This window comes from Fistularia commersonii, chromosome 35, assembly GCF_037954325.1.
Source record: "Fistularia commersonii isolate RoL2024-O1a breed Wild chromosome 35, RoL_Fcom_v1.0, whole genome shotgun sequence".
NCBI classification, from domain to species: domain Eukaryota; kingdom Metazoa; phylum Chordata; class Actinopteri; order Syngnathiformes; family Fistulariidae; genus Fistularia; species Fistularia commersonii.
In genome coordinates, this window is record NC_141318.1 from 7,275,298 (window position 1) to 7,346,346 (window position 71,049).

Consider the following 71,049-nt stretch of genomic DNA (forward strand, 5'->3'; position numbering starts at 1 on the left):
AGCAGGCACTATCGGGAGTTTATGATAATGAAAATAGGAAAAATGAATAAGTAATGTGTTTAAAAGCTGTTTAGGGTCACTGGTATGACAGATTATAATATGTGGGTTTTAATGTGTGTGTGTAAGCTTGACACATCTGAAGTATATGCTCCCCTTGGCTAGAGGCTGACATGTGGGCGACTGCCCACATAATGACCAGCTCCAAACAGCAGGAACACTGCAGGTGCTGAGGGTGCAGTTGCTATGCAACTGTGGGTCGCCAGCATCATTCAGGTCAGACCTGAGTGAAGCGCAGCAGACAAGCGGAGGACGTGATGTAAATGTGTTTTTGGAAAGTCTGGGGTTCATCCATTTTCTCTTGTGTCAGAAAATGTATTCGTTGAAAAATTAACCCCAAAAGTCAGATATAACAAAAAAACAGTATTTCCATAATTTTAACAGTAACCTTTCAGAATTTGATTGACATACCGAATGGGTCAGGATTCCAAAAGTTTGAAAACCTGTGGCCTTGACACCAAGTCAATTGAACAATCCCAGAGAATTCTAAATGAACAGCAACTGCAACTTAAATCCTTGTGATGTGATTTGTTGATTCTTATTTTTTTTTTCAATTTTCCCTTCCTTTCACATTGTCATGATGCTGCTTTCTTTGAGCGAGGAAGAAACAAACGCGGCAGCAGCTGTAAATTGATGTGGCTCATCTGGGAGCACTGGTCCAGATCAAAAAATCTGTGTGTCTGTCCATCTCCCTCTCTCTCTGTGGCCGCCTCCCTCATCTCTCCAGGGTTTAATTAGAATCGCTGAGCTCTGTGTGAATAATACAGCACCTGAAAATACCTGAGCGTCTGCTGAGAGAACCACTGCAGGGAGGCTGAGAGAGCATTGCCTCCTGAGAGCAGAACAGACCCTTGCAGCTTCAATACTCACCAAACTTTGTTCGTCATGTCATCTTACAGATTTGTGTCGGTAATAGAGAGATCACTTAGATACTTTGCTTGGGGAGTACAACATATAAACACTGCACCACAACAAACACAACTAAATCAAAACATATCAAGACTTCTTAATGCTCTCTTGTGTGTGAAAAGTGTCACTGTAAACCAATTGATCCAGTGTCAAGTGTGTAAATATGTAACTGTCTTGTATTTTGAATTGCTTTAGAATTAGAATCAAAAGTAATTAATGTATAATTTATACCCAATAGATCGTCTTTTTTCAATATACAAAACAAACAAAACGTGTGTATATTCATATCTTTCTTCACTGTAGAAATTTCATATATAGATAGACAGATATGCATTTATATAATATTATTTATGATATTTTGTTTTGGCTTTGCAGGGCATTTCATTAGGCTGAGACATGCAGTCTGCATAAGGATGGAGGCCTTGCTATCTGCGCCATCTGGTGGTTTTTGATTACAATGGCGCGTTTGAGCATCTTCTCCCACATCCTAGAACAGTTGAGCATTATTGGAGTGTATTGGATGTATAAGTTTGATCCACGTAGGCTCCATCCTCCCAAGTCTCGCAAAGGTGAAAGATATGACTGCAGAGGATAAGGGGTCCACACCTCAATGAATCAGTGCTGTTTTGATGGTGAGAGGTAAGCAACACAATTTAAGAAAGCTGAATCCTTGTTTTGTCTGATTAGTGTAGAATCGGCATCCTTAGAATTTCACAATAACATACATTTTCTGAAAACAAACTTGTGTTTGCATTTCATAAATCCTTATTTTCCAAACACACACAATGCACCTATTCAGACAAAGATCCATTTAGATACAACAGGATATAAATGGGGTGCACGTTTGCACTTTACATTTATATCACATAATGAATGACACCATTCACATCAATCGTTTTCCAAAAGACCCACATGTGTTGAACCCTATCATCCTTATTGCATTTTTGAATGACTTTGCTAATGTTTCAACAGAATTCATCTCTGTTTGTGCATACAACTGCCCAGTGGCAATAGAAATTTAAGAGTCTTTCAGAAGAAGATATTGTCTGATCTGACCTGGGTAGAAAACAGCTTCCTTCAGGGTATGAAAACCCTGTCATATTTCCAAAAAGAGTTATATATTCATTCTGTATACTGCTCATCCTGCACACGGGGTCACTTGGGCCATTCCCAGATGACATTTTGCGAGGAAGGACACAGTTGACGGGTTGCCTGTTGAATACATGGTCACATATAGAGAATTTCAGCTGTTTGCTCTCATTCACATCTATGCAGAATGTAGAGTTCCACCGATCTGTTCAGACTGGTGGGAAAACACACAAAAAAAAAGCCTATGCAAGCATGGGGAGAACATGCAAACTCTTAAGAATGATCCAGTAAACCTTGTTGTGTGGCAGAAGTGCCAACCAAAGCTCTGTGATTCCCAAAAGAATTGTTACACCAACTTGCACCCTACTTCTTCCACTCCTTTTTCATGCAAATGTCACTACTTATGGTTACATTCTTAATGCACTAAAGTCCCCAAACACGTAATGGGAGCTAATTCTTAAGCGCCACCAATATATTTGATTTGACATTATAAGTCAAGAAATTCATGCACATATTCACATATTCTTGGCTTATTCCTGTATGATTATGAACTAAGGTAAAATGGATTGTAGCATGCTGATGTGGCCCATCAAATGGGAGTAATACAACATTGTGTATGTGTTCTCTTTAGCCAAGAGAGGGTGCTGAAAATAGCCTGTGGGTTGCTTGAAGATGTGGAATTCATGAAGACACTGGGTGAGATGAACCAAGCCCTGCTGCACACGGTGTTATCTTGGCAAGGTACTATTGTCATTAAATTTAAAAAAATGTTTAACCTTATTTGTTTAATGTCCAGATGAGGGAACATGTTAAGAGTGTTTTTATGTCTCAAGTGTTCAGTGAGTGCAATATCAGCCAAAACTTCCATCAAATTATTTGCTTTCTTATTCACTCTTGGACTTGAAAACTATGTAACCACTGTCAGCATTTAAAACAATGCAAAATATAATTATACTTATAGGTACAATTTGGAAGCACTAACTGAAATCTGCCTGTGGTCAAGAGTAAAAACTACATCCATCGATTTACTAAATATCTATATTTAGTTTGAAATTGTTTTAATTTTTAAAATCAGGCCATTGCTGCGTTGTATGACATGTAAACAGATGTATACGGTAATATAGGTTTCTTCCCATCATGCTCTATTTAACTGATGAAGACAACTACGCATAAGATTGCTAATGTCGGGCCTATAAATCTTTGATACTATGACTTAAAAACATGTCCAAGCTGTCCAGCCATGTGTCATGCTACAAAGCATATAGCACAGATCTGTTTAGTCACCAGCAACGATTCAGCATCAGCTAATCATTAAGTGATCCCAGCAGTTTCTTTAAAAAAACATCACATGGTTTCTGTTATTGATTATGTATAATGGACCAATGTCAGCGAACATGCACATCATGATTAGTCCGCTTGGCATGTACATGACATGTGGGTGAAAGTTCCCAATGATCAGGAAATAGACAATCTTCTTCTGTATGAGGTGGTTACATGATGCCTTTTAATTCCTATTTGGCTGAGACGGCACAAGTAAATACAGAGAAGACATATGTTATACCACAACAAAGGCCAATCACAAATGCAAGGATTACCAGATTAGGATCCATATCTGTGACTTCTTTAAATGACAAGTAACCTGTTTAGTGGTTCCAGGTGTTCTATAATTTATCTGATCCCTTTAACAATTTTGCATGAGCATTGTAATTGTAATGACGCGGATTATGTTTCAGTGTTCAAATGACCATAGTCGGCTATCAGTAATGGGAAAACTTCATAGATAAATCACAGGTAAATTTTTGGAATAACCTTGTGATATCACAGTCAGTCTGTATCCCTGTGTCATTACAGCTGTGAGTCAGGCACCCTGCCCAACATACACACACACACACACACACACACACACACACACACACACACACACACAAACACATACACACACTCGTACACACAAACACACACACATACACACATAAGCACAGATACCTCATATAGATGTCACATCGTCAACAGACCAGAAACATCCTCAATTTCTAGTGTTACTTTTTAGTGGCATCTTCACTTTCAATACTGTCTGCATGTTGATGTGGGTTTACTGATGCAGGATGCACAGTACACACATGTATGTGACCTTTATAACTGCTTATAGTTTACATATAGTAAGTTATGAAGAGTAATCCTTCATATATATACGTATATATATATATATGAAGGATTACTCTTGTGTGTGTGTAATATATACATACGATATATATGATAATCTATAATAATATATAATATATTGAATCAATATATTATATATTGTTATATATTGTTATTATATCGTATGTATATATTACACACACACGTATATATTGTTTGCAGAATCATATATTGTTCAGCAGTATGATGATGATGCATGATCATCTATCTGATAGATGATCATGCATCATCATCATACTGCACCATGCATGAGCTATACTTCACCACATTTTAAGTCATGGCCTGTCACTTATGTTAAGTTGCACAAGATGAAAGAAGGGCCAGACCTTTTGTCTGATGGATTCAGGCCTATTTCTCTTACGTATGTGAATGATTTGGCATTTTTTTGCCTTATGTGGTTTCGTATTATTTCACTGCACCCAGCCCCGACCCCATCAAATCATTGACTCCATCAGACTTCTGTGGGTGTCCAGTGACGCCTACCATCGAGATGGTAGGAACCAACAACACAGGAGATTCGCAGAATTCTACAGCTGCTCTTATTCAGCTGTAAAAGAAAAAACTCACTGTGAACCACTGTTGATACTGACTGTTGAAATGAGGGTCATGCCGCAATTTAAGTAGTGTTGAATATCTCATACACCAGAAAAATGAACATGTCTTAACTCATTAGATTCAGTCAGCAGAAGGGAGGCTCTCCCATCCATTCACAGTGCTGTGCTTTCCCTTTGAACCAGATAATGTGTAATCAAAATAGAATTTGCAGAAAGTAATAATCTGAGGTGGTCATTTTCTGAAGATTCCATTTGTTCTGTGTGTCAGGGAAACTTGCAAATGTTGCCTTATTGCACTGAAGCCACATTATAGCTGTTTGCAGAATGTAGTCAACTGTGCAGGTTAAACCAGAAGACTTAAAAATACTAGTTATGTTATCTGTTACAACTGGGGCGTCAAATTCATTATTCATTGGTCTTTGATATCTGGAGGAAATGAAAAACAAGTTAAAAAAAATGCAATTTAACATCAGCAAACATGTATCAGTGAAACTGGCTGGGGGGATGGAAATAGCAGCCTTGGACCAGGAAACAGCACTGCCTTTCATTTAAGGTTTTTGTTGTCCAGATTGTACAAAGCTGTTTTGTATTTTTCATAGAAAACCCATTCACTGGGATTACTGCTGTCCTTCGGGGTCTAGAGAGTTATTTCCTCAAACAGAAAAGGTGACAGAGGCAAAGACACAGCATCAACACTTAAAAGGCTCTGCAAATCTATCTGTTTTGTTTTGAATGTCTCACCATGCACCTGTAGATTGTGCAAAACAAAAGAAACCTGCCCCATTGATTGCCACCTGAGCCTCAGCCCAGGTGAACTAACAGCCTTTTTTTTGTTTTACACAATCTACACATTAGTCATGTAGTACTCTGTTCAGATTCTAACTCAGAAGTCCTCAGAATTTCTCCCTTTCTTCAGCACATGAGGACACAAAAACAACCGCATAAACAACAGTGAAACAACTCAGTCAAAGAGCAATGCTCTATTTTAATATTACAATATCATCATAATTTTTCAATTTAGAAATACATTTTAAAAGGCGAAAAACAAACGTAAACAAAATAAATAAAGAACTATAGGCAGCTCTGGAGCCATCGGTTACTGACCCCTGGTCTAGTAGAAATGAAGAAACCTCTCAGATGAGAGGTGAAACGACTTAAAGAAAATAAAAAGGCCAGTTGCAACATCAAGAGTTGGCAATGATTGGCCATTTATTCACCTATGAAATCAAATTTGACTTGGAGATAAGGTCAGAGGGGCCAGGCTGAGATGTTGTGGCCAAAGCCAATTATGGCAACCTGACTGTTTTCTTGCTGGACTTGGCTAATACATCAATCAATCCCTCATGCCCTCATCCACACAGCACTAGATCATTTCCCCATCCCTCAGCCCATCAAGGTTTCTTCCCATCATCAGTTACTTTGGCGGAATCCAGCTACAATTCAAAACAGCAAACTTTACCACCCAGTGGCAAAACCTGGAATAAGGGATCGTAACTGTCTGTACAATCTCCCCTCACTTCCTGACGGGAACAACATCAGCAGCACAGAAAAGCAGACATAGGAATGGCTGAGAAGGATCGAAAAATCAGGGCTTTACCGAAACGGATTGCTGCCAAGGCTCATGTGGCTGTTGTGTATGAAGTTCTGATGACAAGTGTTGAAGGAGTGGAGAGAAAGATCAACAAGTACCTTCGAAGGTGGCTAGGAATCCCTCAAAGCTTCACCTCGGTAGGCCTCTACATAAGATCCGGGCAGCTCCAACATCCTCTGTCATCCATGGTGGAGGAATTTTAAGTGCAGAGTCATGATGACATACAGAGACTCCCAGGATGAACAAAACAGAACAGCAGGCATCCTCACAAGATCGGGATGCAGTGGGCAGCTGACTCATCTGTAGCGCAAGCTGAAAGTATGTTGAAGCTACGTAACATCACCGGAACGGCATGCACAAGAAGACAGGGTCTTGGAACTTCCCATGCCCACTAATGGGGGAAGGCAGGATCCAAGGAGAAAAGGATTATGATCCAGGAGGAAATGCAGAGCCTGGAGGAGGAAGGAAGAAGGGCAAGGCCAGTGGAGTTAGCATCCCAGGGAGCATGGACCAAATAGGACCTGCTCAAGAGGAAGAACAGATGGGGACTGGAGCCTTTCCACATCTCATTCATGCTAACATCAGCTAAAATGCACTCCTGACTCTGACAAACTTGCACAAGTGGGGTGTCGTGCTAGCTCTGCAGGGAGAGGGATACCCTCTGGCACATATCCTGTCATGGTACAAAACAGCAATTGCACAAGAAAGATACAGGTGACACCATGACAAGTTACTCATGGTACTTGCTGACACCCTGGAGCAGGAGAGACGTAAGAAACGCCAACCATATTGGAGAGCAATACCATCAATCAAGTTTGTAATGGATGGACCAAAGCCACCAATCACAGCAACAACAAGAAGGAATCGGCCCCAAAAAGCTGAATCATGGGAAATGAAGGTAGACCTGAGGGGAAGACTGCAATTCCCCCAGGTTGTCTAGACAACCGTGACGCCAGATGTGGTACTGTGGTCTGAAGAGGCAAAGAAGATCATCCTCATTGAACTTAGAGTCCCATCAGAAGAGAGTTGTGAGCAGGCGTTTGAGACAAATAGCGCCAAATACCAGGATCTCTTGCATGGTTGCAGGGGGAAAGGATGGCAGGCATGGCTCTTCCCAGTCGAGGTTGGCTGTAGAGAAGTCCCTGCCCAGTTAGTGTGGAGAATACTCACAGCAGTAGGGGTGACTAGAAGGGCCTCTTTCTGGCTATGGAGCAGGAGAGAGGAGCTTAGCCAGGAGGAGTTGATGGACGATGATTTGGCCATCACTGCTGACCCACCGATGTTGAAGGTTGAGGGTTGAAACACCCATTGATGGTTGGATACCCCCTGATAACATCAACTCTCCCTGGCTGGAGCTACATTTCTTGAAAGTGAATGAAGGAGAAGCATCTATTGACGTAACTAATCATGGTCATGCACAGAGGAGGAAATATATCGGCAGTAGGATGCTGAGGTTAGAACTGCCAGAAAGAGGAAGACCAATGAGAAGATTTGTCGATGGAGTGAAAAAACAACAACTAACCAAACACTTTCCATCTGAAACAGCTGTATTTCAGTATATAGTCAACTGGGGCTACCAGTTCCAGCCTTTTCAATGGAGAGTGTCACACCTGGTATTCGGTATTTAGTCTCCCATCGCCACAGGATGTATGTGCTCCTCATCTCGGATATCAGAGTCAATTGCACTTCTCGGACACAGACCAAACAAGTGATTATAATCAATTGTGGGATTTTGTCCCTTTGTCACCAAAATTCCATCAAAATCAAAAACCCCTGCAAAAAATTACAAGGGGCGATGAAAGTGGAGTTTGACGTTTCACTGGATGTTGATGTGCAGATATCATTTATGCAATGATATTTCAAAAAAGAATTGTAATAATTCACAAATTATTGAATCCTAATATGATTCAACTATGACAACTAGAACACTGGGTGGCCTAGAGGTTAGCAATTCCACTTCACCCCAACAAAGTCCTTGGTTCAATTCTGCGCGGAGTTTTCATTTTCTTCCACCCACGGACCAAAAACGCGCATAAAGTTAATTAGAGACCCTGAATTGCCCAGACGTGTGAATGTGAGCATTTTAACATTAACTACATGTGACTCGCTGATTAACTGGCGATCAGTCCAGAGTGAATCCCACCCCTGTGGTTCACAGCTGGGCTCAAATTCAAAGAAGATCACTTATGTCTGCATTGTTCATAAAAAAAAAAATCTCAATACAATGGCATTATTCAAACAAAGGAAACAAGCTTCTGGATAACAATAAAATGAAATATATCTAAAGAAAGAAAAAAAAACATCAGAAAATTCTGACATACATTTATAATACAACTCATACAGTTAAACATTTTTGAAAAACTGTGCAAAAGTGCATTTGTTATGTCATCAACATTCTTTTGAGGGAAAAATCACAGCTTGGGGTTGGTGTTTCAAATCAAGAGGGGAAACTTGTGTTGTTTTTTTTTTTTATATATATGAGGGTCAAGATTATGCAAAGACTGCTAAGGGCTGTTTCTTTCATTGAAACCGGAGCAGAGCTAATTGATGCTGTGGTTAATTTGCACGAAGCCGAGCTTCGCCCATCACATTTGATATCACAGGCTGGTGACTGTCAACTGATTTTTAGACATTATACTTTTATTTCTGAGATGGATTTGAGCACAATTTTTGAATGAATGTTTCCCAGTGTTTTTTTTCTTTTATTGACGCAAGTCTGTTTACATGGGAAATGTATTCCGAGTTCTAACCAACACTTTCCCAGAGAGGTGAATTGGGGTGAAGAGTCTCTGAGTAAGAAGTCCACAGCCCACCATGATGCTATTTCAAGTTGCTGCAGGCGATGGAGGCTGGGGGTGGAAAGCCATATGACTTCAGAACACTAGCTTCCTTCAGCAAATACTGCCTTAGAATTTGTATTGCCTTTTGGCATTAAAAAAAAGTTGGCTCACACTGTACTGATGTGAACATCCCACAGTAAAATTGTCAGATTTGTTTTGCATATATGTCATGTAATGTATTTTTCTCATAATCTCACACCCAGTCTCATGATATTCTGATTCTGAGTATTGTTAATTAAGGCTCCTCCCAGATGAACGTCCTCGAGCTGCCACCTTATCGTGGTGGAGGGGTTTTCATGTCCCACTGATCCTATGAGCTATGTTGTCGGGGGTTTTATGCCTCTGGAAGGGTCGCCCAAGGCAAACAGGTCCCAGGTGAGAGACCAGACAAAGTGTGGCTCAGAAGACAAGACCCGGTTTGCCCCTGGCCGGATCCAGGTCACCAGGGCCCCCTCCCAGAGCCAGGCCCGGGGATCGATAGCGAGCGCTTGGTGGCCTGGTTTGCAGCGATGAGGCACAGCCCAAAGGGATGACATGGGTCCCTCTTCCCCTGGGCTCACCACCTATAGGAAGGGCCAAGGGGGTCAGGTGTAGCGTGAGCCGGGTTGTGGCTGGATTCGGGGGACCATGGCCCACCGACCGGCAACTGCAGAAGCTGGCTATTGAGACATGTCACCTCTCTGGCAGGGAAGGAGCCAGAGCTCGTGCACAAGGCTGAGAGATTCCGGTTAGACAAAGTCGGACTCACCTCGACACACAATATAGGGTCTGGAACCAGGCCTCTCGAAATGGACTCTTTTTTTACTCTGGAGTTTTCCCCAATGAGAGGCGCTGGGCAGGTGTGGGCATATTGATTACCCCCCGAATCAGCGCCTGCATGTTGGGGTTCAACCTGGTGGACAAGAGGGTAGCCTCTCTGACGGTTATTTGCATCTATGCACCCAACAGCAGTCCAGTTTCTGAATGATTGAGTGAGTGAATGGTTGTTGGTTGTCCCTGCGATTGACTGGTAATCAGTCCAGGGTGTGACTCGCCTCACGCCCGATGACAGCTGGAATAGGCTCCAGCATCCCCCGCGACCCTGAGTGCAGAATATGCGGAAGAAGATAGATGGATGGTTGGATATTCATTATTTATTAGGGGAACATTAGGTGTCTCCTGCCTGTGGCGTTTCCTCGAGCGGGCTTCACTTGTTTTCCAAGGACCTTTTGTATGCTTGTGATGGCTAACTGTAGGCGCAGCCTCTGGCTCTGTTTAAAACTAGCCGCACCTGTGAGCTCTTTCAGCGGCTTAGCTCAGCTAAATGCATGAAATGCATCCGGAGAGAAGCGTCGAGAAGACGGCCACGGATCTCTAGGAAGTTGTGTACATCCATATACGGTACATATATGTTAACACAAGCGGAAAGCCAAATCAACACGAGCAACCCCTATACATCAACAACCCAGCATGTATTGCGCAAGTAAAACAATGGGGGCAACTCTGGGTTAAAATATATGTTCTAAATTGTGTGTTTTTTTTTTTAAAGAAATAACAATTATTTGTGCTTTTTAACAACACGTTCACATAAAGCATATGTATGTCAATTAGTTCTCCCAAACGGGGTGCCCTTTAACTGACTTGTTGGTGCAAATGACACAAGGGTTAAAGAGGCAAGTATTATATAAAAAAAAAACATTGCTGGGAACAAAAAGGGAACAAAACAGCTTCTGTTTTCAGAAGCACTCAAAATTCTGACATAAGTACAGCAACACATTTCTGCACCACAAATTTTAATCTGAGTGGATGCAGCTCAGAACTGGACACGCTTGCCGAGGGAACCCGACACTCCTGAAGTGGAAACATTGTTTTTGAAGTTTTCTTTGTCTTTAGCCACCATGACGTCCTGTTCTTCCAGTCAGCTGCAAAGGTCTTCGGAGGCCATCTCTTTGTTTTTTTTACTCACTTGTAACTCGTTTAAAGGTTAACCTGTTTGCAAAGGTTTCTAATCTGTAGCAACATCCCACAAACTCAGGTAAAGAAAATACATGGAGGCGGGAAAAAAAACTTCTGCTCTTTTGTCAGTCTGGTGGTCTAGAAGACAGCACCTGGTAAGATTCAAACCACTAAACAGTCTCTCTTCTATATCTCCATCTTACACTCAGTATTACACTTGGGATCAATACTATTATCTTAATTAGAATTATTATCATTTGTGCGCTTGACAGCCGTAGTTCCCATTTCCGGGTTTATTATATAAATCAGTTATCTGTAAACAAGAGGTTAAGTCATCAACAACAAGCCTTTAGGCTAAAGATCTTGCAGAATTTTAACTTCCTGACAACCAACGGTGTTGTATATGCGAGGCTTCTCAGCCGATGACCTGGCTTCTAAAAAAAGGATCCACTTAGCAGATCTAGCAGTGGATCTAACGCAGATGTAAATGACACTCAAAATAAACATAATAATTGTATAGGGTCTTCCAAGTTTGACTGAGAACAGTCCAAGACCACTGGAGTGGCTGTTTTACTTCATGGATGTATTGTATTGTGGCCATCAGAGGGCAGGAGTGAACGCAAACACGATCGACACAAAATTGTTATTCCCTATATTGAACACGTGTCGTTGAATGAAAACATAAAATCATAATATTCATCCAAACTACTAGTTTTAAATCAAAAGTTTAGAAATGCCCACACAAAATCAAAGTCCAGTTTGCATTTACATATTTTAGGAAATGAACTAAATAACCTGTATTCTGTCACATTTTCCCTTAACACAAAATCACAATCTTTCCTCTAAGATGGCGTTGGAAGCAGTTCAGCTTCTTCTGTAACACAGCATACAATTTTTCACTTGGGGATCATTAAAGTATGCATTCATTTATTCATTCATTCAGACTTGAACTGAATTAAGAGACCCACCGTATATGCCAGAAAGTGGGTTGGGTGAGAGAGAGAGAGAGAGAGAGAGAGAGAGAGAGAGAGAGAGAGAGAGAGAGAGAGAGAGAGAGAGAGAGAGAGAGAGAGAGAGCAGACCACTTGCACCTGCATGACTGTAGTGCAAAGACGTGCAGCTGAGGGACGATCATTTCGGAAATCCTGCAAATCACAAGGTACAGTAAATGTGATTTTATGTCTGAGCTGTAGAGTAGAAATCAAGATGAAAAAAATGATCCACTAAATCACGTCTCTGCCAATCTCCTCATAAGATCTGCTGAGTCGCATCGCACCGCCTGGTTTGAGTCGCGCTGTCAGTCATGTCTGCGGGAAATCATTCCCATTCGTGCAGGGCATCAGCACTGTGACATCAGTACCACGCATGACCGTATCCCCCGAAATATTTTTTAAATTATTTTGTGGTGCAGTTTATAGGGGAGTGGGAAAAATCTTCTTTTCATCAGAATTTTACATTTCTTGTATGAGCACGTGTTAGGCATGATTAATAATGTGTTCAAGAATGAGGTGATTTTCCTTTCTTTAGTGCAGGAACGTATTGCATCTCATAATCCGTTTGTTGCATGCAAATCAAAATGACTTGTGTTTATAGCTGCCGTGGGATGTGCAAAATCAATATTTTGTAGTCATGTGCAGTAGACCTGACCTACTTCCATGCCGGCAAACACAGATAAACGGCGAGAGTGAAGAGGGACAGTTGTGTTGGTTGTTTAACATAACAGGATCAAGAACAGAAAAGATTGTGAAATGAATAGGCTTTTTTTTTCTCATGTCTTATAGAAGACATCGCTTGTCATCACAGATAAATATCATATCACATTGCACGTGAACACATTTCTGTAATCGATTACTGTTTAGGACGGTGCATTGATTGCAATCATTTTAATAGTGCAAAGGTTAGATCGTTTTGATTGACAGCCTGTAAAACTTTGTGATTTTGTAACTTGAGTTTTTCTGCCACTCCTGTTTTGGTTGTGTCACCTTCAAAAATAATTTTTATAGATATTATAGACTCTATAATATCTATAAAATAACTATGATAAAAAGTTAGATAAAAATGATAAAACGGGATAACTTACATCGCTCTACAATATAGAGCGATGTAAGTTATCTGTATATCAGTCCACGGTGGGGAAAGTGCATCATCAAAGAAGAATATATATATTTGAAGCTGCAATCAGAGCAAACAATATTAGGGATTAAAGATTAAAAGTTGGGAATGAATAAAAAGGCTGAGTTTGAAAAGGGTGAGGGTCAACATCGCAATGAAACAGAATAAACAAGGGAAGTAACAAATGCAGATCAAATAGAGTTCATTTATAAAAACAGTTGACTCATGATACCTTATTTGTAGAGCAGGTCAAGATCAAACTTATAAATGATTGACAGAAACCCAACATTCCCTCATCAGAAAGCGAAAGCGGCGTGGAAAAACAACCTTTCACCAGGCAGAAAACTCAGGCAGATCGAAACTCAACATGGGTACTCTTCTGTCTTGACCAGTTGCAGTAGAAAAACAGAGAAAGACGGAGAGATAGAACGAAATTGTGCGACAGAGACAGAGGGGGTAGGAGGGTTGGGAGGCACGAATGATCTCTTACGAATAATAAACCATGGTTTAACAGCTCCAATATTCCTAAAAGAAATGCCCGCCTGACAAGGTGGCTGCAGTAGATCAAGCCCACACTCCCTGGGAAGCTGCCCAAGAGTCCCTGTCTATGACAAGAAAGAATAAAAGATATTAAACAAGCTTAATGTATAATTGGAGTCGAAAATGACAAATATTGACATTCCATATTTGTGAGTGACCAAGATGAATTTAAACTGAGTCTTTCTCACCCTGTCTCTTTCTCCAAACCACTGCATTAATAGTTTCACAATGAGCAAGCATTTTATTCATTTTGACAGTGTCGAGTACCGTACTTTCTTTTAATTTTACCCGCAGAGAAGCTGGAACAGATTTTCCTTTGGAAGCATTTGATTTTTTTTCCTGTCTGTTTGTAAGAGTGAATCGAGGGCTTTCGATTCTTCTTCTGAGATACTTTGAGAGAAATCCTGTGACTGAAAGGGTTTCAGGAGACAGTCACATGTCTGAGATGAATCTTTGAGTGAAGCTTAAATGTCGAATAGGAAAAAGCAAGGTATATTTATTACGAATACCTCCTGTTGGTATGATGAATATAAAACTTTGCAGACCTCGTGACATTTTATCCATGCACAGATCTTATAAGGCATCAAATCTGAATGAAACATCAGTTCGCTGTGAGCCACAGAGTCAAATTTGGTTTGGTTTCGCCTCAGACCTTTAAGTGTGACATTGTTTGTTAAGATTCCAAGGCAGGGACAGAAACTTGAACTTGGGAAAAGTCCAACACACACACACACACACTATCAGCATTATAAAACTTGAAAAAATTATCACATTACTAATCATTTTAAACATTACACCATGAGGACGTAAACTGGTCGAGCTAATGTTGTTTTAAATGTTTCTCCTGAATGTTGTTGGGTTCTCCATTTGACGCGTACGTTTGAAACGGTGCACTGTATCGAACCGTCAACGCAACTGAGAGACCATCTTTCTTGTCTCTCCGCAGAAACTTTAAAAGTCCCATGACGAGCCGAAGGAGAACTGCAACCACAAGTGGAAAACAGCAGGTTTCTTCCGGGGAACAGTTTGACCGTCGGCCGAGTCAGAGAGGCAGCGAATCATGCAGGGTTACGGCATAAAGGATATGAGGCTGCGCTATAGCCTGACTCTGGTGTCAGGGATGCTGGAGTGTTTGGGCTTTGCTGGCATCGTGTTCGGATACGCCTCCCTGGTGTTTGTGTTGAAAGAGGACGGATACTTCAGTCATCTGTGCATAAGTGTCCCCGCTGACAATGACACCTCCATTACAGGTGAGCAGCTGAAGTATTTGATTTTTTTTTAGAGGTGGACTTAACTTGCGGTCTGAAAAATGTATAACTTCCAAAGTTTAAATATTAAAATTACGCCTATAGTAGCGCATGAAGAAAACGTTCTTTTGTCTGTCAATTAACCTTGAGAGGATTTGGAGATAACTGATGGAGATAGACCTTTCTGACCTGGCAATTAAAATAAAACAGTGCAAAATAATTATGAGGCCATATTTAATTAAGGGTTCTTGGTTCGACATTTACTCTTTGAACTAAATAGATTTCTAAAGGAAAATGTGAGATGAACTAAATTTATCAGTTATTTGTATTTTGCATTTTAGACATATTGTAAGAATACTACTCTAAGGTATTCCAGTGTCACAGAGGGAACTTTTCCAAGTTACATGCCACCCTTGTTGACAGTCCAACTTCATGAATAAGCAATTAATGTCCTTCATGATATAATCTGTTTCAAGAACAACAATCTCAGTGATTGCATATCAGATATGGTATCTCAAAATCAAATTTTCATTAAATAATACTCTTATCCGAATCTGAATACATGGATAGATGCATGAATTGACTGATTTTATATAAGACATGTTGTCAGGCAGAGATTTGCTCCTCTGTATTTTCCTTGAAAAGGATTAGATCATGGAAAAAATGTAAGTCTCCAAGAATAAAATTCAGTTAAAAGACAAGAACAGGAAAGCTTTAACTCCATCAGCTGAGGAAGGCATGACGGTAAATTCATGAACAGACATCAAATGATTATGGGATTAGGCTGTTTTGCTTGGCGTTGCTCTACAGACAAAGACAGGGGTCATTGAAGATCCAACACGACTGGTGAGAAAGATTTATTTAATCCTCACTTTCTAACCTTTCTCCTCTGTGTTTCTCTCTTTCAAAGACTGCAGACGGCAGGACGAGCAGTTTTCTCTGGTCTTCACCATCGCGTCTTTCCTCAACAACTTCATGACTCTTGGCAATGGCTATCTCTTCGATCGCTTCGGCACCATGGTGACCAGGCTGATCGCCATGTGAGTTCACCTCAATTTTCTCTTTCCAACCACAACAAAACTGCAAAATGTTTTTTGTTATTCATTCATTCATTCATTCATTCATTTTCTTTTTATCAACCACTAGGGTTGTGTTTATAATACCTTCTAATAACATTCCCCCATTAGTAAGGCTTGTGGCACATTGTAAGGCCATGGGGGGTTTGGCGAGGCATAAGAATAACTACAACTTTTTCCCAAAGGAAATTGTTGTGGGGAGAATAAGAAATACAAATAAAACTATAAAATTGTCTAAGTATTAAGTCAAGGCTATTAAGTGTCTTAAGGTCTTAAGTACAAAGATTTTGAGATTCCCTGCTAAAGGGAGAGAAGGTCGTATCACGTCCCGGGTAACGTTTTGCCGCATAAAGTATACCTGAAATGTGTTTTGATTTTCACAAAAGTATCAATCTAGCCCAAGAAATATTACCAAATTACTGTGGATCCGGAAGGAGATCGATATAACTTTAAATATTACGTGGTAAAACAAGGTGAGCCTACATAATGAAAATATTACTCTTGTTTTGTTTAAGTCTGTTGAATGACTGGAGCTCAGAGGCCCCACTTCATTTCCAGGAGAGAAACTAATATTGAAAACACAGGTGTAGCGGTGCTTGTAAAAAAGCCGGATTAGTGAGTTAACGCCTGGGATTTAAAGAAAGGTCCCGAACTGCAGAGCCTCATTTCTTCATTTCTGTGAAATACATTACTTTTGATTTATTGGTAAAACTGCAAAAACTTTTTTTTTTTCTGGAAAACGTCAAAGGTTGACCAACATCCACGTGTTCTTCCATGGGTTTTACTGTAGTTTATGTTGAGCCAAGACAGAAAGGGTAACATAGTTTAGGAAAGAGATTTTCAAACACATTTCACCTTCAAACTATTAACACATTAAAAATCCTTGAAGCTGACCAGAATCAATCCAAGATGAATCATTTGGGTAAAATTTATCTGACTAAAAACAGAACCTTTTAACTTTGTTATTATAGCCATATATTTCATAGCTCACAAAATGCAATCTTTACCCGATACCCCCTTTTTTTTTTTAAATTATTGCAATACATATATTACCATTTTATATGACATTTCCTAGTTATTTGTCTATGTAATGACTCACACTGAATGACATTTCCTTGTTTTATTATTGTAAAAGTTCAGGTTGCTGCTTTTGTTTTTAATCCGCTCTCAAAATGGTATCAATGATAGATTCCTTTGAATAGCAAAGGCCATCTAACTCACTTGTCAGAATAATGTGTGAGTTAGCGCAAGTATGTGGGTCCCTGTGTGTATGTATTTGTGTATGTATTTGTATGTGTGTGTGTGAGCGTGCACGTGCAGGTGCATGCGCATGGGCGTGTGAGCTCACACAAGCAAGCCATGTGTGTATCTGCACGTAGTTGTTGGAAAAATGACTACTTGTGATAAACCTGTACTTTTCTCTCATCAGATCTCTTTACACGACTGGAACACTACTTGTTGCCTTATCTAGTACAAGTAGGTGCGAACGGACGCACACACACACACACACACACGCGTGTGCACTACAAGATTGAAGAGGCATGTTGTTACCAAGATTTCCATCTCTGAAGAAATATAATGTAAATTAACTTTTTTTTTTTCCTTCAGAAAATAATTAGGTTCACCTCAGAAATAAAAAGTGAAATTAGTTCCACAAGTAACTTTATAATATCACTGAAACCAGTTATTTTTTCAAACAGTGATTAATATATTTGCAAATTTCTTTAATTCACCAGAATAGGAACATTTCACAGACATTGTTGATTAGAAAACATACCCTATATGAATTTATACATTCATTCCTTTTACTCTGCAAGTCCATATGGGCCCTTTCACATTCATTAAGATACCAAGTGGTCTTAAAAATAAAACAGTCAAATAACAATGACTTACCAGGAGTGGGGAGAGGTAAATAATTTCCTCTGTCATCTTGTCTGTAAGACTGATGAGTTTTCCTTCTGCTGTCTCGCAGCCATCTCCGAGCTGCTCTTCCCGGCGCTCTCCTGCATCTCTGTGGGTGGAGTTTTGCTTCTTGTAACAAACATCCAGGTAAATATTTAACGGTAAATGATTGTGTGTCCGTAAAACTACAATAAAGTGTAGTTTTTAGAATTACCACTGGGTTCTAAAATAAATGCATATGATGATTAATAACCCGTTTTTGTGTGCGAGGAAGGTGGGCAACCTGTTTGCCAGTCATCGTTCAACCATCATCACCCTCTACAATGGTGCCTTTGACTCCTCCTCAGCTTTATTACTCCTCTTTAAGGTAAAAAAGCATCGGAGATATAAATTTCACACAGTTGTGGAAAGTGTTGGAAGGAGTAGTGGACACTAGACTGAGAGCAGAAGTCAGCATTTGCGAGCAGCAGTATGGCTTCATGCCTGGAGAGAGTACTACAGATGAAGTATTTGCTTTGAGAATGCAAATAGAGAAGTACAGAGAAGGTCAGAGGGAGCTGCATTGTGCCTTTGAACAGGGTGACAGGATGCTGAGAGATGAACTACGGTATTGTATGAAAAAGTCTGGAGTGGCAGAGAAGTATGTTAGACTGGTGCAGGACATGTATGCTAGCTGTGAGACAGTGGTGAGGTGTGCTATAGGTGTAACAGAGATGTTCAAGTTAGAGGTGGGGCATCATCAGGGATCAGCTCTGAGCCCCTTCCTGTTTGCAGTGATAATGGACAGGCTGACAGATGAGGTTAGACAGGAATCTGCATGGACCATCATGTTTGCAGATGACATTGTGATCTGTGGTGAGAACAGGGAATAGGTGGAGGAAAATCTAAAAAGTTGAAGATATGCAATGGAAAGAAGAGGAATGAAGGTTAATTGCAGCAATACAGAATATATTTGTGTGAATGAGAGAAACTCAGGTGGAACAGTGAGGCTACAGGGAGGGGAGATCAAGAAGGTGGATGATTTCAAGTACTTAGGGTCAACAGTCCAGAGCAACTGAGAGTGCGGAAAAGAGGTTAAGAAACGACTCCAAGCAGGTTGGAATGGGTGTAGAAAAGTGTAAGGGGTACTATGCGATAGAAAACTATCATCCAGAATGAAAGCAAAAGTGTACAAAACAGTTGTTAGACCATCAATCCTGTGTGGTTTGGAGATGAAAGAAAAGACAGGAAGCAGAGTTGGAGGGAGCAGAGATGAAGATGTTGAGGTTCTCTTCAGGAGTGGCGAGGATGGATAGGATCAGGAATGAGTCTATCAGAAGGACAGCACATGTTAGGTGTTTGGGGGAGAAGGTCTGAGGCTGAGATGGTTCGTTCATGAACAGCGGAGGGATAGTGAATATTTTGGTAGACGGTCGTGGAATTGGAGCTGCAAGGCAGGAGGTCTAGAGGAAGACCAAAGACAAGATTTATGGATGTAGTGAGAGAGGATATGAAGGTAGTTGGCGTGAGAGAGGAGGATATAGAGAATAGGGTCAGATGGAGGAGGTTGATTCGCTGTGGCGACCCCTGAAGGGAAAAGCTGAAAGGAAAAGATGATATATACATATTTCATGCTATCACACACATATATTGAGGATCACCTTCGCTTTCCCTCTTTCTTCAAGGTTTTGTATGAACAAGGAATATCCCTGCGTTCTTCCTTCCTTGTTCTCTCCTTCTGCTCAATCATCCACCTCCTGCGAACCTTTCTGCTGATGCCCCGGACACACATCCCCTACCCTCTGCCTCAAAACTACACCTACGGGTAGAAACATTACCATGCCTTGTTCCCAGTGCCTGCCTCGGTGGCCGTGACATGTAACCTCTCCTGCCACACAGAGTGAACTGTCGAAAACCCAATACTTACAATGTGGAAGAGGTTGAGAAAGTAGGGGAGGTTGAGATGACAGTTTTGCCCGATGCAAGTCCTCACCCAGCACCTGAGGACAAGAGGGTGGAGTCACAGGAACCAAAGAGAGGTATTTATGCCCGCCGTGGCTCAATTGCCAAATGCCTGTCAAAAAGGATCATCGTTGAATTAAAGTAATTAAATAACGAGTCATTTTTGGGGAAAAAATGAGCTAAATAGACAAAAGATATTGATGGTGGTTTTCAAAATGTCGCTATCCCTTATGTTTCCCTCATTTGGGATGCAAAATATTCAGATCCCTATTATTGTTAAGAAAAGATACAATGAGATATTCAAATTCAAAAGCTGAAATGAGAATATTTGTATATTTTTTCTCTTTAAAAACATTCGATTTACTATTGTTGATGAAAGGGTATAGTGCTCATTTTATTCAAAGATTCCTTCACGGGTGGCTTATACTTAAAAAGGCAGATTGTGAGACAGATTTACAGCCTTTTGTGGCCTTCAAATCTGAAAACAGGTACTGGTTTTCCCAAACACAAGTATTTGAGTTTTATACGGTGTGTGTTTTCATGGAGGAAATATGAGAAGACGGTATTGTATCATAAATTAGTCAATAATATTGTGTCGGAACAAATGGGGATAGTCTCAAATGGCAAAAAAAAAAAAAAATAGCAGATGTTTTACTTCTAAGTACACTGATGTCTGTTGACACACCATTCAGTATTTCTTTCCTTGTCACACATGAATCAGAACCCAGTTTCAAGAGTTGTGTGCTCTCCTGGTTCTTCGTTTGGCACTTGCTGTGGCTGTCCGTCATGCAGCTGAGACACTACCTCTTCATCGGCACGCTCAATCCGATGCTCAACCGGCTGGCCGACAACGATTCTGACCTGGGTAACTTGATATCACAGTTATGGCAAAAGTTCATCACAATGCGAGGATCTTAACACTTAAATCTTCCTGTGCTGCTGTTTTCACCCCACCATGTCGACCCCAGTCAGTCAGTACACCAACGCTTTTGCCATGACCCAGCTGTGTGGTGTGCTGTGCGCTCCCTGGAATGGTCTTATCATGGACAGACACAAGGGAAAGCCTCTGGCTCCTGGTAAATCAGTGACCAGTCTCACAACTGCACTGTCAAACATATTCCCTTTTCAACCTTTTTCTTCTTTATGTAGGAGAAACTGAGCGGGAGGCGGATCTGAGGGCCTCCTTTCTCTCCCTGTTTCTGACTGCCCTGCAGTGCCTGCTGTTCTCCCTTTGCGCCTCCATTCCTCTCCTCCCTCTGCAGTACCTGACTTTTATTCTGCAAGTCCTTAATCGTTCCTTCATCTACGGGGGAAACGCAGCCTTCATTAGCATCGCGTGAGTAGCGCACACACGCAGAGGTTGCACAGAAAAGATCAACAATCTTACAGCCGACCTCCAACTTTTTGAAAATAAAAATGTTTGTTGACATCCAAAGTCATGTCTGTCAGCGGTTGATAAGTCACCGCTATGTGTACATTTCGCAATGTTTCAGACTGCTGCAGAAATCTTATTTATTCTTTGCACCTCTAACAGATGCCCTATAGCTTTAAAACACATGGATACTTGCCATGACTTGTTTTTGTGCTCTGGCAATGCCAGCATGTGGCTTGTCGATATACCAATGAAAGTTTTGCAAGCGTTCCAATCATATTTTAAGTTAAAAAAAAAAAATGACCAACCTGAAGTTGTCACAGGGCGCGGGGGCGGACTCAGGCAAGGAACCACACCTTCGAGGCAGAAATCAGGGTTGAAGCGCTTTATTTAGGTAAACAGGCGGGTAGGGTGTCGCTGGCAATTCCCTGGCCCCAAGACAGTCGCACAAGGCTGGGTCTCACCAGGACGGGCCCCAGGCAGGGTCAAGGTAGGACGGGCCCCAGGCAGGGTCTGTGGCAGGGGTCCGGGACATCCACAGTCCCCCGGCACCAGGCAGAGCATGCCGCTGCCCTTTATAGGGATCTTGATTAGCGGCCGCTGCTGCAGCTGGCGCTGATTACGAATTGGACCCAGGTGTGAGACCCTGACAGAAGTAGTAGGAACTACCACACATATTGGTTTGTGTACATTCGCAGATCTTATGTCTGTCACAACAGTCAGGTCAGGTCAAGTCAAGTCAGATTTTGTAACAGTTGTCTCATGATACTTTGTATGTGGAGCAGGAACACATTCTTTAAAATGTTTTACAGAAACCCAATGTTGAGCAAGCACTTGGGGAAAGTGGCCTTGGACAGATCCAAACTCTACATGGTTGGCCTTCTGTCTCAACAGGCCAGAGTAAAAAGAAGAATTGAGGTTACTATTGTCCACTGATTATGGAACATGAGTCAGCTGAATTGTACAGGGAGCCAGTGCAGAAAAGCCAATACTGGAGAGATATGATAACAGTTCTCGTACCACTTCTTGTTAGAACATGTGCAGCAGCGTTCTGAATGAGCTGGAGGGACTTGTTAGAACTAGCAGATAAGGGAGAGTTTGAATAATTCAGTCTGCAATGAGACCAAAGAATTTCCTGCATCTTTTTAAGATAGAATATGCCTGACTCAATATATTGCAGAAGACAAACAAGGCGGTCCTTGGTATATTTTACATATTTTCTCACTTTCCACAGGGATGATAAATATAAAGTTGATAAGATTGGAGGGCAAGTTTTTGCTATTTTTTTTTATGCACATCTGCATTTTGGAGAGTATTTGGGTTGTTCCTGAAGGATATTTTGTCCTTTGTCCTCGGTTCAAATGGCTCGAGTAGAAATGACCCAACAGTTAAGTTTGTCAATAAAACTGAGGAAACTAAGGATGACAATGGTTTTAGTAATTCTCACACAAAACCCTGAATTCTACTTGGAGAGCAGCCTGACATCAAGATTCATTGGCAAGTCTAGCAAACAACACATTTCCTTTTTAATCATACAAGAAGGTATTACATATGAATACACATGAAATTTTACTACATCATAAACAGATGCAAATGGGCATTGTTGGAAGAAATTGTAAAATCTACTACCCATGGTTCTAATATATATGAAGTGAGGGTACAAACATGTTGTTTGTATTTACATGAGTAAAATGAAGGTCTCACTAAATACTACAAGTACTCGTGATATGAAGTATATTTTGTATGAGAAACATTGTTGTCCCATATGTTTAGTGGGCATTCATCAGACTTGGTGCCTCCTATGGTTACCTGTCATCGCTGATATCAGTAAAACCAACATTCTCCCTTTCCCATCCCTCTTCCAGCTTTCCAGGGTGTCACTTTGGGAAACTGTACGGCATGATGATGTCCATATCTGCCGTCATTTCTCTGCTACAGTACCCCTGTTTTGCTCTGGTCAAAGGACCCTTGGGTGGAGACCCATTTTTTGTAAGTGCTTTGCAACAAGTGAGAATACCCAATTTGTGTGGTGATGTTTTGAGAACAGTGAAGTAGATATACTTATAAAAGGACCCGGGAGCAAATTTTAATATGATATAAAAGCATTTTTGAATATTGAAATATGAATATAGATAAGCTAAACCATAATTCTCGATTATTTGTGAAGAACTTTCCACAATATTAAACCAAATGGGTTCATATATTTATTTACACTTGGGCATCATACTTGAAATCAAATGGGTCGTTCAGGTTTTTGATACAAGCTAATTAGTTAATGCCATGTCTGTTTATGCATTTGAAGAATTAGAGGGGAATTCGAGCTCTTTATTTATGTGCTTGTTTACAATTACATTTTACAAAAGCGGCTTTGCTGTGTCATCAGGATATTTTTTAAATTCTAATTATTTACCATGAAAGATATGTGTTTCCATGTGTTACAGGTGGACATTGCTCTGACTGTGCTCACTCTGCTGGTGTTCATCCATCCCATCTACGTCTTCGTCCACTGCAGGAGGTTAGCCCACAACAGGAGGGACAAGAACCCGCTATCACCTGTATCACCAACAGCTCAGAAAACACCACATGAAAATTTTATGTCACATTAGATTGATTTTTTGGCTGCAAGAGGCACATGTGGATTGAATACCTTGTCACTGTTTCTTATAATACTGTAAAATATATGATCCTCCCTTTTTTACAGACATTAAACATGAGTTGTGAAGTGTGTTTCTTTTAAATTGAACATGCAGTATGATGTGTGTATTTATGTACATGTACCGCTCACTTTCTTGTATGTAGAAAGAAAATGTTGCATTGGCAAATATAAAAAAAACACAGGACCCTGCCTGTGGGTTAACAGTTGGTCCACTCCTCCATGACCAGGACAAAAACCACAATGCTCCTCTTGGATCTCCTTCAGGCTGAGGAGTGTGATCCTCCTGTAGTTGGAGAACACCCTCTGATCACCCTTTTTAAAAAGGGGGATCACCACCCCATGCTTCTGACAAGGGACTCTGCCAGAAGTTCCCAGCAGATCCTAATGTTACGGACAATCCGTGATGAGCACAGAAGTCCAATAACAAAACACCGCTCGGGTTCAGATCCGGGGGGGGGTTCCACCCAATCATGCCTTCCAAGTCACAATGATGTTGCCCACCTGAGTGTTGAAGTGTCCAAGTAGAACAAGAGAGTCCCTGGCTAGGAGCGCTCTCTAGTAGCCCCTCCAGGGCGGCGTGGCGCAGGAAGTTGAATTATCTTCTTTGGAATCAAACGTCCCTGATTCGATTCCTGGTGTCCAAGTGTTGTTGAGCAAGACGCTGAATCCCCAAGTGCTCCCCTGGTTCTGGTAGACGGGGGATTAATACAGGTTAAATTACAATGATTAAACTGTTGTTGGATGCACACAAACAGAGAACCCGTCCCCCCCACCTGAAGGCGGAGGGAGGCTACCACAGGGGCAGAGTCGATAAGGCAATCAATATGCCAACACCTGCTCCCGTTGAGGTGAATCGGAATCTCTTAGGCTTCTTCTCTGCCAGAGAAATGACATTCCATGTCCCAAGAGTCAGCTTCTGCAGCCGAGGATCATCGAGGTCGCCCACACCAGCCAGCGCCCTTCCTGTGAATGGGGAAGAGGGACCCATGTCAATTCTTCAGGCTGTGCCCAGCCGAACCCCATGGGTGAAGGCCCGGCCACGAGGCGCTCACCATATCCCGTTTTAAGGTGTCCTCGTCATTTCCTTTTTCATGGGTGCCCTGGCTGCAGAGGCTGGCCCCGGTGACCCACATCCAGGCAAGGGAAAACTCGGTCCAAAATGTGTGTTCTTCATGAGGGTCTTCTTAGCCACGCTTAGTCTGGTACCTCACTGGGACCTGTTTGCCGTGGGTGGACCCCACAACATAGCTCCAAGGGTCACTGGGACATGCAAACTCCTACACCACACTAAGGTGGCAGCTCACGGAGGGGACAAGGCATTATGTTGCTTTAAAATGAGGGAAGATTCAAGATTCAAAGTGTTAATTGTTATATGTACATTCTTGAAATGTGTCTCCCAGTACAATGAAAGGCACCACATGCTACAAGATTCATGATCAAACAGAGATGTAGGTCAAATAGAGTACATAAGATGATTTGACCTCTTCCCTCGTCCATACCTTTAGTTTTAAAGTAAATATAAGAAAAGGAAGGGTTTTTAACTGTGTTGTTCTTCAAATTCGGAATAGGCGGTGACTTGTGGGTGATTGTTTGACTTGTCTTTATTGGATCTGTTCAAACATTGGCTGTTTGTGGAGGCTCTTGTAACATACACAGTTATCAGGGGAAATGATGGGCTGTTATTGGCTCGATATCGGCACCGATGCCAAGATTCCAGTGTGTTCATGCAACCAAACTTAAGAGCTTTAAGTATTGCAGTTTTACTGACTCCATATAACAATCAACATTTTTGTGACATCTCTCAGGTTTTCCCCAGTGCGTACTGCTGTCCTCTATTGAATCACTGTGCAGGATTTCACTGTAATAATTCAGATCGGATTATACTGCATCACACGTTCGGATACAAGAAGCTTATTCTGTTACACAAAATAAAAACGTATGTGCATTTAAAGGACATTTTATACAGGTACTGCTATCACAAATCTAACCCAAACATATGGTGCCGTTGAGAAATGGTCTTGAAAAAAATCTGCGGATGCATGTTTTTGCGGCTACTTTCTCTGTGAGGGCAGCTGCATGTTGGCATACGATGAACAGAAAAGACAAGAACAATAATAATAACAAAATAATAATAATAATGCATTTTATTTGAGGGCGCCTTTCTTGACAATCAATGACAACCAGAAGTCTATAACCTCAGTAATAAATAGGTATACTCTTCATGCCAACTTTAAAAAAAAAAATACTGTCCACAACTGTCAGTGGAAAAAAAAAAGCTGTATTACGTTGACAGAATTTTCACAGAAAACTGTCAAATGTCTGTATTTTCTGCATATTCTGGTTCTATGTACACTACGCCATTAGTTGTCGACTTACGACAACACACTGCGACGGTCAGGGTTGCCAGATCGGCGGTCAACACAACGCCGGATTCCAACATGTGAAAAGACCTGAATCCCCCAAATATTCATTCAATATTTGGGGGATTCAGGCAAGATTGCAAAGATTGTAATTTGTAATTTCTAATACACAAAACGTTTAAATGACATCCATGCACACTGCTTCCTCTGCAAAATGGACAACTTAAACATGAGAATGCATTTCTGTGGAGGTTCTCCGTCATCCAGGTCATGATCAATTCTTGTCAAAATCTTCTTATGGTATAAACTGGACTTGCTTTTATTTCCTTGAAAATGTTTCATCTCTCCGTCGAACGGCTTCTTCAGTTCAGAACTAAACCGTCCTAAGAAACTCTCATCCAAGAGGCGAAACATCATGAAAGAAAATCAAGTCTAGTTTCTACGATAAGAGGATTTTGACCAGGATTAGGTCATTTCGTGACCATGATATACTGCACTTGATGCATATCAAGAAAAAAAATCTGGTTTATGTGACCTATTATTTTGAATCCCTGTTACAATTATATGTCATGATAAGGACACTACAACAAAATGACCGTTTTCAAAGCTTCTGAAAATGGAAAATTTAAGAAATACAAATATTAACTGAGTTCGACATAAAGACTTATCTTAAATATTTATTTATCTTATATCAATTCAAAGGTATTATATTGCATCATTGTGTAATTTTATCAATACAATATTGTATTTTGATTTACACTTCAATAGATTTTCTATCTAAGAAAACTCAAATATACAAATATATTACTGTCCCACTACTTATATCACCACAGCTATTATTTTAACTTGTGCAACATCCATATAATTTTCATTTTTCATTAGTTTAACTTGGTGATTTGTCTTTTTATTTAACTTTATAAATTTAATATTTTCTCAGAGGTGGAAGAAATGTATGTAAATCAGTGAATGTATGTATTTTTCCTTTTATCAATTTTCTTTTATATTAATTCTATCGATTGTGTTTTTGTCGCGAATCCCCCCAACCTGGCATCCTAGTTCCACAGCCTCTCAGTCCTTTGCGGTCTGTAGATTAAATGTTCGCCACACGCTAACATTTACTTTTACCGGTCGACAACACATTTTGGCCACAGGGGTTTAAATTCAATATCGTTCCTGGAATTCACTCCACTTTTCAGGTAAGGAAGCAAATAATTCGTCTCATACAAATGTTGAACTATGGCGGTGGACGCTACGACAAGCTGACAAAGATACACAACAAAGGTCGCCTCGCTGTCTATTTTAATCACCATTTTTTTAGCCTTTTTTAAGCTAGCCCTGCTTTGCACTTTGGCGTGTTTTAGCTAACTTCGTGAAGGTTAACCGGTTCTTACGTTGTGTCCGCATTGACTTTCCGTAGTCTTTGCCGTGGTGGGGGCAGGCGTTGCCATGGTGATTCGACCTACAGGTTTGTGTTTACTACCTCCTCACAAAATGTAACCTCTCGACTACAAGTCCTCTAAATCAATACTAGATAAGAAAAATACCGAAGAGAGCATGGCTTCTTGCCTTGTCCCTGAGTTCCCGGCTATCACGGTCGCTCTCCAGCATTTGAAAGAGCTGGACCAGCTGCTGAAAGAGGAAGGGACACCGTTTTCACCAGAGGCCAACCTGCATCTGAACGAAATAATGGCTGCAGTCACTGAACTGGAGGCAGACAGACGTGCAGCTCATGAGGATTTGGAGGTGGAGACCCTCGAGAATAGTAAACTCAGACTTCAGATTAGCGATCTAAGAGAACAAATGAAGCAGGTTATACTCTCCGATGTGGCATCGGCACAGGCCTCCAAAGCTGAGGAGATGGAGCAGCTGCACCAAGAGCTCAGTAAAACTACCCGGCTCCGTAAGGCCGCGGAGGAGAGGCAGCTAGCGCTGACAGGTGAAAATGCAGCTCTGCAAGCTGAGCAAGAGCAGGTGAAGGCAGAGCAGGAAGCTTTTAGCGCCGCTCTGAGTGACCAAATAACTGTCAAACGCAGCTTGCAGGTGCAGTTGGACCAGACTCGGCAGGAAATCGAAGAGCTGAAGTCGTGCATCGCCAATGTGGAACAGAAAAAGCTGTCTCTGCAGAAGAACATGGACATGGAGAGGCAGAGTAGTAAACTGAAAAAAGATAACTTGGCCCGAGAGTTGGAACAAATTGAGGAACAAATTAAGCGACAGAGGGAATTGATTAGAGAAAACCAAGAAGAACTGGACAGAATTAATGAGAAGAAACAAGAGAGTTGTGAGCGTCTGGGTGAGCTCAGCGCCCACATGGCCAAGCTAAAGAGCAGTGAGATGAGACTGGCAGCATCTCACCACCAGTGTGATAAACAGCTCAAGGAGGAGGGTCAAGGGCAATTAGATCTGCAACAACAGAGGGAAAGGCTTAAGGAGGAGATTGGTGACTCGGGGAAAACCTTCACTGCTGACCTCCAGCTCCTCAGAGAGAAAATTGCCTCATTGGAGGCTCAGATAGAAGAGGGCAAAGCAACAAGAATCGTACAACAAAATTCATTTTCTCACATTTTTGAAGTATTCAAGCAACAGCAGGATGAGGAGAAGATAGCAAGAGCCGAGCACCTCCGCGTCTCAGAGCAGCTGAAGCGTTCCAAGCTGCAGCTGGAACAGCACATCGCCTCAATCGCTAAGCACCAAAAGGAGACAAAAGAGATGGACCGGCAGATCAGTTTGCTACTGGAGATCAACACGGTCAATGAGCGCGCCTTTGAGAGGAAGCAGGAAGTGTTGATAAATAACATAGATGGGGTGAAGAACATTATCCAAGACTTTCAGGAAAAGAAAAGGTGTGTGATTCGGCTGTTGGAGGAGGCAACGTTGGAGCAGCAGGAGACTATGGCAAAAATGACCACCAACGTCAGCGATACCAGGAGGAGGTACAAAGACCTGCAACAAGAAGAAGCGAAACTCCTCCTGCAGCATCCCATGAGTGCTGATACTGACCAGCTACTGAGCCACATCGCGCAGTCTGAAAGTGAGTACAGACAGATTCAGACCACACGCCTGCAAGAGATCCAGCAGTGCAATGCGGAGATAGACAACATAGAGAGGATTAATCGGGATAAGCAAAGGGAGGTGGAGGAGGTGGAGGTGACACTGAAGGAGGTGGAGGCCAAGTATAACCAGGAGCAGTCCAGACACCAGAGACTGGAGATTCTCACCAGGCAACTACAGAGAAGGAGACAGGATCTGGAGCTGTTGGTTCAGGAGCTGACGGAGAAAAGCAGCTTGCTGCTGCGGACCAAAGACGAGAAGAAGGCGGCGCTGCTGCAGTTGCAAGGAGACTACCTGTTACTGCTTCACAAACAGGCCTCAGAGCTGAAGTGCTTGGAGAGCAACATTTACAACGATAGCGTGAAACTGGAGGAGGTGAGGTTGGAGAACAGCCGGCTACATCTCTGCATCAGACAGATGAAAGAGGACCTCAGCAGGTGCCAGGAGAGCAGAGGCAGAAATTGGCAGGACATTCACCGGTTCAACAGAGACACTCAGGTCTTAATGGACAATATCCGGAAAGGGTGGAGAGAGGATGTGCTGTTGACTCAGCACCACCAGAACAGTGACAGCGGCCTGCTGGTGTCCATGAATGCTCTGATAAACACCCTGAAGACAAGGAGATCCCAGCTGGGAAAGGTTGCCACACTCCTCCATCAACAGATGCCAGATAAATGCAAACAACTGGGAGATGAATCAAATATCTAAAATCTCCAAGTTGACAAAGCCAGCCTATTGATCTACCAAGATGTCAAACTTGTAGCTGACTAATACTAAGCACTCTCTCGCTGTCTCTCACAGACAAACAGACACACACAAATATTAATACATCTACTTGTTTTTAGGGTTAAGGTTAGGTACCTGTTAATAGTAATCATACAATTGCTTCAGATCATAGGAACTTGCGCGTTACTGCTTAGGTTCACTTCAAGGATTGCCTCTAGCCTCAGCGGTCTGGCCAGAGCTGATCAAAAGCACTCTGGCAAGCTTAATAAAATCCATTCTGGAAACTGCCTGGATTCAAAAAGCACAAAATACAGCACTGCTTTTGCTCAGCATGTTGAGAGTGGACATGAACATAGAGGACCGACAGAAGCAGATTAACCCTGTGTTGGTTTAACTTGCTCTCTTCTGAAGGATGCTACTCCATGTTTGGGTCATTTTGTTCTTCCACATTAAAATTAGCATCGTTTTTTCTTTATGAAACTAAACCTTTACCTACAAATGTCCCTTTTCCAATGTGATTTTTTTGTTCCACTGTCATCACCTGAGTACTGGAATAAAACAAGTTCTTCTCTTCTACTTAAATTTTCTGTATTGAATTACACTTTGTGTCTCTGTGCTGTTCTAACAATGCTCATTTTTCAACCTTGTGATGCTCAGTAATTTCACCCCTTTTGATCATTTCAGTCTGGATTTACTTTTTTCTTAGAGAAATGTGATATCAATCTTTTTTTTTTTAATTTCCTTTTTAGATGTTGGTTTTTGAAGGAAGGTGTTTATTTCACCCTTTGAACCAGCAGATGGCAGTATTGATCATGTTTCTCCGCATGACCTTGCTCCAAAGGGTCAGGTAACCACCCACTGCGCCCTCTGTCCCAACGCGAACACACATGCACCCTTGTGTTCTTCTGTTCTGCAAAACAACGCAGCAGTGGAGGTGAATACAGACAACAAAACATTGCAGTTAAGAAGGTAAGGCTTAAGTGAAGTTTGCTTGGACAATTACACTATGTAGTCCCACTATCATACCGTAAATTTGAAAAGTTGTTCGTTTAGTATGAAAGTTTTACTGTCCGTGACTGTTTCGATCCAAACGTCTGTTTGTCTGCACCCGGAGGCAGAGTTTTAATTCTCCCAGGATTCCTCTTCTCAGCTGTTTCCCAGCGTGTATTTCCAACGCTCGGAAAACAAGCAAGATGGCCACTTGCTTGTTGTAGATTGGTCACAAACCTGGAGAAACCTGAATTTTCAATAGAAAGAAAACATTTTGGATATGCTGACCAAACGTGTTTTGGCATTTAAGAAATTATAAATCCAGTGTTAAAATATGAGCCCTTATGACTATCAAACACAACAAAGACACTTAACTCATGGATGATATCTTCCTAGAATAGTTTTTGTCATTTTAGCATCTAAGTACTCTGAACTCTTTTCATTGGTTTGATGATTTTTACACATTTCTGTTCACATAGTTCTTCTTTTTTATAAATGTGCTGGTGTCAGTACGCTGAATCAGTACTATTACTAAAATAGGTTCTTCAGGAAACGTATTTTTATTCCGTTTATCTTTGTTACATAATAGCTTGTACCCATGTTATGCTGAAATTAGCACTGATCCTTCATGTGATGTGAAGGAAGCGTGATATTCATCTTGCGTTCTGTGATAATTTAAGAAAAGGAACTAAAGTGTAGATTTGGAGAAGCACTAAAGACATTAATTGAATCCCTATATCAAAATCTTTTCCCATAAAGACTGAGAGGTGTGTAACACATGGCACAGCATCATCTTTGAGAAGACAAGAAATGAATGAAACACATGCAGGAATAATTTGCCACTCTCTCCTGTCTTGTCTATATTTTGTTTTACATCAAAATATACATCAAATGGTACTTGCCACAGCAGGTAACTAATAAAATAACCATCGATCCATAGAAAAATGATACATATGTATTACAATGTTAATCTTTCCTTGCTAAACTTGTCTTTACATTTTGATTTCTCCAAAATGATCAATTATTATATATTATATATATATATATATATATAAATTATATATGGTTAGTTATCAATTATGAATGTGTAGGGCTCATGTAAAGGCACATCTGTTTTGATCCATCTGTTATACTGATTATAATACAATTATTGACATAGTTGATTGAAAAGTGTAAAGTGATGACTGAAATCGGACTACTTTGCAATGTAATATAAATATGATGGGATTTTCCTCCTGTCTTGGCAGCTTGTACCCAACAATGAGCACATCCACGGCTGGATGGTGAAGGTAATTTCAGCAGTACATTGTGCAGTATGGTGATTCAAATCTGACTGGAAGCCTTTCTGTGTGGCGTTACCATGTTCTCCCTATGTCTGCGTGGGTTTTCACTGGGCTTGTTGGGTTTCTTCCAAAGTCCTTAAACATGTAATAGATTAGACTTGTGTATGAGAGAGTGAATGGTTTAATGTCTCTAAATGTGGCCTGTGATCAACTGCAACAGGTTCAGGTTGAACCCTACCTCTCACCCAGTGACAGCGAGGACAGGCTTTAGCCCCCTGATTGCAGGAAAAGCAGTATAGATAATGAATGCAATCCAGTATAGAGAATGAATGAATGTATTATACAGTATAGTATAATTGAAAAAGGCATACATTGTTTGAAAATGAGATTTTATATTCTTAAATTTTCAAAACTATGTGCATTATTTATAAAAAACATAATCTATGAATATGCGTTTTTTTTTCTGTCTGGGAAGTGGTTAGGACAAAAATAACTTATAAGCCCAAACCTTTTTATGTACATATTTTTTTATTTATTTCTGTGTTAGACCTTATTGATTCAAGGGGGAAGTTAAAAATCTCTCAAAGGTTTGTGAATTGGTGTGACATTAACTATTTTAGTCAAGTTAGGCATGCCAAACACACCAGTAGAGGGTCATGGTGTAATTGCTTGGGTAGCGCCATGTGGAAGTGTGTCCATTGCTGTTGATAGTTGACACTCTCCACTGCCCACTATTTTTTTGCCTGGGTGAAATAAAAAAAAAGAGAAATAAAAGTATCACAGTATTTAGAAGTCAATTCCTAGTATGAACACATATCATAATATTTGCTAAGGTCTGAGTAATTAAACAATTTTCTTGTCGAAATCTTCTTGTCATGGCAACTGTTTTTTTTGGCCACATCCTTTTCTAGTTGCTCTAGACAACTGACCACTTTCATCTTGTATGCACTGGTTGGATCCCGTCTCAGGGTTTTTTATACGTTGTTGTGTTCCCGAGGAGATTGTCCATCTTTGCTTAGTAATCATTTTTATCCAGAACTTCTGTCCATCTACCTTTGTCGGCTGGGAGGATGGTGATTCTCTCGTCCTTCCAGAGTGAGAAAAGGGCCGTCTTCTCTTCAGGTGTCAGATTGTCACTGGAGAGTGCTGCTGAGACCTTGAGTCCGATTTGGTCAGCTTCTGTAATTGAGATATGGTTGTTGCGTACGGCTGTTTCAGTTTCCGTGATGAGGTCTACTGTTGGGATCCAATCTGGGGTGGCTGCAAAATTTAGACCCTTTGGTAGGACGCCAACCATGTCGGGGTTTAGTTGGCGGCTGGATAAGTTCCTAACCCAGTTCTTGTTGTCGCTGTTAGTGGTATTGTCATTTTTGTTCCATATAAGGGTTGTGTTTGAATGAGTCCTGTTTAGTTTCTTCTGGAGGGAGCAGAATTTCCGTCTGTCTTTCCTTGTCAATGTCAAGTTGAGCCATCTGTGCCTTCTCTACAAACCTGTTAACTTCCTCCATGACCAAACCAGGAAGAAGTGAATTTGGTTTCCAGGATGTCTATCATGAAGCCCATCTGCCTTATCCTTTCATTTAAAAGCTGTTGTTTGGTTCTCCAAAGGATGCCTTCTGCTCAGTGTCCCTTAAAGGAGGAAAGTAGACATAAGCTGTTTTGGGTGATCTTCTGTTGTCTACATCATAGGTTGAAGCACAGGTGGCTCCTGTTGTGTGCGAGTCTCCTGGCTGTCGTTTCTAACTCCCGTACAAGTCGATAAGAAGATTTCGACAAGAATTCACTGTTACCTGGGTGACTGAGAACCTCCATGGACATTGGAGGATTGTTACTAATTATCTGATTCTTTCCTTTTACTCTCTGAGACTCGGCCATTTGAGTTATGAATTTGATGGGATCATATCTTTGATTTTGTGTTGAATTTAGGCTGTTATTTTCACTGCTCATGTTAATGATGAAAAAATGACAGAGTGCATTTAATGTTCACAAAAGTGAGAAAAAGAGTTAACAGCCAAGATTTCAGCCATTCAAGCATTCAATAAACTGCTGTCACTGTAAAAATGTGCCTCCCTCCATCCTTTACAGACAACACGCAGGATTAAATGTCTCCGCTCTCCAAAGACGGTAACATGGAGGTCAGACAGTAAATAAAATGGTTCTCGAACCTTGCAACTCGATAGCTAGACGGTACACGTTATCTTTATGGCACAAGGCTCTGGTAGATACAGCACACACCTGTGGGTTTTCATACAACCCAGGAATACGAAGTATTCTGCCCTGTAACTAAATGCCATAGACATCACATTTTACTTCTTACATCAACATAACATTGCCACACAGGGAAACTTTTGCAACATCAGCCTGCTGGCAGAAACTCAACATTTTTTATTCTAGGTTTTATAACTGTGATACCCATAAAAACAGGTTTAAAAAGTGTTTCTCAATTTATTTGAAAGGAAAACAAGTTTTTTTTTCCTTAGAGAAGAGGAAGCCCATATTATGGCACATGTGGTGATCATGCTCCTCTTCAGTTGAGGGGAACAACACACACACACACACAAATACTGTAATGCAATGAGGCAGCTGCCCTTCAGTGTGAAAATGTCAGTGTGCTACTGAAGGATATAATGACACGATCAAACACACACACACACACCCACCAAACAACCCAGTTAATTCAGGTGAATCATTTATTCCTAAAGCCACCCCGTCTATAGGCTATGAGTCACAATACCCTTGAGTCTGTCTCTTGCACACACACTGACACACACAAACACACGCGCATGCATGCATGCTCTATCACTGAATCTCGATCTTCCATTTGCACATGGTTGCTGCGGATTGAATTTGTTTTTCTCACTGTTGATGTCTGTGGGCTATTAACACAGCTTAGATTCTCTAGAAACAAGGTTAGTGCGTGCCTTCCTATGTTTGATCTCGTGCCAGTCACTAGTCATTACTGTCCTGGTGCTTTAAACCTTTATTACAAGGAGAAAGCGAGAAAAAACTTTAATGCTACAGATGAAAACTTGATGTTGTTGATGTTGTTCTGAGGCTGTAAACACCAGCTCATGGATCTGTTCTTTAGCTCAAGTCTCATTTCACTCATTTCCTGTGGCTGAGAGAGTTCTGTAAAGGAAAACTGAATATATTCACAAGCCATTTTCACACCATCAGATGTCATGATATCAGTATTCATAATAATATCTGCTGAGGCCTGAACCATGTCAGCTGCATGTTTCTTGCCCCCTGCTTTTGTTTCGATTGCTTCACTGACTGATATTTTTGTCCGTTTTTTTTTCCTGTAAACCTTATGGCTAAGCATTTAGTTTTGTTTGTCTAAACTTATGGTATGTTAACCTGCCAAATATACATATATAATATATATCCTAGTAGAGTATAGCACTACTCAAAATACCTTTTCAAGGCATGGGTGGGGCTTCTCACTTGTGACATCACAGAGTAACTCCAACCTCAGCAGTTTGGAAAAGCTTGTTAAAGACCAAGTCAGCCTCCACTACATTCACCCAGGGTTCCTAGTCCACTGTCAGGTGGACGTAGGCCCACTTGTCTCCCTGCAGCTTCTGAACACAAGGCTCAAGCTGGATCTTTTATATTTTTCATGTGAATCCACGTGATCTCAGCCAAAGTGGTCTTGTCCGAACTGAAACTAAACACTGTAGAGAGCCGATCAGCCAAAGGCAGCTTCTGCCTCTGCAAGACTTTTATTTCAGTCCATGAAGGGAAAAAGAGGCCGCCTTGTCACGGGGATAAACTGAAAATAATATGATTATCAAGAATGTGTGTGTTTAATTTCACATCACTGTCTCTTTGATTTCTTTTGCTCGAATGATTTTATTGTAAGGCGTTTTTCATCATTGGACAAGTTTGGAGTGAAAGATGACGATTCACTTTGGTCAAAACAACCCAAGTGTTTTTACAACATGGACATGGAGGAACTTGCTTAACACACACACATGCATACAAACTTACGTCATCTGCACACAAATGTACAAACAGCTGCACCACAAATATATGTAATATATATAAATATATATAATTGATATTAGATACCCTTGATACACCCAAAGTATATGTGTATGTGTGCATGCATGCATGCATGCGTGCGTGTGTCCACTCTTCTCTTGAGGTTGTCCTGCCTTCACGTCGGCCTGTGAACAACCTTCAGCTAAAGTCAGTAATATAAATAATCCAAGTGATCCCTCACACTGGTGTCTGTCTGTCTGTCTGTCTGTCTGTCTGTCTGTCTGTCTGTCTGTCTGTCTGTCTGTCTGTCTGTCTGTCTGTCTGTCTGTCTGTCTGTCTGTCTGTCTGTCTGTCTGTCTGTCTGTCTGTCTGTCTGTCTGTCTGTCTGTCTGTCTGTCTGTCTGTCTGTCTGTCTGTCTGTCTGTCTGTCTGTCTGTCTGTCTGTCTACCTACCCACCCACCCACCCCCCTCCCACCAGCACACTATTAGTTATACTCCGTATGGCCTGATGACGTCTGCACTTCCTAATCTCTCTCTCTCCACCCCCAAGGCTTTAAATGCCGCAGTAAGCAATGGCAAGTCAGATTTGTGCTCAGACACAAACACACACAAATACACATAAGCGTGCACTCCACATCAACAGCTGCATCATCTGGAGTCTGACAGAAACAGAAGTCTGTCAAGATTTTAAAGAAGACACTAAGGAGATCTAGCTTGAGTGGACTTATTTTAGAGCAGAAATGGAAACCATGGGTAAGGTGTTCTTCATCCAACCAATGGAGATGTTATATATTCAGGAGCTGCATGTTGGTTAGCGTAATGTTATTTTAAGCAACATATGAGATCAGCGGTGGCGGAGGTCTAGATATAACCCTGAGACCCTGATGTTGTGTTAGATGTAGTGGTAAACAAGGTTTGCCAACAAACATCTGCAAATGACGGTGGGGTTTGTTCTGCATGTGAAAACCAACTATTCTTATATCTGATGGTTTTAAAAATGAAACCCAGCGTGGTTTATATCAGTGAAATGATGGATTGAAAACAATCTATTTTAAACAATGTGTTTCAAATGACTTGTTTTTATGATTTTCTGCAAGGTTGTATCTTCTTTAAGACAATGTCATAGCTGAGTAATTACAGGTGGACACAATCAAATGAACCATTACACATCCATTTTTTCTCAGAGCCAGCAGGCAACTCAGCATAGTTGTGGAAACTGTTTATCCTGCTGATACCAGTCTGTTTAAAGTCATTGCAAACCAGCTGATGCCATCAGAGTACACGTTGTAGGCCGAAAGGGAGGAGCGTGCACGTGTGTGACTGTTTACTGTGGATCAAATGTCCAGATATTTGAGTTAGTCAATAACTTAGGTTCTCTGAAGGGACTGAAAATAAAAGAAGGAACTGAAATAGCAGGCTTATAATAACCGATGGAGGTGTGTTCTGCCTAGATTTACTTTCTTGATCTCTAAAAAAAAAAGATCTGTTGACTGTCCAACAAAATCTTGTCTATGCTACAACTTCATTTAATTTTAGTTAGTTGATGTCCCTCCAAGACCGCCAGATTTGCTAAAAAGCAGCAGGAATTTGGAAGTCCAAAAACAAACCCATAAAGTTTGCGTCTTACCTTCGAGGCCCGTAGCCATGGCTGCATAGCTAACTCGGCGGAACACCTCAAACTCAACGTTGTAAGATTCTCTGCTCTGTGTGGTGTGCAGCAGCCCATCTGGAGACAGGAATCCCAGAGACTACACCATATCGTGTCATGAATGTCGTGCAGAGGATTTTAAATGAATATTAGAAAGTAAATCACCTGTTGACTCCAATGTTCTTCTGAGCAGTGTATCCAATGGGAGGAGGAGCCACCAGGCTGTACAGCTCCCTGACACAGACCATCAGCAGCCAGCCTCTCCCAGTCTCCCCGTCTCACCTGGACCCCTACCAGCCTCCAGAGACAATCCTGGATCCTGATTTCTGCCAGGTAACCCCTTCTGCGCTCAACTTTTTTTTTTTCCAGAGAATCCCCAGGAGAGTACTTCACATTTCAGTTGAGGCAATTCGAGTCCAGTCTAACCTTTTGTTTTCAGGAGCGGAAGGGGTCCCCTGCCAGAACCCTCGATCCTGCAGAAGTGCTCCAGCAGTGTGAGGAGGCCCTGCGGGGCCAGCCCCCTCGCTTCCACAGGACCTTCATACGCCACTCCAATGGAACTGGCGACCCCATCAGGGTGATGCAGTGGAACATTCTGGCCCAAGGTAAGACAGCCTCCTCTCCTGTTACACATTTTACATTTATAGATTAAGATTAGTTTGAATGTGGAAAAGGCAGCGTATAAGCATGTTCCGCTGATCGACAGTCTGGGTCTTCTTTTTTTTTTTAATATTTTCTCTACATTCTACCCCCCTCATTTCTCATAATCAATTTTTTTTTGTGTCATCTTCACCGACCGTCTTCCATCAACCCAGTGTCCTGTGAGGGGAGAGACAGGGTCATCAGAGTGGGGGTCCTGAGAAACAATATCCAAAATTTTATACAATTTGAAAACAATGATATAATGACCTGAACATAAACTACCCTGTAGCTACAAAAAGGTGGCGTGTGTTTGAGATTCATCAGTCCATTGTGTTTTTGTATCATTCATAAGCACATAACACTATATTAGAGGCCCTATAAGCTAAGGAAAACTTAATTCACTCATTAAGGACAACCTCCGACATTGAACTTGACATTGTGCAAAAGCGTAAAATAATTTCGTCCTCATCTGTTTCACATAAAAAGAGACACATGAAGCACAAATGTCAGTTGGCACTGCAACGGGAAGAGGAAATTCACCAGTCAGCTCCGTCATGGCATATCTGCGTCATCATGTTTACCTAGGAAAAGCCATAGTCATCAAACAGACATGGGTTTTTTTGAGTTTTGAAGATATATTTCCAAGGTAGTTCAGCCGTTGACAAGTGATATGAGTAATCGGTGGAGGTTAGAGAAGTCAAGTCAGATTTGATTTATATTCATATAGCGTCACACAGTTGTCTTGTGACAGTCTACATGTAGATAAGTAGTAACGTGATGGAAAGAAAGAGTAGCGAGAACATTGTTTACCAAACTGGGGTATAAAATGGACCCAAATAGCAGCTCACCCTTCACCCACCTGAGATCCCCTAGAATTATTTTTCTCTTGTCAGCCCTCATTGGGTCAATCTTAAACTTGTATTAGTCTAAATCTATCCAGCTTTCCTTGCAAAAGTGGCAAAGACGTTGTTATCGAATCATCAAAACAAAGACGGTGAGATGAATGAAGAGGCATCAAATACAGAAGGGGCAGAAAGGTGTAACAGTTAATTTAACATTTGTCCTCTGCTTGTTCAAAGTACCTTTCTTTTTTAATTTCCATGACTTCACAGGAAGTAATGAAACATCTTGTGAAAGATGTCAGATTTAGTTGTTAGGAGTTCCTTACGTAACAAGAATTTTTCAAGAATTGACTACCTCATTTTTTTCGAAGAAAGGGGCAAAGCAAATTTACAGATTATTTATGCAATAAATCCTCAATGCCACAAAACGAGTAATATCGTGATCCAGGCTAAAAAATTGGGCAATTCTTATTTCTCGGCTTTGATTTCTGAAAATAAATTCTCTGATTTGATTTGGAAAATGTCCATCTGCTTGCTCTGTCTGCGTGTAGCTCTGGGAGAGGGGCTCGACAGCTTCGTCCGGTGCCCCCTTGAGGCCATCAGCTGGTCCAGAAGGAAGTACCTGATTATAGAGGAGATCCTCACCTATCGTCCTCACATCATATGTCTGCAAGAAGTGGACCACTACTACGACACCCTGCAGCCGGTCCTGGCTGGCCTGGGCTACGGCAGCAGATTCTGCCCCAAACCCTGGTCACCGTGTTTGGATGTGGAGGGCAACAATGGCCCAGATGGCTGTGCGCTCTTCTTCGACCAGTCACGCTTTGACTTCCTGGATGGTGTGAGCATTCGCCTCTCTGCTCTTAGGATTCCAACCAATCAGGTGGGTAGAGTCTGTTCAAGGCCTTTCATACCCGGGCTAGCTTCTCAGACCCGTCTTTAACCGCCTGCTGTTTCCCCCCAGGTTGCCGTGGTGAACGTGCTGCGCTGCCGAAGCTCGGGAAAGTGCCTGTGCGTCGCAACGACCCACCTGAAGGCTCGTTCTGGTTGGGAGTGGCTCCGAAGCACCCAGGGGTCCGACCTCCTGCGGCATCTCCAAAACATAGTCCAGGGACACTCGGCAGCCGACCCCAGCTCCCCCATCCCTTTGCTCATATGCGGGGACTTCAACGCGGTCCCGTCGGAGGAGGTGTACCGCCGGTTCATCACGTCGCCTCTGGGACTGGAATCAGCCTACAAAGTGCTCAGCCAAGATGGTTCGACAGAGCCGCCGTACACAACCTGGAAGATCCGGCCCACCGGGGAATGTTGCTGCACATTGGATTATGTCTGGTACAGCCAGGACTCTCTGAGCGTCAATGGCGTCCTGGAAATGCCGACGGAAGAACAGATCGGGCCCGACAGGCTCCCGTCTTTCAGCTACCCCTCAGACCACCTCTCGCTCGTCTGCGATTTCAGCTTCAAGGAGAAGGAATGAGAGAGTGAGCAAGCGACGAAGCGGCAGGAAGATGGGGACGTCACTCTGGAGAGAGACTGATCGTGGTGGATAAGAACTCCGCCGACAGTCGTTGGACGGGACGGCGGCGATGAAGAGGGGAACCCAAAGCATGGAGGCGGTCGCTGTGACCAGCAGGACGTGTCAGATGAAGCTGCAACAACAGTCTACCTCCCCAAACGCAGACACAATATGTTGTTTGGTTACTGTGGCAGGTTCCTGTCCTGGGTTTTGATGAACAAGTATTTTGCAGCTGATGAGTGAAAGCTGTTGATAGATCAGTCAGATATGAAACCCTGATCAACTGAACATTTAATAAAGTCTTAAAGACATGATGTTTTGCTGTGAATATGTTGTTTATGGCATCTCTCTCCGATCCGCTGTTGGACTTAGACCAAGCTTAAAATTGAAACATAAGACAGATTCATCTCGGTTGCAAAAATATCAGTGACTCAAATGTGTCATATGATAAATATAAAACCACTGAAATCCACACATTTCATTCAAATATTTTTGAGTTTTTTTTTATCACTCAAACTAGCAGTTTCTTCAAGCAAAAGAAAAAAATAAAAGTATTTTACTCATCTTAACCACATGCCCATCACAAACGAGTGTTTAAACATTGAATAAAATGATATACATATGGAAAAAAATATATAGATGTGGTAAGATTTCTTTGCATTGAGTGTTGTTTGCAAGGTTAAACCTGTCACCTGTGAGGGTGATACCAAGTGAATTCAGAAGGTTCACCGCTCCCACCTAGTGGCCAACAATATCAGTGCAACCAGTGAAATCCCTCCAGTGAATTTTGAATGTTTTGGGACACTAATGGTATCAACTCCACTACCACTCCACATTGCAAACAAGGTATAAAATGTGAAAAACCTCGAAGAACAGTACAGTCAGGGTGTGATCAGATTTGAGATGATTAATTCATGCCCTCCCATACATTTAGTATATATTTACAGGTTATTTCTTCCTTCCTCGAACCAGCTTTTTTTTTTCTTCCTAAGGTCAACTGGCGTGCAGCCAGTGAGGCCTCATGAAAAAACAAATACCGGTAATCATGATGTAAATATTTTGATTTGTCCATGGATCTGTTAGAAATGTATATTCTGGAATATTGCAGTAATTTCAACAGTTAAATTGGTTAACTATAATAAACTATGGTTAACTTGCGGTCAAAATTGTGTTGAACACCAGTCTATACCTTTATTTGTTTAGAATACCGATGAATTCATTAGAACACATGAAGGGTGCATAGCACATTTGCTCTCTTGCTGCTGTTAAATGAATCTTGCTCTGGCAAGTGTGTGTGTGTGTGAGGAATGCTGAGGATATAAAGCAAGTGAATAGGGAATGATATACTTAATATTAAAGTAAATCTGACCCCAAAGGTGTCAGTGCCTCACCATCCATGAACCGCACATCACTGGTAATGTCGGTTTCATTTAAACATTTTTTAGCCTTGCGATGAGAAGAATGGCAATTTGTCCAGGATGCATTGTCACACAATCTGAAATCTGAAGAGGGAGAGACCACAAAGTAAAAGTTTCAAATGTCTTTATATTTCAGTAAAATCTACTTTAATACACTTTGAAACAAGAGTACAACAAAATAGAATATACTTCAAATGTTGAATATACAAACAGTTCAGTCTGAACACAAACCTATTTTCCTGCTTCTTAGGTAGAAAAACAAAGGAAATGAATGAGGAGAGCCAAAATGAGAGACTTTCCTCACAAACTGACCTTGAAGTGACCTCAGACACGCAGGGGTGTATTGACACATTATTTAAGCTTAACTTTTTTTGTCCTTTTCCTTTTTTTTTTTTTAGAAGTGAAAATAATTTTATCTGGGATTATATGTACATGTTTCCATTCGAAACCCTGCCCCTTTACCAATATGGCAGTATGCACTGGCTCAAAGTCACGCCTTGTCGAGGCCTCTGTGGAGCCTGCCTGTGTTGGAAAATCAAATAATGGGAAAATGATCAAGATCCTTTAGCCCAAAATAATCTAAAAATTGAAGGCCGGAGAGTAGCTTTTTCTGCATGATTCAAAACCAATTGACACAAGTGAACTAATAATACAGATATCAGTCCCCCTGTTTCGATAATACTGTGCTTGGTACAAGTAATTAAAAAAATAAAACAAATTTCAGGTTACTGTTCAGACAGTACATGAAAAAGACCTTTAAAATTAAAATCTAAGGCTGCTCTGTTGCCATTAGCTCCATAAAGTAGAAATATATACACATACATGATTATTGTGTATGATAGCTTCCCTTGATGGAGCATCTCCACCTTCTATCAGAACGCATGTAGCACCACCCACCTGTGGTCTGCACAGTGATACACGTTTTTTTAAAAAAAGATGCTGGTTTGAATGTTTGTAGAGGCAAAAGACAAGAAAATGTCTTAAGTTCTTAGATCACATTTAGGATAGAAGTCTAAATTATTTGCCTTGCTTTGTAGTGTTTTCGGCATTTTCCAAGGCGCGTCTGTTTTCCTAATTGTCCTCTATGATGGCTGTCGGGTACAAGCTGCGGTTGTAGTAATCGATTGTGACCTACCCCGTTCCCAACAAGTGCCTTTTTGGGTGTGGGTTCCTATGATGCTGCATGCTTTTCGAGCTCTGTTCCTGAATCACTCGAGGAGGTTTCAGTGGTTCTGAGGGAGAGCGGCTCAGTGATAAGCAGCAGCAGGGAAGGTGTAGACTGGTTTACAACCCATCCTTGAACGTTGAGAGTCTGTCCGGCCTCTGCCGCCGATTGTTAGAAGAGTAAAAGTTATTTGAGACATGTACAAATTGACTCTCTTCAGAAAAGAGAGGCGCCCGCATTTCAACACTCGGGCTCTTCAGTCTTTGACACATCGGGCGTTTCCAGTTTGATTACCACCTCGGCGTCCACTGCCTCGGACTGGACAGTTTTGGGGTTTGCTGGGCTCTGCTGGACCGCCACCGCCACTGGAACCTGAACAGCTTGCACCTGAAGACCCGTGGCCTTGAGCTTCTCCACGGTGACCCCGCCACTTCCTGCTCCCCCTATCACCAGCTCCGATCCGCTGATGACTCCGCTGATGATGCGGGGTTGTGCCGTCGCCGCCTGACCAGCCGTCGACACGGTGACCACCCCAGTCCCGCCGCTGACGCTTCCCGGCTGTGAAACCACCAGAGTCTGTTGCTGCGCCTGCGTCGGCACGGTGAGCCTCATCACTTGCGGTCCTGGGGTGACATTGACCGGCGCCAGAGCTCGGACTGTCAGAGGGCTCCCTAGGAGCCCAATGCTGGATGGCGATGACCCGACGGGAGACTTGGTTGCACCTGCGGATGTCTGGAGCTGACACTGGGCTAACTGATGGGCGGGGATTGTGATGATCTTCGCCAGCTGCACCGTGATCTTGTCTCCATTCTCAGCAGTGGCTGGGACCACAGTGGGGATGGTCTGGATTACAACCTGGAACAAAAATCAAATCTTTAAAAAAAAAAAAAAAAGGGGGATCAAAACCAAGGATTTGTCCCTTTTCAAAATAAATACTGACCTTTTGTTGTGAGTTATTGCCTCCAGCAGAGGTACGAACAGGTGAGGTGTTGGAGAGAAGAGTTGTATGGCCAGTGGGCCCTGTTGTTCCTGTGGGCTGCTGCACAGCCACTGTGGAGATCTTCTGTCCGAGAGAAGTTGTCATGACTACCGGTACCTGCATAGCAACACGCACAGTCCTGCAAGCAAGAGGTGTGACAGGAGACTCAGCACGTCCTGTCAACAGCGGGTGTGAAATGAGAACAACCTCCTGTGCAGACCTCTCACCTGGGCCCGGTGGCGTTGGAAATGAGTGCTGAGCGACACTGTTGGGTCTGACTCCCATCCATCGCTGCTGAAACTGACACTATCCTCGGCCCTGCCGCCGCCACTGTCTTGCTACCGGCGGCGACAGGAACGTGCGCCACGCTGGCTCTGTTTCCGGCACGCAGGATGTTGGGCTTCTTGGAAGTTGACAGGTCGGCTGCCTGGAGCAGCATCTCTGAAGGGGGTGGGACACGCTCATAGGATGCGGCGGTCTCTGTGTCCATCAGGTCATCAGTTGTTGGCATTTCTGCCTTATCATCGTCGATAATTACAATATTTTTGGGCATCTCTTTGAACTGGTAAACAAGTCGCTGTCCCTCCACCTTGGCGAGGATGCCACGCTGGTAATAATATCTATGAAATTAACAGACACAAATCTGTTTAGAGATGTCGACAGAATGATCCAATCTCAAATTTCTGGTCTCTCACCTTAGCGCCCGACCCATGGTTTCATAGTTCATGTCCGGCTTGTTCTTGTGTTTGCCCCACAGCTTTGACACGGCTTTGGAGTCGACCAGTTTAAAGATGCCCTTCTCCCTCTGGGTCCACTTGATGTACCTGGGACAAGTATTCTTGTCTTGCAGGAGGTCCAGCAGAAACTCCCATAAGTAGGTGGTGCTTCCTGCTGGAGAGCAATTAGGTTCAGGATACCTTGAGGCACTAATCTGTATCTTTTCACTTTCAGATACCGCATTTCATACACCCTTGGGAAAAGATAAGGGGGGGTAATAAAGGGGGGAGATACCTTTCCCTTCTCTTGGTTTCTTCTTGATGCCCAGGTCAGGGGAGCTGTTTGAAAAGGCTGACTGGTGTGTTTTTGGCTTACGCCCAGCTATAAAAGAAGAGAAAAGTAGGAAGAACTTATGAAATGCCTTTAAGTCATTCAGTAACCTCAGTGATCCCAGGGACCCTCCAGCATACACAAAGAGGTACTGCCCACCAGATGGTGCTGTTTGGTTGCTTCCAGAAAACTATTTAAACTGAATTTTTGGTCCGATGTTTGCCCTTTCCCCTTTGCAGGTTCCCTGTGTGCTGCTAAGGTTGGTTGGGACACAAACATGAATAGGCGGCTGGTTAACCTACCTCTCTTCTTCCTGACTGGCTCATGGTCAGGCTCTGGTTCTGGCTCCTCCAGCAGGGTGACCATCTCCTCATCATCATCCTCCTCGCAGCACTCCTCAGTAGATATCTCCACCTCAGTCTCTGCAATCATGTCAGGCCGCATGGCCGCATGGAGAAAATCTGGGGTCGCAACGTATGAAGGGATGAAAGCTTCTAGAGAGAATGAATATAAAAGGTTTAAGAATGTTTACCTAATTTACAATGCCACATTACTCAAACATAATTTAAAATATATCATTTATAAGCCTCTGATGAAATGAGGTGGCGGGACTGCATTGCTAATGACAGTCCAATATTTTTCTATGTTTTGGGGTTGATAGGATAGTTTTAAAGTTTGTGTAGTTTACCTGGACTGCAGTCTTCTCTGAGGCTGGATGGTGAATCCATGTGCAGTAGAGCCTCTGCAGCCTCAATGGTCTTGTCAGAGCAGTGGACACTGGTGCCATGGACCGAAGCCTCCACTGAAACAGTCATGGAACATTGACTTTAACATTTTGCTACATTCAAAAATATTATTTGCTAGAATGACTATTAGTGAAATATTTTCCCACTGTTTTACCCAACATTTATTCTGTTATGATATTTTTACAACTAAAGAGCACATGAAAACATTCACTAATATTTAGGGTGCAGGATGTGAGTAAGGAGTGTTAAACGGACACGCGAGACATTCTGGGAGGTCAGGTTTAGTCAAATGTCTTCAGCACAAGATTAAACCAAGCTTGAAGTAGTGTGCAGAAATAAGATCGGTCAAAATGTGAAAAGCTAAATGACCTTTTTTGCAGGCATTGCAAAAAGAGAGACAACACAGACAAAAACAATTAAAGTTCTGCCTGTTGTCAGGCAAATGGTACATGCCATATGCAGGGCCCAGAGTGGGAACCCAGGGCACCTGCTGGTGTTGTCACTCACTGGTGGGAAACAAGATCCTGTTACACCCTGCACTGTCCATGTTAGGCTATCTGTCTGAGGCAAAGGCCACTGTGTAGGGGAGACAAGCTGGCTATCTTTAGATTGTCCCACAAATTTGAGCTCCCCTTAAAAACAAACACGACTCATTGGGTAGCCTCCAAACCAGTGCTTAAAGCCTGCTGAGCTGCCCTTGAAACTGGGCAGACATACTCTTGCAGGATCAACGTACAAATGCAGCATGGCTTCAAATATACAACCTAAAACTAGGCGTACCAATATTGTGCGTTGATACATTCAGTATTATTTGAAGAAAAAGAAACAGTGCACTAAAATCTGAATTTAATATCAAATGTGTAAGAGGTAAAAAGAAAAAAAATTACGTCCGCATTTGTGTACCTTAATTTATATCTATTACATTTTATCTTGTACAGGCGCCAAGAAAAGGAGCAAGTCCGACAAAAAGTAGTGCTGCCTTTGACGACTTCCGTGTTTACACTCCTCAACCTTTCCCTCCAGTTCTCTTCGAGGAAGCGCACAAATCCTCTTGCCACTCAACACCCTTCTAAGATCCTATTGGCTGTCAAGGCGGCTGTAAGCCAGCCCCCCGCGGAATCTGACAGGACAGCTATTGTTGTTCTTAAGTAGCCCGTCTGCGATTGGATAATCCACAAGCCAGTCCACGAGGCCCCTCCTTCTCAAATTAACAATGCTTCCGCCATCGAAATAGGACAGAAATACTTTGAAAATGTGAATAAAAGAGAATGGGAACAGCTTAAGTAGTGCAGCAAGCACCATCGATGAAGAGAAACGACCGAGACAAGCGGAAAAAACGGGTGGAAATGTAAAATAACTGGCCGCTGTGGTAGAAATGAAGTATCTCACTTGAACTAACAGTAAGGAAGAAAGCGAGAGAGGCCATCCCACGCTGCGACCGCAGGCTGCACAGCACGACAACGGAAACAATGGGACTCCAATAAGCAAAAACATGTAACGCCAAAAAAAAATAAAATAAAATCAAATGTGTCCGACACACATGAGCATCCCGTAACTGCGACCTTTACGGTCGTTTATTATGAGTTCGGGCAGAGTTCTGTGAGGTGGACAACTAGTTCTCTTTATCCACACTAACGGAACAAAGTCAAGCCACGCGTAGTACATACACCATTAAAAAATATCCATCTAATATTGGTCTCAAATGTGCAAGATTTTATAGTAATGAGTCAATTTTTACCGAGTAAAAATAAACCCACATGTCCCTCCAGTCAGACAGCGTGGCAAAGACGCAGGAAAGACAACATTTTTGCACTTCCTGGTTATGCAGAGCCGATCTGCAACCCGCTGTTCTGCACGACCTCGCGGTGGGAAAACTCTTGTTTTCCCATGCAAGGCATAGTTAGTGCAAACAAATAACTGGTTGTGCAGACTGGCGACTCCTATGATTTATTTTCTATTCTAAATATCATTCGGGATAAACCGTATAGCAACGCCATGCAGGTTGCTACCAAGGTGATCACTTCCTGATTGCCCTCCATTGCTCCACCATAGTACTCGGCGGGGCGAGCGACAGCGGTCTAGGTACTAGACACCGGCTTTTCTTCGATATAGTCCCTGGTTCGCTCATATGAGTAAATAACGATACTTTACCGGCTCTGATGAGTAGATCGAGCTGATTTGCGTGCCCCTCATGCCGTGAAGTCGCCATGTTTTCCCCTTCCTGCAGATCACATTGACTCCTCACCGGTTTGTATGGGAAGCTACTAGCTCGAATCACTCCGCCGCTAATAGGAAATCGCATCGAATTCAAAGAGACGCAATGGCGGCAGAAATGTATTCTTCCGCCGCCGATACAGGAAATCCTTCCGTTGCCCCCCCTTACGTAGTCAAGACGTCAGATAAAGCTACAGTGTGACAATTTATTTCAATAACCCCAGTTATGCACATCTAAACCAACGGGTCGGTAAAGATTTGACTTTCTCTATGTTCAATACAACCAGAAAGGACAAGACACACAGGTCGCCTCGGTCTTTCAAAATGTCAATATATGCCCGATTCTTGTACAATTATTTGACTACTTTCCCTTATAGTACATGTTTTTTTCCCAAAATACGTTTAGAAGACCAGATAAAACAAAGTTTTTGAAAATATGATAATCCAGCATTTTCTGATCTGACCCTATGGTGCCTAAAACACATTTGTGTACATTTTGATTTTTTTTTTTTCCATCTTGCGACCCCCACCTCCTTTGTTTAACTTCTATGAGACAATAACCACCATGAATGTAATGTTACAGTTATTATGAACTCTCTCGGTTTCTGTCTGAAATGTCTGTTAGGGGTTTGGGCTCTTTTAAATAGAGTAGCAGTAACCATAAGTGTTAGTTTAGGTGGCAGTTCTGTTCAACAAGCAAAAAATGCTTATCAATGTGCACTAGGTGGCAGTGTGTAAACACGCTTTGCAGCCTGTCCGCCCACTTCTGCAAGCCTGACAGACTTGTCATTGCTACAGGCGCTTAAAAACTGACAGATAGGCCAACGTGGAAAATATAAACAACAAAAAACAGCTCCCTCTGCACTTGAGTTAAATAAAACAAAGGTGAGTTCAAAATTGTGCAATGCTGCATCTTCGGTCAAAAATTTGCGAGAAAAGGCATCTCAATGTATGAATACATAACTAAAGAAGTACAAATGAAGCAAAGGGTGTAAAGAATAAATGACCAAAGCTAGATTATGGAATTTTTGTGTTGAAACCATCACAATTCTTCTTATATACACTATGTCATTGAAAAAACAAGTCCACAAACTGTATTCACTCATGCTAATGAAGTCTACAATCTTTCAGAGCAGATGGCAAGAATTTAATGACCAAATTTAAAGGAGACAAAATGACTTCAAATGTAAGGCGACATTAAAACTTGGTCTCAAATCTACTTTTCTCAAAAATAAATTGAAGCAGAATGTTCTTTGAGCTACTTTTATCTGGATGAGTTTGTGTTTTTTTTTTCACCCCCTTGATAGTTGCATCAAATGAAACCTCCGTATGGAGTTGTTTTTCCAAAGCTGCAGCATGTCTGAGGTTTTCTTGATGTCAATAGCATTTACAATAGATTTTTATGAGACCATGTTGGAAAGACTTTGGACCATGAGGGGGCTCTTAGACTCTTTTTCCATGAAGAAAACAATGTAAACTAAATCTATCCAGTGCACTTTAGAACTCACACTGTGAATATACACTTGCTGTTTATGTATATAACAGTTTGATAATATACACAGGAACCTCTTTGAATGAAGGCAAATAAAGATATGGGATAAAGAAACAGTTTAATTATCAATTAATTAAAGACTGACAAACAGTTATGAAATTAAAATACAGAAGGTCTGTAGTGAGGAGAAGGCCGGAGATGCCAGTGGTCTATGTAAACATTAAAGAATCTTCACCTTCATAGAATTCATTTATTTAAATGTCAAGAGCTCGCGTCCCATTTAGGAATTTTGATTGTCAGGAGATTATCACCTTGGAGAGAGAACAAGTGCACCCACTGGAAAATGTTGATGTTTCTGCCTTCAGGGCTGTTCCCCATTTGGGATCATAAGGACTTAATAAAGGTTGTCCAAGGACTACCTTGTCCAGGTTATTAAGAAGGGACAGAGACTAACAAATATCTTAATGTAAAAAAATCCATGATCCAGACTTTAATCCAGATCACCAGACATCACAAAACACTGGTACGTGTGCTGTAAAGTGTATGGCTCCTTTGAAAAAAAAAAGGACTCTCAGGAGGGATTTTCTTGTGGCAATCCAAGAGGCTAGTAGTACATTGGGGTGCCGATAAATACAACTTCCGATTAATAGATGTGTAGATCTCACCTGCCTCCCTTTCTGTCTTCACCTCCTGCGGCATCAGGCACACCTCGTCATCACACACCCACACTTGCGCAGAGTAACTCTGCTGCTCAGCGAGGCTGGCGCCAGGCACCTCCTCCACTATCACTGCTGGGTAGTCCTCAGACTCCTCTCTGTCCTGCAGCTCTTTGTAAGCCTCCTCCGCCTCACACTCGCCTTCAACCTCTCCTTCCAGCTCCAGGTCCACAGCACACTCATTCTCCTGCCCAGGGAGAGGAGCAAAAGGATTATCAAAAATTTGTGAACAAAGGGCAAGATGTTTATTTTGTTTTTTGAATAATTCATGTTTTTATATGATTTTAACCCACCTGCTGTGGGTCCTCCTCAGCTGTGACATACTCCACCACCATGCCACCAGTGTCAACCAGCACCACTGAGGTCATGACTCATGCTCCTCACTGATAAGCAATCACTAGCTGTGATTCCCCACAGCCCCTCTGCCGTGTGGTTTCCACCAGGAAGGTGAAAAAGGTTTCCCTGGAAGGAAAAAGAAAAAGAACTGGTGAACAACAAAAAATGGTTTACCACAATCAATCTGCAGTAATTATAGTGTGATCCCGATTTGTCAAGGGCGAGATAACCTTCGTATCCGACTTTAAAACTTTTATTATCCTCCAGTTGAGGGGCTTCTATTGCCTGGGTGAACTCTTTAGTTTTTACTGTGGTGTAGAAGTACTTAAATAGTCTTCAGAATTCTATCAAGCCTCCTAGACCTTCTGAGGTAACCTGCAACAGGATTCACTTCATTTACTGTTTTTACATGAGGGTTGTTTCACTCATGTGCTGTCAGGCTCCATACAACTGGTAAAAGGTCTACATTTGCGTGGATTATTTTCCTACCTGAAATATATTCCCAAGACACATCACAGACATGAATTCCAGTCATTCATTCATATAGAGACTGAAAACCATGCTGTCGAGGGCAACACACGGGTCTGTGTTTTGCTTTCGCTGCAGACGTGTGCTATGAGCTTAGGGATTGATCCACTAACCTACAGATTTATGAGTGACAAGCTGTACCTCCTGAGCAACAGATGTTCCCTAAATATGCCCCAATCGCCAGCGTAAGGAATACAGCCAAATTTCCATAAATACACAGCTACATTTAACAGTGGCAAGCGGTAAGAACAAAATAGACAAGTATATCTGCTCATGATCAACATGGAAACTAAAATGTATCCTGTTACAATATAGCCAAAAGTACCACCTTTTGCCCTACGGTGGTCCAAGTCCTCATTAAGCCATTATGTCATTATGCACTAAGTCATCAGATCACATCTTATTTTGCTTTGGTCATTCCTAAGTGTATCTGCTATGAAAGGCAGAAATGCAATTGTCCGAAGCCAAGTATTTCCTTATCACAGGCTGTGTCCAGTGGAAGATCCGGACAGTGTGGATCGGAGCCATGGTTACAGTCGCTTAGTCCTCAGTTCCTGCTGTGGGGCCAAATAGGATGTGGGACAAAGGGAAGCTCACCACCAATAGGCTGACACACACACACACACACACACACACACACACACACACACACACACACACACACACACACACACACACACACACACACACACACACACACACACACACACACACACACACACACACACACACACACACACACACACAAAATGTATGATGCTATTTATAAAAACATGCGGGCACTTCACCAATTGTGCGGTGTTACTGGATTACTGGAAATTTACTTCACACCTTTAAGTATTTTAAAAGAGCTGACTTGGCTAGTTAACCTCTAGGATTTAATAATGTCCTATACTGATGAATCTAAGTTTTATGTAGCAGCATGCAAACAATGTAGGAGACAATAACAAGCAATCAAAATAAAACCTCTGGAATGTATGACCGAACACTGCTTACTCAAGTAATTAAACACGGTAAATTCTACACCAAGAGATTGCTCAATTACCACACATCTCTTGCAGTACCTCTCTACTACCCTTATATGGATATGATGCAATTGCAGACATGCAAATGGTGTTAATTTACAGCACTAGAGCTTCTACAGTTGGCTAGCCTGTAGATTTTGAGTGACAAAGAAGAAAATTGGGAAAATAGAAGTTCCAGGAAATGTGGCTAACAAGCAGGATGAAATTCAAGTTTTATCTCAGCTCAAATTAGCACCCTACAATCAAATCAAAAGGTAAATTAAAGCTCACTGGGAGAAATGGAGGAATTCTCCTCACGAAAAATAAGAAATTAAGAAATCAAAAGGTAAATTGAAGCTCACTGGGAGAAATGGAGGAATTCTCCTCACGAAAAATAAAAAATTAAGAGATCAATTTCTGACGTTTCACTTTTCTCCTTACGTGCAGGCCTGCCTACCACACAGAATGCCCGAAAAAAATTATATGCTGTGTGCAATGTCCTCTGATCATAGGCAAGTGCATTCTATCATGAGCTGGGGTCATGCCACTTAGTTGGTTAACAATACCAAGAATGCAATACAGACTGTGTGTACACACTTTTGAACATTTGAATGAAAGTTTCCTGTCAGTTGCACCAAGTAAGTCTTGGGGGGGGGAGTCTTCATCAAGACCTGCAATTCCTTGATCAGATCAACTTTCTCCTCTCTCTCAGAATGGAGATCTGAAGCCACTTTTGACTCATGCTGAGCAGCCCCCACAGCTCCTCAAACTCAATTTGTACTATCCACATGGGAACTTTAATGTTCTCAAACTCTTGTTTCAAAAGAGAATTTTTCTCTTCAAAACTGGAGCTCATTGCAAACTGTTCCAGCCGGATAAAATGTTTTTCTTGTAGTTGTTCCAGTTCTTTTTCAAGGACACCTCCTTCATTGAAATCCCATCCTGGAGTGCTTTCATCTTTTGAACCAGCACTTCCTTGATAGTCCTCAGGTTCATAATACGGTCTTCCTTCACTGTTTTCCTCTAAAACCTGATTTCTGTTGCAACTCTCTGCTGAAGGTCTTCAGTCAGCTTTGTTGCATTTTTAAAGCTCTTGGTCATTTCCTGGTATAAAACTGTAACATTCTTGAGCTCTTATTTGAGGACAACATTGTGCTCTGGCCCAGACTGGACCTGGGATGGAAATGCTCCCTTACGAGCCATGTAGTTTGCTTCATGGTGCTCAAAATCATTTAGGGGCATGTGCTCTTTTACCAGACAAACAAACAAACAAAATAAATAAATAAACAAATCAAGGTTTTGAGGGGGTTTCAATGTTAGCACACAATTGCAGTTTCTTGAGCTTTTACTTGGATCTTTTATTTTATGTGGTAAACAGACATCATGTATCTGTTTCTGACAGAACACTTTATCTGTCATTTCCTCTCACTCCATGGTATTCAAAAGCCTTCTTCCCCAAATCTGAGCCTTCAGCTGCAAGACTTCATGTTCAAACACATCACCCTCCATTTCAACCTTAATAACTGTATCAGTCACTGCCTCCATTATTACTTTCTATGTGGTCTAATTGACTGAATGGAGCAAACGCATAATGAATAATCCTCTGATAATGCCACTGAAGTCATGTGCCAGCATTTAAGCTAGATTTTGCAGTAAAGCCAGTAAAAAAAACACTCCCTAACCCACCTCACAAGTTAACAAGGTATAGGGGAATTATTAGAACTGTGGGGAGGGGGGGAGACTATTGATTGATTAACCATTTAGTCAAAAATGCATTAGGTTAACATGTCTGTGATGAAGCATATTTAAAGGGTTATAAATATCACCACCAACACAATAACAGACCTAGGGGCTGTCATTTGTTTTCAGTCCAGGGGAGGCTTAAATCAACATTAAGTAAAGCTTATTTGCCATTATTTTAGTGAGCCTGAAACATTGGACCATTTAAGGTAAGAAATACAGACAGTATGTAAAAAACACATTAAGATGACATTTGCAAAGAGACTTGGGCGATGGGAGAAAAAGTCCATGGGGACTTGTAAGGTGTACAGGTTAGTTTTTTCTTTAATAATAGGACTGCGAAGCAGTGGGCTCTAAGGGGAGACATAATTTTAAGGTGTCATAAATGCAGCTTAATAGATAGAAACTGTTGGAGAACCTCATAGGAGAAGAATTTCAGTAATATGTAATCAGATGTGACATACTGCAGGATTAGTGCAGTTTTCATTAATGCTCATGCAGATACTGCCCCAAATATGTAACTGACAACCTTACTTTTTAATAGCGTGGGAAGAAGGGCTGTGACTGCTCTCCTATCTGCTCTTGACTTGCATTTCTTGATTTGGAATTAGGCAATGGAAGGACCATTTGTCAAAACTTATTAGAGAAAACATTATTCCTAATTCCTGTCATTCAAATAAGGATAGGGATTTGAGGAATTTCTTGCAGGATTATGGATTGTGGGCCTTCTTGGCTTACAATAGAGGAAACGTTTATGAGTAAAATAGTGTTTTCCAATACTTGGGATTTTACACGTTTCAAATAACAGCTGCAAGTCATTCAGATTAATTCTTCTGATTAAAGAAAGTGTTTAAGTAAAACACCTTGCAACCTGCTCTGAATGAATACACCTGCAGTGCAAAAGAAGTAAAGCGGCAAACCCTGTCAGTCACTAAAGGAATTATGGCAATGCAATTGGTCATTCCCAGACATGTTCAAAGACGCAGCTGCATAAAACAATAAACTGCATATTGAGAGAGCAATGAATGTCCTGTGTATTATTGGGTCAGACCGGGTGAGAGGTGGGGGTTGGGGAGCAAACAAGGAATGAACTGAAACATGCACGACTACAGGCACAGTAGCATCCAGACCAAATGCATTTTTTTCTTTTCCTATTACATCAAGTTTGTATCAAAGTCCAAACTGTTACTCGGTATACTGTGTGAACCCCTAAATAAGATGCAACATTCATTAAGCAGTGTATTTTATGGACGAGTCAATAACACTCAGAATAAGTAGTAGTAAAAAAACACCACAGAAAAGTCTGACGAGAACAAGTCTTTCAAGTTAGGCTCGTAGGTCCTATTGATTTAGCGAAGTAGTAAAGAACCTGCTGAACGACTGAAAAGACAGTGCTGCAACATCCTTTCTGTTAAACCAAAAATACGTCAGAAGGCTTCATTTAGACTCGACAAGCAGGGCACTAGATATTCACTTACATTATATCCTATGAAAACAATGCATTTAAGAGACCAAAAGACAGTGGGGGTTTTGCACCTCCCTTTTGCACACTCTTACAGCTAGCTGCTATGTTGCAATCACTATTCCATGAAAATCAACTATCAATGAATTGGTGTCACTTTCATTTCATGAAACATTTTTCCCAGCTCTAAATAACCATAATGAGAGCAGATTAGCTTGATTACTTTACATAAATTATATTATAGTGAAAAGAGAATCAGTCAATGTCTCTAGATAGAACAAAGTCTTTTAAGGAGGCCAACTTTCACCAAGATATCAAAGTGAACACAACATCGTGACTAGAGAAGAGGAACTGAACACAAGCTGTCATCTTGACTTACTTACGGGGCCAGGACTTGTTCGGCATCCCTCTCTCTCTGACTCTCCCAACATTTCTCCTACCGACATCCATCCATCCATCTCCTCCCTCTGCCTCTGCTGTCTGCCTGTTCCCTGGGTGAAGAAACCTCTGAAAGCAACTCAGCACTTCTCAAAACCCTGCCCTGATCACATGACAAGGGTGGAACGAACACACACACACACTCAGTCACATGATTTTTCAACAACAGAGTTTTTGTTCCAAGCAGCTGGGGCTGTTGGTAGATACAACGCCCTGCTTGTGCCCTGCCCTCTACTCATTCGCGCACACACACACATACGACAACCAGTAAATACAAGGCAAGAGTGACCTCAGGATCAACTGGACATCCACCCAGCCCATCAGCCCATAGACACTTACACCACCCATGTTCATCAGTGTACTTTGTATTTATTTAAACACACACACACAAACACAGAAAGACAGACAGACAGACAGACAGACACACACACACCTTGGGTATTCACCTAAGAAGCCCTATTTCTTCTTTGAGGTTTTGTGATTGTGTACCATTTCTGTTCTTTTAAATCCTAACTTCTCTATGCGTTGAAAAGGGAAAAAAAATGATTTAACTGGTATAAACTAACACTGTGTTGGACAACAAGAAAACTGGACTCTTCAGATCTATTTATTTCACTGCCCTGAAGTAAAGCCACTTTTACACCACTGGAACACCACTGCGAGATAAAGAACTCCATATGTACTATTTTGCAATTCAATGCTCATGCTTATACAAATTGTCATGGAAATTTCAAGGAAACAACTTTAAATTCTTAAAAGTAGCATCTAAATAGGGCCTGCTTCCATTAATGACTGAAGGGAAAGGGAAAAACCAGGCAAGCATAGTTTGGTAAGAAGATGGTGATACAAGGCTATGTTCAGAAATACAGGAATGGCTGTAATAGCAGACAAAGTAAAGGTTGCAAATATGAATGGAAAGATGGACTCAACAGACTGAGCCTCTGAGAGGGATTTGAAAGATAATTCTTCAGCCATTTCTTTAAGTGCCTTGTGAATATCTAGGATGGGGGTTACAGCAGAAGCAGATTATCAGAGATGTGAAAATATAAGAGGGACTGGTACCAGGTACATCCCTGACCCCTCTCTTAAAATTTGAAATTTACAGAATGTGCATAACTAGTGACTCACTGCGTCCCGATTAGGAATGAAGTGATGTTACAAAATAAAGCATGCTGGTGCTAGCTCATCAGGCTATAAGACCTCCCTTAGACAGGTCACAGGGGCTGTCACAACATGAACAATACTGTTGAATAGCTGAATGATACACAGGGAGCCAAAAGATTTTTAACACTTTTCTGTGTTTTCCATGTAAAACAAGATGCCACCAGTCAATATAGGCTTTTAAGATTTTTTGGTAGGGAGAGGGAAGTTAGCTTTTTTTAGCAATTTTTAAGTAATTGTTTACGGACTTTTTAAAAGGTCACTCATGACATCTTCACATGATATAGACTAAAACTTCAGTCAATGTGATCCAAAATGAGCAGACCATTTATAAATTGGCAAAGAAATAGTCAGAGAACAACATCTAATCTCAGACAGTATGATCATTGACCACATTTTCCTTCAAAAATGTATATTAGAGAATAAATGCCAGACCCCGCTCAAAACCTAATCTATAATCCAGCAACAGTTGAACATTATTCAACATCAAATTCAACCAAAGTTAAAAAAATTAAAAGCCCGATTAAACCCTCAGTGTAAAAACTCAACGCTCCCATTACAACATGTACTCTAGTGGTCTGAATGGCATTGGAAAAAGATGTGATAAGGAATCCTATATTTGTGCAAACACAATACTATACATGAAGCATGACATGGCGTGCGCACACTGTACATCACCTGCTTCAATATAAGTTATTGATGCTATTGCCATACATGTCTTTGCTGCTTTAGTGATCGTCATCAGTTTCCTTTTTTAAAGTTTATTGATAGTTTTGTAGTGTATTGAAAAAATGATTGTGATCATCATCATCAAATTACCAGGATTAAGTTGCAGACGCAGCAGACTATGATGCATAATTGATGGCAAGAATAGCCCCTCTAGTGTTTCATTTGAAATAACAAAACATAAAGCTGGTTTATCTATGTGGGTTTGTACAAAAACGCTATGTCTGGAGTATATGACTGACTTGACAAACTCTACACTGGTCCCTCATTTGATAATATTAAAATAAATAAACCAGAGCCACAGTTAACTCTATTGGGTTACTTGATCAAGAGTTCCTTAATGCCAGCAAGATTATCTAGCCTTTAAACATGCTTTCATAATTGATACTCTTGGTTGTTCTGCCATATGGTGCTTCTGAACCAGAAAAACATTGAAATTTCGACCACATTTACTGTGGTATGGGATTGGTCGAAATAGGAAGGAGGCGGGTTTATTGTACACCCCACCTTAGAGTTGTCATGTGTTCTCAAGGTGCTTGAAATTGAACTGTAGAAATTAAAATACAACATTCTATTGATTCTTAGCTATCAAGTGCCTATTGCCAATACAAACAGTTTGTTTCTTTGTTCCAGCCATAGAATGAGGTACATTTTAGATTTAACACAATTCAGTACATACCCAATGTTACTGTGGCCTATGTACAAATCCACTTTTTCCTAATTATTAAGTCACTGCATTTCTTTCTCTCTTCTCTAGAAGCCTTGGGTAATTTACCATTCCCGCATTTAAATGACAGCAGAAAAGAGCACAGTTCAACCGTTACCTCAGTCTTAGTTTGCAGGATGTACTGGTAAAGCCAAAGGCAAGCTGGTCAATCATTTACCAGAAATCATTTACTATAAAGTAGCCACTTCAGTACATGTCTCTAAGATTCCAGGCCTTTGACTTCCTCACATTTCATATCAGTTCTTTACAAAGTACAAGCAATTCTTCAGGAATTCCAGTGCTTCAGTTAAAATTCCACAAGCATGTGAAATTACACTATGTTCAGTCGACACAGGTTGAATCTGAAAAACTTGTGAACAAAGGCAAACCTGTCACATACAGTACACATACATAACACAACACGCTAATGACAAAGAGATAATTAGAGAGATAGGATATCATATATCGTCTCTATAGATTTGTTAATGGCTACAAATACTTTCAGTTTCAGTTTCCCCAAAAAAATACTTAAGGTGCGATACTCTCTTAGACACATGGATGGCGAGCCTCTGTGAATAAAAAAAGACTACGCACACTGTCATATCTGGGAAATTACTTCAAATGTTCCGCAACACAGCGGAGAAAATAAACAAGCACCACCACCACCTGTTAGCACGCATGAAGGCATCCCCGTGCTGAAACGGACAGGCAAAGCGGTTGGATCCACAATGAAAGTTGGTGGAGAGGACAACCTTCTGCGTACACCAACACAGCTGGATGACCGACTATTATCATTACTTACAAATTGTGAGCCACTGACAGACAACAGGATTATGTCGGGCATGTTTAACGAGCGCCGGGGGAGGTGGAGGGCACTGTTGCATGGCAGCGTCCCCCGTCAAGGTAGCTAACCATCAATGAATTATTGTCTCATTTGTATAGAGACATTTCAGGGAAGTGAGCCGCGAAAGAGAAGTTGAAATTATAAATATATAGCACTGGGATAATAAATGGGGGGTTAAAAAGCCGTCGCGTTTGAGCGACGACAGAGTCGAACCGTAAATTGAATATTGACATTAACTTGGCTAACGTTAGCTAGCAAGGTTTAGCCTTCGGACAACAACAAGCTGACAAGCGAAGACTATTAATCACGTGATTGGCAACCCCCCCTCGGCCGAGGTCACGGCAGCTCGCTTACCGTCGAATCCTTCTGATGTCCTCTTCGCCTTTTCCCCCGAATGAATTAGTTTCCAGAGAACTCGAGCGGTCACCGGTCAGCTAATGAGTTTGTTAAGTGACATCTAGTAACCTCTCTTCCACTCAGGTCCCGCCGAGACGAACCAAACGACCACAGCGGTCCAAGAGCAAGAGGCCGGTGCGACTGAGTCGCTTCGCCCTGTGTAGAGAGCGGGACCGGCGGCCGTCCGGAGGGGACCGATGGACCGCTTCTGTTAACGGAACTCAAACGGGCATTGGGGGTGAGGTGGGGGGTGACGTCACAGGCGCCCATAAGAACTGTCTTTGAACGCAACATGTCCATTTTCCATTAAGGTCGAATTAAAATATTGCTAATACCACTCGATTTGCCTTTCAATATACTGTTATAGCCGCCTACATTTATTTATTGATTTAAGTTTCATACAGCAAAAATGCTTTGAGACCCACAACCAGCTTCCAATATTTGTTTTAAGGTTCGCGCTCTCGACAGTCAACAGAGGAAGGATACGTCGTTCTTTTTCATAGTTTACAGAGATAGTTTGCTACACAAGTTTGCTGTTCTTCATTCTTAATCTTTGTGAAAGCTTTTTAAATTCATATTTATTTGATAATTGTACTTTGCTACTTCTTTTTGAAGTATCAGCACTCTAGTACTGTATTAGTGAAGTACATACGTTAAAATTGATTTAACATCTAGTATATAAGACTTGGCTTTTTTTCCTCTTTTTTCAAATGTTTTATTTTGTCTTTTTTATTTATTGAGTCCCAAATATACATTACCGTTACTTTTAAAGTAGTATATTCCTTTAATCATCCCACAGTGGGGAAATTTCAAGCAGGAAATGATTTGCTGGTGTATCTTCAATATTTAAACTCCCAGACCGAGGATTGTCTCTTGCTCCGATAAGGGATCTTTAATCGTGCATTTCTATTATGAACCGATTGATCATACTTTTTAAAAATACACAATGGGCATATCCCCCACACATGAAAAGTCATGCTCACAATCACATTCTTTTTAATAAAAAAACTTATTGGCTCTGATGCATGCCTGATATTTGAGAGTGATTTCACTAACAGCGCCAGATACCACAATTAAATCTACTGCCTCTGGTTAATCCAGTGGTAATATTGAATCTTCTGCCAGCAAACATTAGTGAAACCTTGGCTGAGGTTTAAAGTGACAAACTGTGGTTAAAGTCAACACAAATTTGTCTTTTCATCCCACTACCCTGTACAAATAAGCTTTTGGCTGTAAAAAAAAAAAAAAAAAAAAAAAAAAAAAAGAAGCAATTTGAAAAATGAACAAACCAAATATAAGTGAATTGTGCATCATTTTATTGCAACATATTCTATTTGAGCACATCATGAAAGAGATGCCTTGTAAAGCAAATGTGCTAAATGAGAACTGGTGTATATTAATGCAATATAATCAAGTGTAATTTAGCACAGAAATTATTTACAAAAATAACTCAAAGTTAGCTTATAATCATTGTAGCCAAGCCATTGCATTACTATATTCATCCAATGGAAAGGTACAAAATCTGGTTAACACAATCCTAAGTGTGTGTATTGTTATAATAACGTAAGTAAATTGCTTGATAGCTTCTAAAATGTAAAGATTCTGGACTCTACAGGTCTGTGGTGCTGCAATTTTTTTTTCTTTACATTTCTGAGATCGTCTACGTGCGTTATACACCACAAATGAGCAGCGCACTAAAAAGTGGACAAATTGATTTTAAAGTACATCTTAAAGTGAATGCTAAAGTATAACTACATTACATTTTCCACTAGAGAATATATGTAAGGAATCACACCAGGTCATTTGGAACAAGACTAAATACTTTTGTCACTTCCTAGATCTTGATAGAAAACTCCTAATGAAATCTAAAATGTAAGTTGCACGTTATCGTTGACTGAACAGTAAACTGCTTATGTACCTTTTACTAAATGTATTGCAAGACTGACATCTAGAGGAAATGAGAAAAACAATTTCACAGGTCAAATGCAGGGGGCAGACACTTTTTGCTTAAATACACACATTAAAAGAAAGGAGAACGTTCACCAATCGCTGAAAGGACACGAGAGTTTGTTAGATCCATGGTTAAAAATCTTGGTCTTTTCATCAATGATCCAGTCAGGGAGGGGATGTTGTGGAAGGCACGTTTCAGGATTGGGCCGTCACCACCACTGCTGTGCCTGCAATCAACAGGGAAAGCAGTGGTGTATTTTGGTGGAAGGATACACAATTGAAACAGCACACAGACAGTGCTTATTGATAATGATGAAATTAAACTGCCATTTGGTACTGTGCAACATGTGTAGCAGTGAATAAAACCTGCACGGTCTCTTGTTGCCCGAGCATCTGAAATCTCTTTGTTACTAATTTTTATCTTATGGAGGAGCGTCTTGTGACCTCTGCTTCTGATCACACAGCTTTACACTGCTTGCCTTCAGTTTTTACCTTCTTAACTGTACTGTTACATCACTGAGCAGCTTTGAACAGCACAGTTAAAACCCTTGGCCCTGTAAAGGTGGATATACATCTGATGAGAGCCAAGGACAAAGTCCATGAATACGTCAATTCGGCAATCCTTCACTGAGATCATTTGATGCATTCATTAAATAAATTAATTGTCCTGTTTACCACAACTAAACAAAATTAAATTTGACATTAGAGGATGTCGTCAGTCTCCCGGCAACCTCTTACTTACATGAAGAAATCCAAAGGCCTTCACTTAGAATTTTCTTTGACACTGCATCCATATAACTCCTAATTTGTTTTTATCGTAAATAACTTTATTCCTTCTCATACTTTAAATCATAGTAACACATTGACACAATGTGATGAGGTAAATGTGTTGTATACGAATCAGTGCTGTTAGATCTGAAATTACACCCTGATCAGTCATGCTGCCTTTTTTTTGATTGTTGAATGAACAAGACACAACTAGAAAGAAGGTGAAAGACATGTTTACCCCACTTAATGACCTTCCTTCCAGTTTTATTAACTCTTTTATGGACCCCTTGATTATTATTTCCAGATGCAGCAGTAACATCAGGCACTTTGTTACTGCAAAATATTATTGTCGAGTATTAGTGTTTTGTTATCCTTCCCAATTACTTTTATCCTCTATGATAAAGACAGCGACATGAACCTTACTGAGCTACTCTTTGAAAACTAATGTACTTACCGAGGTTTAGTTTCTTTAAATGTGTGCAAACTTTTCCGCCAAATCCACTCATGGGAGAAATCTCACAGAATAACCAGTTATGTAATCTTCCTAACTTTATTCAGAGCAACACGATCCATGTTGCTGATTATCAATAATGCTAAATTAGCAGTAATGGAGTATGTTCTTACTTTGTTCCTCCACAAGCGACGCCTCCTCCTTGGCTTCATGGGTTATATCCACGGGTTCCTCAGTGACCAACTCAATTGCATGCTGCCCTTCTACACCAGCGGGTGGTGCAGCCTCCTCCCCAACTTGTGGGGCACAGTGGCAGTGCGTGACATCTTGTGTAGATTCTACATCAGTTGCTGAAAGAACCTCCGGGTCCGACTCCTCAGCAGAGACTTCTGCAGCTTCGACCGTCTCCTCTGCTGAATCTTCATTCTCTACGGTCGTGTCAACTGCAGGGGTCTCAGCACCCACAGCGGCGATGGGTGCCGCTTCAGGTGTAGTTTCCTCAGCATCTTCAGCAGAGGTCTCTGTAGAGACCACCTCCTCTGGCGCAGCAACAAGGATCTGAGCCTGATCCTCCCCCTTATCTGCTTCTTCAGTTGGGGAAGCATCTTCCAGTGAGGTTTGTGTAGAGGAGGTGGCCTCCTCATGAACCAGTGACAGATCAGCATCATCTGCCACCTTTATCGCTGAGGTTGCAGCTTCCTCAGCAGGAGACACCTCTTCAGTTGAATCTGCCTCAAGAGTAGAATCAGAGACTGGATTTTGATCCTCAGCTTCTCCAACTTTCTCTGATAAGGGGGCTGATGGTGTGGACGCCTCAGCAGAAGCAGGTAATTCCTCTTCTAACGAAGCCGCGGTTTCCTTCTCGATAATCACCTCTTCAGTAACCGAAGCCATCGCATCTCCTATCTCTTCCACACCCGCTTCTCCCGTTGCTTCTGCAGACGCTGTCTCTGCTTTAACAGCCAGGACCTCCGGCTGTAACTCATCCAGTGCGGAAGCCACACTATTTTCATCTCCTATTTGCTGGACCAGGCTTGTCTCACCAACAGAAGCTGCTGCAATCTCAACTGGAGAGCTGGTCATCACCTTCACAGCCGTAAGAAGATCTGGAATGGACTCTGAAGGAACCAGGGAGAAGGTACTGCGTTAACATACTGTTATTTCAATATTAAATGCAAATTCAACCCAGTAAACCTACCTATTAAAGTTAAATTGTTATTGAAACAAAGTGACTGCAAGGAGTTTGTATATTTTGTATTCCACTTACCTTCATTCGATGTCTATCAGGGGAAGAGCTCTACAGGAGACTACCTGCCTGGTACATGCTCCTGCTGGTGTGACCTTTTAGAAGAAATGAATGACCGTCTGACTTTCACAGGCCTTGTACATGGCATATCCCATAGCTGTACTCACTGTCCTCCCCCCAATCTGTGTTTTACAGGGCACTTGTTTTATATATGGATAGTTAACAAGTGAGCCCAAAAATGCTAGCATTTTTTTTGGATAACTCCTGTAAGTCAGTGCATAAAGTCTAAGCACAAAATTTCCCTTCTGTCTATTCATGCTGGCAAATCACCTGGGGACCCTAACGGCATGGTGATCTAGGATTAGCTTTGACCTGCAATAGTTCAGTCAATTTCTTAACTGCACAAACTAATTGTAAGTTTCATCACTTTTTAAACAAAAAAAAAAAAAAAAAAGGAATACTTGGGTGGAGCTGAATGCCTGATTCTTCAATTCAAATATGTCTCAGCGCGTACAATTTCTTGACCACATTTATGCTGATCAAAACAGATTACACTGAGTTGTGTCTCTTTGTTACATAATAACATGCTCAACTTTGAGTTGTTAGACATTGAAATAGTAAAGTCCTTGACTGCTACATTTTTAACATCAAGCTTAGTTTTAAACACACAGGAGCATGACCAAGTCAGATTCCTTGGAGAAGGGACTTTCTAAAGAAGGGTTTTCCAAGACACACTAGTTGGGACAAAAAGCACTTAGGATTCTAAAAAGCTGAAGAACCAGATTAAAGTTATCTACCCCCAAAACAACCTTTCAGAAAAAAAAAAAACACAACTATTAGTATGTCACATTATCTTTATTGAAAACCCGTCTCATGTGACGTTTTAGAAATTCTTCCAACACTATTATATTGTCCAAATAATCAATGCCCTAAAAGTGTGGGATTTGTTACCTAAGATTCAAGAGGATAATTTGAGGTTGTAGGTCCAAATCCAACAATTGCAAGAAGTGTGCTTTTTTTTGCATCACTGTTATCGTATTGATGTAGAAACAAATTTAGTGGCTGGAAAAAAAAAAAAGTCTTGCAAGGGGAAAAAATGATTGCGTGAGGCAAAGAGGAAATGTACATTTACAGTTTTGTTGATACGAATAGGAATGGAGAAAAAAAAAAAAAAGTACAAAAAGTGTAAAACTGACAGAGGTCCGCCTTCCTAGGTAATGTGTACAACTTCAATAACCACACCTACATAGAGGATGGTGGTAATTAGCTCAAGTGAGCAGGGAGACCTACATTTACATAAATGCAAGACATCTTTTAAGAGCACTTAATTTATGAACAGCGTACATTTATCCATAAACCCTTTCCACAAACAGCAGCCAAACCATACATTGAATTTGCTCTAATCCGGTGATAAGATTCCTATAGAAAGATTCTACTGTCTCAGGTTATCTAACCAGACAGCCAAATACAAGTTGTGGAGAGGGTCTGAAGTTTGGGTTCAGGGAAGGTTAGACTGATGAACCCCCAACTGAAAGTGAAAATTCAATTGTGGTTGCTCATGAAATTCAAGCACTTCAGAAGAAGAGGTTCATGAGTCAATTTCAGGAATATCTAACTCCTATCCCTCATTTCAGAGCAAAACAAACAAGGTTTCACGGCTTTAAGCAGCGAGCTCTGCAGCAGGGGCAGCCTCAGCAGCCACTGGGCCAGTCTCTGCCTCAGCAGGGGGAGCAGGGAGGGGCTCATCTACTGCTGCTGTACCGGCACTCTCCACTTCGGCAGGGGCCTCTGCTGCGGCGACCTCCTCCATGGCTACGGCTTCGACGACGACGGGAGCAACCTCAGGCTCTGTCTCCACAGGAGCAGCAGCTGGAGCGGCTTCTGCTGCCACTGGCTCTACTGCGTCTTCTGCGACGATGACAGCTTCGGACACCACGGCAGCGGTTTCCTCCGATACGGCAGTTTCAACAACGGGTTCTGCAGCCGCCGCTTCTACGGGTTCTTCAGGAACAGGCTCGGCTGCAGCCTCAGACACTGGTTCTGCAGGTTCAGCCTCTGTAGAGACTTCAGCAGGCTGTGCAGCCTCCTCCACAGGGGCTGGTTCCACAGCAGATGCTGCTGTGTCTGCAAAAAGTTGACAAGGGGTTTATGGCACAAGACACCTTTGTTTTTCCAGGTACTAATGTATCCTACAGACAGGATGGATGTTCTAATGAGCAGTCAGTCACTTGATCATCACTCCGACTAATGCCATATTTGCAAGTCAATGTCCCTTTACATTGGAAGTCACCCTAAACACAATTCACCTCCGGAAGAATTCAATCATTTTTGTAAGGGGAAAAATACCCTTTACAAAATAAAAAACAGGATTATGCTCCCATGTAACAGTAAATAACTGCTTATATTCTCCCAGGGGTTCACAGAAGCTGTGGCAACTTACATGGATGGAAAAGCCATCCTCAAAGCAAGACACTGCAGATGTGGTGGAGGTACCCCTACAATGCTGAGTTTTTTGAGGTTTAATTCATGCTAGAAATGACTTACTGTGGTTATCTGAAAATCAATTTAATCTGTTGGGAGTCCTTTCATACTAACCTGAGCTTATAATCAGGAATCCAATTTTATAGAAAGACAGTTGCCTTAGAAAATTAGTTTCCAATCATTAGGTAAGACTTTCAGCAACATAGGGGAAACAAAAAAGTTACAGTTCTCCAGCAGTTTGACACAACCCAAATGGGAAAACAATTGTTCCAGGAGACAAATTGTTTTTTGAATTAAAATTAGGGCCCAATTTCAAAAACATGGCAATCATCCGTACGGCCTCAAACAGACATTTGAGCGGAAACAAATACAGGAGCACTTATTTTAAATCTGTAGCTTAGGCGTTAATGGTGTGACGGGTAAAGCAGATGTTAAAGCTGTCAACATAATGAGGATATCCTTAATCCTAACATATCATCCTTAAGCCAAAAATACAACCTTTGAGCTCACGGGTCATAGGTGCCTGGCCACTTTTTCCAGCTACAAAAAAATGAAAACAAATGAAAATAAATGAAAATAATTGATGCCTCTTGCTTCTAGCAGTTAGCTTGCTCTCATGTCATGGAGACTGAGATGTTGGGGAAAAAAAACAAAACAAAACAATTTTTCCATTTCCCACGGTCATGTTTAACATTCAAACATCAGTATCACAAACTGAACACCAATCTGCAGCCCCAGAGATTTAAAATTACATTAAAAACAAATTGTGGCGTGCAAAGAAATTTACAAGTGATTGTTTCTTGCTACTATTACATCATACAGAAGCCATCTGTGTTCACTGGTGCAGAGTGCCATCTATGACAAAGCACTTCCTAGTGTCACATACAAACCAAGTGACGGCAACTGTTCAATCCCCATTACAAACCAGTTAGCGCTTCTGGGCACAGAGCCATGACTGCCTGGGCCAACACTGGCTTAACAGACAAATAATTTGCAGACAGAAATCAAAACAGGCGGCACGATAAAGCTATTGAGGATGGTCAGTGCGGCATGTGAAATGAGTGGTTGATGTGGTCCAACTCCATGTTCACTAGTTCTGCTGGATTATAATGGTAAGGTTTCTTTATCAGATCCTTGGCCGAAGTTTGTTGTTTGGGTCTGAAAGTTTATTTACCAGCTACATCCTGTTCTTGGTCGCTGCCCTCATTTAAAGAATTAGAAGATTGTGCAGGACTACTGCTGAACCAGGATCCACTGTCTGCACACATCTTAAAACTTTAAGCTTAATGCCCAATTTAGATTACATTTTGACATTGGGAAAATGCTATTAGAAAAAAATGTGCATCATAGATACTGGGGGGCAGGGGGGGATTCTGCCATGGGTTTTATGCACAAGCCACTTCTACTGTACATGTCTCTTTCAGCAGTCTGGGACAAAGAAGGGTGTGAGTAGGACATACGTTTGTAGAATGGTGAGAATTTCCACTCCTATCCCCCCCCAAAAAAACCAAAACCATTTAAATAGGAACTGTGGCTGCGCAGTTTGCTTTTTAAAAGTAGCACATACTATCACAAAGCAGACATTTGAATGGAGTCTGCATTGGGATGAATATGCACAAAGAGGTGCACAATATGGTCTGAAGAGGTTTATCACTTAAAGATCGACATGAATAAAATTAAATTGTAACTTCCTGGTCAGTACTCCTGCAGGGCAAATTTAGAATTAAGTGTTTAAACTTTAAGTTTAAAAAGATACCTTGGCAGAAAATGCATTTAGGCAATCGCATTTGACAGAGGATTGTGTGAGCCAGTTTAAAAAAAGGCTTTGCTCACTAAGCTGACAAAAAAAAAAAAAAAAAAAAAAAAAAAAAAAAAGAGGGCGTGTGTGTTGGTAGTGTGGTAACTGACCCTTTGCTACTGCGCCCATGTTGGCGAGTCTGTCCTCATAGCGTTCGGTATCACCACTGACAGTCTTGTAGGCCTAAAAAGAGGGTAAATATGCATTTATTGCATTCCAGCACAAAACTGATAAAATGAACGTTGTCGTTGCAAAATGCCACATTACGCTTATATTCTGTCAAACAAAACAGCTTTTACAGGAGTCTGGCAGTATCTGGCGGGCAACTCGACCCAGACAATAGTCTGCATGCCTGGTAGAGTTGGTCCGAGAACAAAGAGCAGATTATGGGACTTTGGATGTCAAGTTGTAGTCCGGTTCTTCCCAGGATGGTCTGTTCTGACAGCATGAAAATAGGATCCCAGATTATCCCAGAAATTACTTTCAGGTCAACTTAGCATTTGAGCACGAAGTCAAGTGACCCGCATTTTTTTGGAAGAATTGGAAAAAGCAAAAACAGGCATGTCCCTAAATATTGTCTTGTCTTTGAAAAACACAACACAAATATTCTATCTTAAATCCTGATTCACTACCAAAATGTGACCGACAGAAGACATTTGACCATCCGTTGGGAGAAAGAGACGAAGAGGCAAGAGTAAACCTTCACCTGCATATTCAAAATGTTGAGGTTTAATACAAAGTAAAGTCAGTTCACAAAGCATCCATCATTAATTGAGTAACTATCTGGATCAAGTTATTTGGTGGATGTGATGTGCATGCAAATTTATAGCAAACCGTGTTGGATTGTTTAGAAGATACTTCAGCAGCTTGTGAGGTTTTCCATTTTGGATCTAGCAGCTGCAAATATTTTCCAATTTGTTATATTTACACTTTTCATGTTGATTTGAAATGAGCAGGATATTCCAACAAGTTGTACGGTACAAAAGAATACAAATGCATATTTTGGTCATTAGATATTTCTACATTATGATATTCCCCCATCTTTTGTTTTGTATTTCTGGGTTGATGTTGGCTGTTCTAATATTAGTTAGCAATGTGAATCAGAAACAGACAACAATTTAAATTGAAAATATACACAAGGGTCTTACAGATTTCCCCTGATCCCTGTAAAAAGGGACTGAAATTTGCTCACATTACTGTAGACTGAGATCTTCCAAACTGGTAATTTTATTTGAACCTATTGTGTTTGTCTTGTACTTAAGGTGTTTGAACAGACAGCCAGCCAAAAAAACAGCCAGCCAAAAAAAAAAAAAAAGCACATATGTGTACCAGTCAACAGATGAAACCACCCTATTCAAGATGAGCTTAATAAATCTGCAAGACAAAAAATGTGCACTGATCTTTTTAAAATGGCTTAAAATGAAAACCGTTCCAACGAAACAGACATCTGTGTGAACGTAGCAGTAACTCACATAGACGACCGCTGCTGTCAGGCCTCCTCCACACAAGAGGAAGTATGTCATATTGGTGGAACCCCCAGGAACTCCAAAAGCCATGTGTCGCACTGGAGCCACTGCAAGGGAGAGAGAGTGAGCGCTTCGGCTTATTTCAACAGGGACGCAAAATCCAGATGTCAAGCTTTGTTTGAAAATTCTCAGGACATTTCCGTTACGAGTAAGCAATCAACTATCATCAAGTGACGAAGAAAAACGTCAATTAGGATCCTTTGTGTGGGTTTCATATGGGAAATTTCCATCTAAATTCCCAAGCGCAGCTGCCAGAGCATTCTGATACCGTCAACGCGTCCCCATTCGTTAATCTAGTTACACAATTCAGCCTTAGTTGTGCTGGAGCAGCAGGACATGGAAAGATTTAGTGGCAGCCAAGCTAAACAAACTGTCCCCTCAATTAAATCCCTGCAGCAACAACAAATCCTGGTTCACCATCTTTGATTCACATCAAAAAGAAAGGTAAGGTTAGGACTTGAGGATGAGCTGACAAAAGCTTCTTAATGGGCTATTGTTGAGGAGGCGGACAGGTGAGCTTGTGTTTAGAGGATTGCCAGCGGTGCATGCAGGAGGTCAAAAATAAAAGCAGCCTGCATCCCAAAGACCAGCTCACTTTAATCTCCAACACAGCAGCAGCATGTCACACATGCACACACTCGT

The 71,049-nt window shown here is 41.5% G+C and overlaps 4 protein-coding genes and 1 long non-coding RNA gene across 20 annotated transcripts in view; 2 read left to right on the top strand and 3 right to left on the bottom strand.

Moving 5' to 3' along the window:
* Positions 1-11,219: 11,219 nt before the first annotated feature.
* On the top strand, positions 11,220-24,085 carry slc43a3a (solute carrier family 43 member 3a). Of its 2 annotated transcripts, none has more exons than XM_086142912.1 (13): positions 11,220-11,332; positions 14,776-15,079; positions 15,987-16,116; positions 17,582-17,628; positions 18,125-18,201; positions 18,329-18,421; positions 19,719-19,858; positions 19,933-20,072; positions 20,717-20,860; positions 20,964-21,071; positions 21,145-21,331; positions 23,233-23,356; positions 23,809-24,085. In XM_086142912.1, exons 2-13 carry the CDS (start codon positions 14,890-14,892, stop codon positions 23,971-23,973), a joined length of 1,545 nt encoding a protein of 514 aa, XP_085999038.1. In that variant the 5' UTR covers positions 11,220-11,332; positions 14,776-14,889; the 3' UTR covers positions 23,974-24,085. The 2 variants fall into 2 exon arrangements, with proteins under 2 accessions (XP_085999038.1, XP_085999037.1); XM_086142911.1 differs by lacking the exon at positions 11,220-11,332 and adding an exon at positions 12,277-12,336.
* Positions 23,970-25,504, bottom strand: LOC147214030 (uncharacterized). Its single transcript, XR_015104494.1, has 3 exons — positions 25,076-25,504; positions 24,797-24,986; positions 23,970-24,710 (listed from the first exon to the last, which is right to left on the bottom strand). It is a non-coding gene; the product is annotated as an uncharacterized LOC147214030 (long non-coding RNA).
* A 660-nt stretch (positions 25,505-26,164) lies between these two features.
* noctb (nocturnin b) lies at positions 26,165-41,393 on the top strand. 5 transcript variants are annotated; one of them, XM_086142915.1, is made up of 7 exons: positions 26,165-27,579; positions 30,910-31,129; positions 32,398-32,439; positions 38,263-38,402; positions 38,509-38,674; positions 40,105-40,436; positions 40,518-41,393. In XM_086142915.1, the coding sequence occupies exons 4-7, from the start codon at positions 38,271-38,273 to the stop codon at positions 41,028-41,030; spliced, it is 1,143 nt and encodes a 380-aa protein (XP_085999041.1). In that variant the 5' UTR covers positions 26,165-27,579; positions 30,910-31,129; positions 32,398-32,439; positions 38,263-38,270; the 3' UTR covers positions 41,031-41,393. The 5 variants fall into 5 exon arrangements, with proteins under 5 accessions (XP_085999041.1, XP_085999040.1, XP_085999042.1 ...); XM_086142914.1 differs by lacking the exon at positions 32,398-32,439 and having other exon boundaries at positions 26,166-27,579; XM_086142916.1 differs by lacking the exons at positions 26,165-27,579; positions 32,398-32,439 and having other exon boundaries at positions 30,217-31,129.
* On the bottom strand, positions 33,486-60,410 carry elf2b (E74-like factor 2b (ets domain transcription factor)). 11 transcript variants are annotated; one of them, XR_015104483.1, is made up of 15 exons: positions 60,146-60,410; positions 51,140-51,308; positions 50,796-51,033; positions 46,367-46,480; positions 45,981-46,172; positions 45,643-45,729; positions 45,327-45,522; positions 44,859-45,251; positions 44,593-44,770; positions 42,800-44,507; positions 42,461-42,571; positions 38,867-38,925; positions 38,235-38,692; positions 38,049-38,169; positions 33,486-33,612 (listed from the first exon to the last, which is right to left on the bottom strand). XR_015104483.1 is itself a non-coding variant. In XM_086142907.1 (10 exons), exons 2-10 carry the CDS (start codon positions 51,212-51,214, stop codon positions 43,893-43,895), a joined length of 2,088 nt encoding a protein of 695 aa, XP_085999033.1. In that variant the 5' UTR covers positions 51,215-51,308; positions 60,146-60,410; the 3' UTR covers positions 42,595-43,892. The 11 variants fall into 11 exon arrangements, 3 of the variants coding, with proteins under 3 accessions (XP_085999033.1, XP_085999034.1, XP_085999035.1); XR_015104484.1 differs by lacking the exon at positions 33,486-33,612 and having other exon boundaries at positions 38,045-38,147; XR_015104489.1 differs by lacking the exons at positions 33,486-33,612; positions 38,049-38,169; positions 38,235-38,692; positions 38,867-38,925; positions 60,146-60,410 and adding an exon at positions 56,296-56,410 and having other exon boundaries at positions 42,470-42,571; positions 45,327-45,519; positions 45,981-46,139.
* A 1,305-nt stretch (positions 60,411-61,715) lies between these two features.
* The window catches only part of mgarpb (mitochondria localized glutamic acid rich protein b), a 12,264-nt gene continuing 2,930 nt past the window's right edge, over positions 61,716-71,049 (bottom strand). The window contains exons 2-6 of the mRNA XM_086142910.1: positions 70,354-70,454; positions 68,992-69,064; positions 66,364-66,726; positions 63,530-64,474; positions 61,716-62,364 (exon numbers count right to left, since the gene is read on the bottom strand). Of these exons, the coding sequence (XP_085999036.1) occupies positions 62,333-62,364; positions 63,530-64,474; positions 66,364-66,726; positions 68,992-69,064; positions 70,354-70,454 (1,514 nt within the window). The 3' untranslated portion in view covers positions 61,716-62,332. The remainder of the gene's footprint in view (positions 62,365-63,529; positions 64,475-66,363; positions 66,727-68,991; positions 69,065-70,353; positions 70,455-71,049) is intronic.

Bases quoted from the DNA above. Each gene is read 5' to 3' on its own strand.
- slc43a3a (XM_086142912.1), top strand. From the start codon at position 14,890: ATGCAGGGTTACGGCATAAAGGATATGAGGCTGCGCTATAGCCTGACT. The intron at 15,080-15,986 runs GTGAGCAGCTGA...TCTCTTTCAAAG, and splicing joins CAATGACACCTCCATTACAG to ACTGCAGACGGCAGGACGAG. The intron at 21,072-21,144 runs GTAAATCAGTGA...TTCTTTATGTAG, and splicing joins GGGAAAGCCTCTGGCTCCTG to GAGAAACTGAGCGGGAGGCG.
- elf2b (XM_086142907.1), bottom strand. From the start codon at position 51,214: ATGACCTCAGTGGTGCTGGTTGACACTGGTGGCATGGTGGTGGAGTAT. The intron at 46,173-46,366 runs GTAAACTACACA...CATTCTCTCTAG, and splicing joins CAGAGAAGACTGCAGTCCAG to AAGCTTTCATCCCTTCATAC. The intron at 45,252-45,326 runs GTGAGAGACCAG...TTAATTTCATAG, and splicing joins ACCATGGGTCGGGCGCTAAG to ATATTATTACCAGCGTGGCA.
- noctb (XM_086142913.1), top strand. The intron at 38,675-40,104 runs GTAAGACAGCCT...GTCTGCGTGTAG, and splicing joins GTGGAACATTCTGGCCCAAG to CTCTGGGAGAGGGGCTCGAC. The intron at 40,437-40,517 runs GTGGGTAGAGTC...GTTTCCCCCCAG, and splicing joins TTAGGATTCCAACCAATCAG to GTTGCCGTGGTGAACGTGCT.